Genomic DNA, 72,089 nt, shown 5'->3' with positions numbered 1-72,089 from the left:
AAAGGAAGTTTGGGGACTCGTCAACTGAGGTAGTATGGGCTGAAGTTAGAAACTGGAAAGGAGAGGTCACCCTGTTGGGAGTATTCTATAGGCCTCCTAATAGCTCCAGAGATGTAGAGGAAAGGATAGCAAAGATGATTCTCGAGAGGAGTGAGAGAGACAGGGTAGATGTCATGGGGGACTTCAAATTTCCAAATATTGACTGGGAACACTATAGTTCGAGTACTATAGATGGGTCAGTTTTTGTCCAGTGTGTGCAGGAGGGCTTCCTGATACAGTATGTAGATAGGCCAACAAGGGGCGAAGCCACATTAGATTTGGTACTGGGTAATGAGCCTGGCCAGGTGTTAGATTTGGAAGTAGGTGAGCACTTTGGTGATAGCGATCACAATTCTGTAATGTTTACTTTAGTGATGGAAAGGGATAGGTGTACACCACTGGGCAAGGGTCATAGCTGGGGGAAAGGCAATTATGATGAGATAAGGCAAGATTCAGGGAGCATAGGATGGGGAAGGAAACTGCAGGGGATGGGCACATTAGAAATGTGGAGCTTATTCAAGGAAAAGCTCCTGTGTGTCCTAGATAGGTATGTACCTATCAGGCAGGGACGAAGCTGTAGAGTGCGGGAGCCGTGGTTTATGAAGGAGGTGGAATCTCTGGTCAAGAGGAAGAAGCAGGGTTATGTTAGGATGAGATGTGAAGGCTCAGTTAGGGCACTTGAGGGCTACGAGGTAGCCAGGAAAGACCTAAAGAGACAGCTCAGAAGAGCCAGGAGGAGACATGACTGGTTGTTGGCGGATAGGATCAGGGTAAACCCTAAGGCTTTCTATAGGTATTTAAGGAATAAAAGCATGACGAAAGTAAGATTAGGCCCAATCAAGGATAGTAGTGGTAAGTTGTGTGTGGAGTCAGAGGAGATAGGGGAAGCGCTAAATGAATATTTTTCAACAGTATTCACTCTAGAAAACGACAATGTTGTTGAGGAGAATATTGAGATACAAGCTACTAGACTAGGTGGGATTGAGGTTCACAAGGAAGAGGTATTAGAAATCCTTCAGAGGGTGAAGATAGATAAGTCCCCTGGGCCGGATGGGATTTATCCTTGGATCCTCTGGGAAGCTAGGGAGGAGATTGCTGAGCCTTTGGCATTGATCTTTAACTCGTCATTGTCTACAGGAATAGTGCCAGATGACTGGAGGATAGCAAATGTGGTTCCCCTGTTCAAGAAGGGGAGTAGAGACAACCCTGGTAATTATAGACCAGTGGGCCTTACCCCAGGGCGAAGGATGCTGTAGGTTGCAGAGAGACATAGATACGCTGCAGAGCTGGGCTGAGAGGTGGGAAATGGAGTTTAATGCAGACAAGTGTGAGGTGATGCACTTTGTTAGGAGTAACCAGAAGGCAACGTACAGGGCTAATGGTAAGATTCTTAGTAGTGTAGATGAGCAGAGAGATCTCGGTGTCCATGTACACAGATCCTTGAAAGTTGCCACCCAGGTTGACAGTGCTGATAAGAAGGCATACAGTGTTTTAGCTTTTATTAATAGAGGGATTGAGTTCTGGAACCAAGAGGTTATGGTGAAGCTGTACAAAACTCTGGTGCGGCCGCACTTGGAGTATTGTGTACCGTTCTGGTCACCGCATCATAAGAAGGATGTGGAAGCTTTGGAAAGGGTGCAGAGGAGATTTACTAGGATGTTGCCTGGTATGGAGGGAAGGTCTTATGAGGAAAGGCTGAGGGACTTGAGGCTGTTTTCATTAGAGAGAAGAAGGTTGAGAGGTGACTTAATTGAAACATATAAAATAATCAGAGGGTTAGATAGGGTGGATAGGGAGAGCCTTTTTCCTATGATGGTGACGGCGAGCACGAGGGGGCATAGCTTTAAATTGAGGGGTGAAAGATATAGGACAGATGTCAGAGGTAGTTTCTTTACTCAGAGAGTAGTAAGGGAATGGAACGCTTTGCCTGCAATGGTTGTAGATTCGCCAACTTTAGGTACATTTAAGTCGTCATTGGACAAGCATATGGATGTACATGGAATAGTGTAGGTTAGATGGGCTTGAGATCGGTGTGACAGGTCGGCACAACATCGAGGCCCGAAGGCCCTGTACTGTGCTGTAATGTTCTATGTTCTTCAGCCAGTATGGGCCTTTTATAAGTACACTATTGCCAGCTTTAACATTACTATTACACCAAAGGCAAATTGCAAATTACTTTTGACCGGGGTCTGATGCCAAGCACTTTCATTCTGCATGTATAGCAACTGAGCGATGAAATGATAGCAAGTTAAATGTCTTTGCAAATGTCCGCTTCATGAATTTGTTGCTACACTGCCCTATCATCCTGCAAATATAGATCCTGTGCTTTTGCCCATTAAACACTGATTCTACATTCCCAAGGAGATAGTGAGGAAAGAAAGCAGTCTGAAACTGATACCATTGGGAAAAGAAGTAAGTCAAACAGTCAGGGCAGGTAGGAACAAAGCTGAGAATGAGGTAGCAAAGTGTGGAGCTGGATAAACACAGCAGGCCAAGCAGCATCTTAGGAGCACAAAGGCTGACGTTTCGGGCCTAGATACATTGTCAGAAAAGGAGGATGGGGAGGGGGTTCTGAAATAAATAGGGAGAGAGGGGGAGGCAGATCGAAGATGGATAGAGGAGGAGATAGGTGAAGAGGAGACAGACAAGTTAATGGGGTGGGGATAGGTCAGTCCAGGGAAGATGGACAGGTCAAGGGGCAGGGTGAAGTTAAGAGGTGGGAAATAGAGGTGTGGCGTGAGGTGGGAGGAGGGGATAGGTGAGACGAAGATCAGGTAAGGGAGGCGGGGACGAACTGGGCTGGTTTTGGGATGCAGTGGGGGGAGGGGAGATCCCCACCCTTGTCAGCCTTCCGGAAAGACCACTCTCTCCGGGACTACCTTGTCCACTCCACACTCCCCTCCAACCCCACCACACCCGGCACCTTCCCCTGTAACCGCAGGAAGTGCTACACTTGCCCCCACACCTCCTCCCTCACCCCCATCCCAGGCCCCAAGATGACTTTCCATATCAAGCAGATGTTCACCTGCACATCTGCTAATGTGGTATACTGCATCCGCTGTACACATTGTGCCTTCCTCTACATTGGGGAAACCATGCTGAGGCTTGGGGACCGCTTTGCAGAACACCTACGCTTCGTTCGCAACAAACAACTGCACCTCCCAGTCGCAAACCATTTCAACTCCCCCTCGCATTCCTCAGATGACATGTCCATCATGGGCCTCCTGCAGTGCCACAACGATGCCACTCGAAGGTTGCAGGAACAGCAACTCATATTCCGCTTGGGAACCATGCAGCCCAATGGTATCAATGTGGACTTCACAAGCTTCAAAATCTCCTCTTCCCCCATTGCATCCCAAAACCAGCCCAGCTCGTCCCCACCTCCCTAACCTGTTCTTCCTCTCACATATCCCCTCCTCCTACCTCAAGCTACACCTCCATTTCCTACCCCTTAACCTCATCCCGCCCCCTTGACCTGTCTGTCCTCCCCAGGCTGATCTATCCCCTCCCTACCTCCCCACCTATACTCACCTCTATAGGCTCCATCCCCACCCCTTTAACTTGTCTGACTCCTCACCACCTATCTTCTCCTCTATCCATCTTCGATCCACCTCCCCCTCTCTCCCTATTTATTTCAGAATCCTTTCCCCACCCCCCTTTCCTGATAAAGTATCTAGGCCCGAAACATCATCTTTTGTGGTCCTAAGATGCTGCTTGGCCTGCAGGGTTCATCCAGCTCCACACTTTGTTATCTCGGATTCTCCAGCATCTGCAGTTCCCATTATCTCTGAGAATGAGGTAGGACTGATAAATTAAACTGCTTTTATTCCAATGTAAGAGGCATAATCGGTCAGGCAGATGAACTTCAGGTCATGGTTGGGAACATGGGACTGGGAAATCATAGCTATTACAGAGACGTGGCTCAGGGATGGACAGGACTGGCAGCCTAATGTTCCAGGGTATTGATGTTATAAGAAAGATAGAAAGGGGAGCAAGAGAGGAGGGGGAGTGACATTTTTGATTTAGGATAACAGAACAGCTGTACTTACGGAGAATATTCCTTTGTTAAGCGTGTACAATAAAATTTTCTGATTCACTATGTAGATGTACCTATTAGAGAAGGTGCAAAACTTAACCTCCTCTCGGGCAGTACTGCAGGGCAGATGACTGAGGCGTGAGTGGGAGAGCACTTTGGGGCCAGTGACCACAATTCTACTAGATTTAATATAGTGATGGAAAGGGATAGACCAGATGTAATAGTTAAAATTCTAAATTGGTGGAAGGCCAATTTTGATGGTATTAGACAAGAGCTTTCAAAAGTTGATTGGGGATAGATATTCGCAGGTAAGAGGATGACTGGAAAATGGGAAGCCTTCAAAAGTGAGATATCGAGAGTCCAGAGACAGTATGTTCCTGTTAAGGTGAACGGCAAGGCTGGTAGGTGGAGGGATTGTTGGATGGCTAGAGAAGCTGAGATTTTGGTCAAGAAAAAGAAGGAAGCATATGTCAGGTATAGACAGAAGAAATCGAATGATTCCCTAGAAATGTATAAAAGCAGACAGGAGGGTAAAAAGGGGTCATGAAATAACTTTGGCAAATAAGGTTGAGGGCAATCCAAAGGGACTCTACAAATAGGCTAAGGGCAGAAAAGTAACCGGGAAGAGAATAGAACCCCTTAAATATTCGTAAGGCTGCCTATGTGTGGAAGCACAGGAGATGAAAGAGATACTAAATGAGTAATATGTATCAGTGTTTACTGTGGAGAAGGATATGGAAGGTATAGAACATGGGGAAATATATAGTGACATCTTGAAAAATGTCATATTACAGAGGAGGAGGTGCTGGATGTCTTAAAATGCATAAAGGTGGATAATTCCACTAGACCTGACCAGGTGTACCTTTGAACTCTGTGGGATATGAGGGAAGAGATTGTTGGGCCTGTTGCTGAGCTATTTGTATCATCGATAGCCATGTGTAAGATGCTGGAGGACTGGAGGTTGGCTAATGTGGTGCCACTAATTAAGAAAGGTGGTAAGGAAAAGCCAAGGAACTATAGACCAGTGAGCCCGACAGTAGTGGTGGGCAAGTTGTTGGAGGGAATCCTGACGGAGAGGATTTACAAGCATTTGTAAATGTAAAGTTGGATTAGGGATAGCAAACATGGCTTTGTGTGTGATAAACCATGCCTCACTAACTTGGTTAAGTTTTTTTGAAGAAGTAATCAAGAGGATTGATGAGGGCGGAGTAGTGGGTGCGATCTATCAGTAAAGCGTTTGACCATGTTCCTCATGGTAGATTGGTTAGCAAAGTTAGATCACATGGAATACAGGGAGAACTAGCTATTTGGATACAGAACTGGCTCGAAGAAAGAAGACGGAGGGTGGTGGTGGAGAGTTGCTTTTCAGACTAGAGGCCTGTGACCAGTGGTGTGCCACAAGAACCGGCGCTGGGTCCACTGCTGTTTATCATTTATATAAATGACTTGGATGCGAACAAGGGAGGTGTGGTTAGTAAGTTTGCAGATGGCACTAAAATTGGAAGTGTAGTGGACAGTGAAGAAGGCTACTTCTGTGTACAATGAGATTTTGATCAGAGGGGCCAATAGGTTTAGGAGTGGCAGATAGATTTTAATTTAGATAAATGTAAGATTCTGCATTTTGGAAAGGCAAATCATGGCAGGACTTATACACTTAATGGTAAGGTCTTGGACAGTGTTGCTGAACAAAGAGACCTTGGAGTATAGGTTTACAGTTCCTTGAAAGTGAAGTTGAAAGTAGACAAGATAGGGAAGAAGGTGTTTGGTATGCTTGCCTTTATTGGGCAGTACATTGAGTAGAGGAGCTGTGAGGTCATAATGCAGCTGCACAGGACATTGGTGAGGCCATATTTGGAGTATTGCATGCAATTCTGGTCTTCCTGCTCTAGGAAGGATGTTGTGAAACTAGAAAGGGTTCAGAAAGATTTACTAGGATGTTGCCAGGATTGGAGGATTTGAACTATAGGGAGAGGCTGAATGGACTGGGGCTATTTTTCCTGGGGCATCGGAGGCTGAGGGGTGACCTAATAGAGGTTTATAAAATCATGAGGGATATAGATAAGGTAAATATGCAAGGTCTATTCCCTGGGGTGGGAGGGTCCAAAACTAGAGGGCACAGGTTTAAGATGAGAGGGATAGATACAAAAGGGACCTACAGGGCAACTTTTTCACACAGAGTGTGCTGTGTATATGGTATGAGCTGCAGATGAACAGGTTGAGGCTGGTACAATTGCAATATTTTCAGGCATCTGGATATGGATGTGAATAGGAAGGGATTAGAGGGATATGGGCCAAATGCTGGCAAATAGATTTATATAGGATTTCTGGTCAGCATGGACAAGTGGGACCAAAGAGTCTGTTTCTATGCTGCACATCTCTATGACTCAAAGTAATCCAGGCTTCACAATTTCTTCTTGATCACAGAAATAAATGAATGTTCGAAGTTTCTGAGAATGAGTTAACAGTGGCTTATTCCTTGCTCCAGGTGGTTTCGGGCTTTGTTCTGGCTGAGATGAAGCTCAGTCCCTGTAGTGAGGGTCTGATACACTTGTGCAAATTGTGAGGGAAAAGGAAATCCTGACTTCTTTGCTTGTTGATGGGTTTCTGGGCAGGGAACTTTCTTTGTTGAGTGGAATCTTTTCCCTCGGTTGTCTCTTTTATTGTCAGACCGACTGACTTCTGGTGGGTGTTAACAAAGTATTTCTTATCACAAGCTGGTCCTTGTCGGCTGGCCATTGTTCTGGTGTTTTCGTTTCCCACCAATGATCCCTGCTACCATTAGCATTGAAACATTGTAGGGCTTGAATCTAATCCAATTGCTTCTCTGTGATAGAATGCTTCTTTTACACACATTTTGTGAGGGCTCATTCTGCAACCACGAAGTCTATATGGTCACTGTGCATCAGTCTCTGTGTGGCCTTCAGACAATTGCAGATTCTAACCCGATAGGAGAAATTTATTGCATTTTTAATGTCTTCTCGGGAGGGTTCCATTTATATTTTAATGTTCTCACTTGTGAAAGTGGTCACATCCAGCCTTGGCCAGTTACATGTATATTTGCAGGTGAGGAGAGTCATCTGACAGTCATTTTGATTTTACACAAATTCTCAAATCTCCATCTCATTTTCAGAATTTAGTGCTTTTTATGAGAATTTAGTGCAAATTATATTACGTTAATTTATGATATGGGCATAACAATGAAGCACGATAGAATTTTACGTTTTTATTGCAAGGGGGATAGAGAATAAAAGTAGTGAGGTTTTATCACAACTTTACTGAGCATTGGTGAGACCATAGCTAGAACAATGTGGATAGTTTTAGGTCTTGCCAATTGTATCTCTCTAGGCAATCTTTCTGTTGGTTGGAATGGTCTGTAGCTGCCATCCCTGAGCCACTGCACCCTAACCTCGAAGTGGCCATTGGGGGTGTGGTGTGAGACTGTCACACATCTGCTGCTGGTATGTGCCTTTGCCAAGGAATTCTGGAGAAAGATGCAATAATTTTTGTCAGGGGTTAGTCCTGAGCTGCTTCATGAGGCAGGACTCTGTACTCTATGGTCTGTTCCCTGGGACATTGACTGCACCTGGAGGACCATCAGTTCAGTGAAAGGCACTCTTTAATGTGCCAGAAACCTGTTGGTCTTCCAGAACAAGGAACTGATCTCAACCAAGTGTTGCAGACTGGTGCATTCCCAAGGTCCGGGGCTATGTGCTGATGGATGCACTAAAATTGGGGCAGCTGCCGTCAAGGTGTTATAGGGAAAGAACACTGTCCAAGGTCTTCCTGCTGAAGTTAATTGGAGGGCTGTTCAGTTATTAGACCCTCATAGTGCCTCAATGTATGAAAATATAGTCTTGTATATGTAAGGAAATGAGCTTGGTTTGTTGCGATAGAGTCAAATTCAAATGTTTGTTTGGTTACTTGATGTGCTACTCTACTGAACTGAACTGCATTTGTGATAACAAATAATAAAGAATTTGTATGAATAACGTATATTTTTGAAATAAACAGAAGGCTACCATCCCTCAGGAAAAGAGCTACCCTTCTCTCCTGGACAACTTTCGGGCAATCATTTTGGGAGATACCACTGAAGTGTAATGCTGCTTTTTTTTGCCTCCTGACACCTCCCATAGTGGGTGGGGTCATGAGCAGACGCTAAAATGGTGCTCCTAGGTAGCAGAGGATGACATGCTGTTTGGGAGCCTCTTCAATATGGCATGCTGATGTTGGTACCCAGAAGGAACTGACAATTTTCAGAGGTTCCTGCCCAAAAAAAGTGAACTTTACCCATGCATACATGAGCAATAAGCCAAGAAAGAGTGTAATCATACAAGAAAAGCCTGCAGAAATCCTTCACACTTTTCAGCCCATTTCCACTCTTAGTCTCAAAAAAACAGTCCCATCTCAAGTATCTGATGGACTTACCCAGCTGACATATGCGTCTTGAGTGGCTTCTCACCCTCGTCTGGTGCTTCTCTTCTGCCAGCTGATGTATTCAGTCTACTGTAACAAAATTCATCCACTGCAGTTCCCAAATGAAGGTTGCAAGCCTATAGTGAGTAATGTAATATATTATTGTTCCAAGTCATGATGGTGTGTGGCTTGGAGGAGAAAATTTAACAACATGTGTGCATTAAATGCAGCACACAGAATAATTTCTATCTTTGTACATCTGTGAATAAGCATACTTAAAACACAATATCAACTTTGAATAAGTCTTGTCCCTGCTAGAAAATATACTGGGAATTCAGCAATTTCTTACTCCCTCTTTCCCCATTTAATCTGGCAGCTTGAAAGGACTTTAATTTCGCTCCTTTATTGGTATTTCAAACAATGGGGTGTACATTTCTACAATGATCAATGCTGTATTTTCTTACCAGAAACTCTCACAATCAGCTGAATACAGGGAAACTCAATTCAATCGTTAGCTGTTGATTGCTACTTCACCTAAACAGAAGGGCATCATGCTCTGTTAAGAAGCAATCAAAAAGAAATAACTGCATTCACTCTATGTAATTACCATATATTGCAGATTGACCTGCTTTTTAAATTTTAATTCAGTACAAAAAAAACCTGTTTTCACAGTTATTCTCAGACAGACATTTCCTTCAAAGCACTAAAGGAGAGATCGAGGCCCCAAAATTCAGTCCCATACCATCATTGGCGCCATGTCACAGTGACTCTGAATCCAAACATATTGGCCAGCATGCTTTCAGCTACTTTTGTCTGCCCGTAGATCGGCAGGTTCTGACTGAGGGGCTACTAACATGAATGTGTTGTGCATTCATTGGAAACATGCAGAGAGTCTTTATTGTGACATTAAATAACCCATAATTTTACAGAGTTCCCTAGATGCAGGAGTCGTTCCTCTGGATTGGAAAAGTGCCATGTCATTCTGCTTTTTAAGGATGGAAAAAGAGGAAAACCGGGGAATTTTAGTCCAGTTAGCCTAACGTCTATGGTGGGGAAATTGTTGGAGTCTATAATTACAGATGGGGAAACAGGACACCTTGAAAATGTTCAGATAACCAGAGAGAACCAGCATGAATTCATGACAGATAGGCAACGCAGGGTAAGCATCACTGAATTTTTTAAAGAGGTGACTAAGATAGTGGACAGGAGAATGTCTATGGATGTTGTTTATATGGACTTCCAGAATGCATTTGATAAGTCCCACAGTAGAGGCTGTTAACTAATAGAGAAGCCAATGGAAAGGAGAGCAAATTACTGATATGGTTGGGAAATTAGTTGAATGGTTGGTGACAGAGAGTAGGCATCATGAGGGGGTACCCAAATTGGCAGAAAATGACCAGTGGTGTCCCGCTAGGATTTGTGTTGGGTCTTAGTTTTACACATTATTTATTAAAGACTTGGAAAATGGCATAGAAAGTCATATATCCAAATTTGTTGACAACACAATGCTAGGCAGCATTATAGACATTGTATATAATGGTATAAAATGGCAAAGAAATATTGATAGATTAAGTGAATGGGCAAAATTGTGGAAGATGAAATTCAATGTAATCTAATGTGAGATTATCCAATTTGGACCAAAAACGTATAGATCATAGTACTTTCTAGATGGGATGAAGTTAAATACAGTGCATATCCAAAAAGACTTTTGGGGTCAGGTACTTAGATCTTTAAAATGTCATAAACAGGTGGAGAAAATAATCGTGAAAGATAGTGGAATGCTGGCCTTTATAACTAGACGACTGGAGTATAAGGATGCAAAGTTATGCAACAGTTTTACAAAACCCTGGCTAGGCGCCACTCAGAATACTGTGAGCAGATCTGGACAGCACACTTAGGAAGGAGGGAGGCCAAGTGTATTTATTAGAATGATTCAGAGATAGTAGGAACTGCAGATGCAGGAGAATCTGAGATAACAAGGTGTAGAGCTGGATGAAGACAGCAGGCCAAGCAGCATCAGAGAAGCAGGAAAGCTGACGTTTCGGGCCTAGATCCTTCTTCAGAAATGGGAGAGGGTAAGTGTATCAATGTGGACTTCACAGGCTTCAAAATCTCCCCTCCCCTAACTGCATCCCAAAACCAGCCCAGCTTGTCCCGCCACCCTAATGTGTCCTTCCTCCCACCTCAAGCCCCACCCCCATCTCCTACCTACTAACCTCATCCCACCCCATTGACCTGCCCGTCCTCCCTGGACTGACCTATCTCCTCCATACCTCCCCACCTACACTCACCTTTACTGGCTCCATCCCCGCCACTTGTCTCCTCTCCACCTATCTTCCCCTCTATCCATCTTCTATTCGCCTCCCCCTCTCTCCCTATTTATTTCAGAACCCCCTTCCCCTCCACCATTTCTGAAGAAGGATCTAGGCCGGAAACATCAACGTTCCTGCTCTGTTGATGCTGCTTGGCCTGCTGTGTTCATCCAGCTGTACACTGTGTTATCTCTATTTATAAAAATGATACTTGGACTTCAGGGGTTAGGTTATGAGGAGAGATTATACAAATTAGATCTGTTTTCTGTACAATTTTGAAAGTTAAGGGGTGATTTGATCAATGTTTTCAAGATATTAACAGGAAAAGACGGGGTAGGTAAAGATAAACCTTTCCTACCAGTTGGGGATTCTATAACTAGAGGGTATAGTCTAAAAAATTGGAGCCATATTATTCAGCAAAGAATTTAGAAAACACTGCTCTACACAATGAGTGGAAAACGTTTGGAATTCTCTTGTACAAATGGCAGTGGATGTTAGATCAGTTGTTAATCTGAAATCTGAGAGAGATTTATTTTTAAGCAAAGGTATTTAGGGAAATCGACGAAAGACAGTTGTATGGAGTTAGGACACTGGTCAGTCATCGTGGTGAACAGGCTGAGGGGCTGAATGGTCTATTTCTGTTCCTATGTTTCCCATGGGGTTCCTATAATGCTGATTGGGTATAGAGTCAGCCATTTTGAAAAATAGATGTCTTGTGAAAGTGCTCCCTTAAACATCTCCAATTGAATGTATGCCTAGCTGCAGAATAACCTCTCACTAACAATATTTCAAGGGCCAGCGATCCAGCTGTCAAGTAAGGAGCTATTGAGTGGTCTTATTGTTGATTTGTGTGCATTCTGCTTTTGGAAATTTACAAGCACAGTTTGCTTTCAAGGGAATGATGCTGGGTCTTATCAAGTAGGTAGAGGGTTTAAAAACAAAAATAGGAATTGCTGGAACAACTCAGCAAGTCTGACAGTGTCTGTGGAGAGAATCAGAGTTAACATTTCAGGTCGAGTGATCCTTCTGCAGAACCCATTCTGAGGGAAGGTCACTCAACCTGAAACATTAACTCTGATTCTCTCCACAAATGTTGCCAGACTTGCTGAGCTTTTCCAGAAATGCCTACTTTTGTCCCTGATTTACAGCATCAGGTTTCAATTAGAAGAGTTAGGAACCTGTCAGGATAACAGTTGTCACAATAAAGGGGGTTGTTGTTACAGTTCCTGTTAAAACCCAACTTGCACCATCTCAACAGGATAAAGATGGTGTGAATGGCTCCTAAGATCATGGTGACCTTAAATTTCCATGCCAATGGATCATTGCAGCTGGAAGCTAGTGACTCTAGCGACATCTCATAGTTCGTTACCCGTGACTGCAGAGTAATCTGAGAAACCTTCTACTGAGGAGGTGATCACCATCTTCCACTTTTCAGAAAGATGTAAGGGAAACAGAATTGTGCATTTCCCAGCAGGTGGGATTTCCACCGTTGGAGGGTCAATTGACTATATGCACATAGTTCAGTGGGCGCCTATGTCAAAAACAAGTGGTGCCAATCTATCAACATCCAGTTGATGTATAATCACATCCAGAAATTACTCTCGGTGAACATATGCTATCTTGGCAACAATGCATCCATGTGTGCTAGTCAGTCATACCCACCATCTTTGACCCACATCAAATAACCAGAGGTTGGTACAAGGAGAGAAGGAATATCCATTCTATTTGAGGGTTGGTGGCTCAGTGGTTAGCACTGCTGCCTCACAGTGCCCGGGACCTGGGCTTGATTCCAGCATTGGGTCATTGTGTGGAGTTTGCATGTTCTCCCTGTGTTTGCATGAGTTTCAACTGGGTGATCCAGTTTCTTCCCACAGTCCAAAGATACGCAAGGTAGGTGGACTGGCTATGCTAAACTGCCTATAGTATTCAGAGAGGTGTAGGTTAGGTGCATAAGCCGCAGGAAATGCAAGGTTATAGGGATATGGTAGGGGAATGGGTCTGGATGGGATGCTCTTAGGAGGGGCAGTGTGGGCTTTTTGGGCCAAGTGGCCAGTTTCCACACTGCAGGAATTCTATGACACTATTAGAAGATTCATCAGAATATCTGGCTAATGGTGCCCCTTTATCTCCGAACCACATGAGGACAGTGCACCTATAATGTGCGTCATGCAGCTACAGGAAGATTCCTGGAGAATTCCATTTCCTGATGTGCTTAGGTATGATTGGGGAGGGCTGCATTACTTATAATGCAAGGCATTTTGATATTTTGTGTAATTCTGTCAGGGACTTTGATTAAAATACAACTAGCTATGATGTGGATCAAAGCCTGGAGTTTGACATGAGTTAGTAGAAACATGGAAGGAAGAGAGTGATACCTTGGCTTCAAGGAGGGATGTAAAATTCCAATGCATGTGGTTTGTATAATCTGATATTCAAGCATGACCCATAAACAGCAATCGTTTGGTATACAAATTGCGTAGATTTCATCGTTTCTGTCATTGTCGATGCAATTTTGGGCTGTAAAATCTGGTATGTAACATCAGCGGTGTTGGTTTCACTTCTGTAGGTGGATCTCTGCTGAAAGACAGCTACTGATTGAAATATTGACGAAAGGATTGTGAAAGTGAGGAGAATTTCAGTAGCAACCCTCTCCTGCTTGTTTGGATTGAAAAAACTCTAGATATGTGCAACATATTTTCTCATTTTAGACACAAAGTTCATCTCAACAGAGGTGTGGCAACTCTTTATATAACCAGGTGATGGTTTCCATCACAGGAGAGGGAGGGAGAGTTGCAGAGGCAGGTGAGGGTTAGGTGTGCTGGAGGTGAGCACACATGGACAGGTGCTGGTGCCGAGTGAATATTTTAGCTAGTGTTTGGTCTCATTTGAAACATATTGGATTATTGTGTATGGGAGACAAGGGGCTTCAAGAACGTCATGCAGAAAATGCAGAGAATGGGAATGTTGTCACAATTCAATAAATGTTGGACGAGATGCTATGTAAGCTCAAATTGCAGGAGGAATGGGGTGTCTGACAGTCACTATTAGGATTCTGCTCAGGTGAGCCTTTACCAATTCAGAGCTGCGTGTCAGGAGGGTGGGACAAACTTGTACAGTGTTCAAGTTTTACCTCAATTTTAGGGAAAGTGTACTGACTAATGTTCCAAGATCATGATTGTCCAAGTTTCTTTCAGTGAACCAAATGTTTACAATGCTTCTATTAATGTTTATACTGTTTAAGTGCAAAAAAGATGAAATATTTTCCAAGTCTCTTTGTTTTGCAGTTGTATGCTGAGCCTCATTGTTTAGCATATATACCTAATACTGAGATCTGAAACTAATGCTACATGTGACAGGTCTCCTTACATTGAAAGGCTATTGCAACACTACCTACAGAAATAACTGATGTGACAGTTTTCTTACAAATATTCTTGTTGACGAGATCAATGCAATTTAAGATACAATGTTTTAATGTGCAAGGCTGGATTTCACTTGGAGGTGGTGGCCTTGCCCACTGGAAAGTTAGGGATGAGCCAGCCCAAACTGGGAAGCCATAACCACATTTTATGGCATCAGGCAGTTGATGGCCTGGGATTGTATTTTCTGCCTCTAGGAGGGAAGATGCACTACCCCCAGGAGTGGTCATCTGTTGTCCAGACGCAGTAGGGGAGTGGTAGTCACTTCTAGGACTGCATTCAGTCCCTGATAAAAAGCAATGGACTGGCAGGAGGGATGGAAAACCTCATTAGGGGCAGTCAGAGAAACCCCGCTGAAGAGCAGGGGTTTGTAGCGACCAGAACGCAAGTGGAGTAAGGACAAGACTCTTTCTGCTGGGGTCAGCCTTGATTGTGTGCAGGGCACTGTCTAAACAGGAAGGTCCTCTCCTGTCTCCTGAGCCTGCTGTGAGGTTGCAGGGTATATTATTTTGGTTTTGGAGTGTATGCTTTGTGGAGGCCTTTATATTTACATTGTGGTCAAGTAACGGAGGGATGTAGGAATCGGTTCTGTTGGTGAAAGGAAAATCGGGATTGCAGCTATTGTTATCTCAATCAATGAATTCTTTGTGGCATCTCTGGCTGGAAAGGGTTCGTCCCAATAGCCTTCTCTCCTATTGCTTTCTCCTCGTCATTGCTCGCTTTAAATGGCACAAATGCAGCAGGCATGGACAGCTGCTGTTAACTGAAGGCGTCATGAGCAGACTACCCCCTAATATTATATTTATAGTATGCGGGTATGCTTTTTCTAAGTGTGTGGTCCTTCGAATTGTTTTGGGAGGCTGCATATGAACAGTAATTTAAAGGGGCTGGCCCAGTCTGTGTGGAAACTTTCAGACTGTCAGGTTTAAGGTGACCTTAATCATGATATTTGCCAGGAAAATGAGCAGTGATTCATGGCTTGTAGTTGCACATTAGCTGAATGTTGAGCAAGTTGCATCCCTTTTGCTTCCTGAATACAACAGAATTGACATGCATTGCCACGAAGTAAAGTGCATGCAGCGGATGGGATCCTGCACCATGTGACAGCCTACAATCTGAGTGAAGCCATGTGTTCACTTTTGTTCATGTCTCATGGTCAATATGTCAATGTACCTTGAAGAGACATGCTCATAATATCACCACTATCATGGTGTGTAACCCGAAGGTATAAATGCCTTATGCCCCATCTTACCCAGAGATCAATTAAAGCATTAAATACTACTGGAAGCATGCTGCTCAATTTTAATCTAATGATCATAGATAATAGTTAGCTGTCCTAAACATCTGTTGGATTCCTCAATATTACAATGTTCACACCCAATTTCTTATTTCTCCAGTAAATTCACATCATTTGAGATAATGGGAACTGCAGATGCTAGAGATTCCAAGATAATAAAATGTGAGGCTGGATGAACACAGCAGGCCAAGCAGCATCTCAGGAGCACAAAAGCTGACGTTTCGGGCCGAGACCCTTCATCAGAGAGGGGGATGGGGGGAGGGAACTGGAATAAATAGGGAGAGAGGGGGAGGCGGACCGAAGATGGAGAGTAAAGAAGATAGGTGGAGAGGGTGTAGGTGGGGAGGTAGGGAGGGGATAGGTCAGTCCAGGGAAGACGGACAGGTCAAGGAGGTGGGATGAGGTTAGTAGGTAGCTGGGGGTGCGGCTTGGGGTGGGAGGAAGGGATGGGTGAGAGGAAGAACCGGTTAGGGAGGCAGAGACAGGTTGGACTGGTTTTGGGATGCAGTGGGTGGGGGGGAAGAGCTGGGCTGGTTGTGTGGTGCAGTGGGGGGAGGGGATGAACTGGGCTGGTTTAGGGATGCAGTAGGGGAAGGGGAGATTTTGAAACTGGTGAAGTCCACATTGATACCATATGGCTGCAGGGTTCCCAGGCGGAATATGAGTTGCTGTTCCTGCAACCTTCGGGGGGCATCATTGTGGCAGTGCAGGAGGCCCATGATGGACATGTCATCAAGAGAATGGGAGGGGGAGTGGAAATGGTTTGCGACTGGGAGGTGCAGTTGTTTGTTGCGAACTGAGCGGAGGTGTTCTGCAAAGCGGTCCCCAAGCCTCCGCTTGGTTTCCCCAATGTAGAGGAAGCCGCACCGGGTACAGTGGATGCAGTATACCACATTGGTAGATGTGCAGGTGAACCTCTGCTTAATGTGGAATGTCATCTTGGGGCCTGGGATGGGGGTGAGGGAGGAGGTGTGGGGACAAGTGTAGCATTTCCTGCGGTTGCAGGGGGAGGTGCCGGGTGTGGTGGGGTTGGAGGGCAGTGTGGAGCGAACAAGGGAGTCACGGAGAGAGTGGTCTCTCCGGAAAGCAGACAGGGGAGGGGATGGAAAAATGTCTTGGGTGGTGGGGTCGGATTGTAAATGGCGGAAGTGTCGGAGGATAATGCGTTGTATCCGGAGGTTGGTAGGGTGGTGTGTGAGAACGAGGGGGATCCTCTTGGGGCGGTTGTGGCGGGGGCGGGGTGTGAGGGATGTGTCGCGGGAAATGCGGGAGACGCGGTCAAGGGCGTTCTCAATCACCGTGGGGGGAAAGTTGCGGTCCTTAAAGAACTTGGACATCTGGGATGTGCGGGAGTGGAATGTCTTATCGTGGGAGCAGATGCGGCGGAGGCGGAGGAATTGGGAATAGGGGATGGAATTTTTGCAGGAGGGTGGGTGGGAGGAGGTGTATTCTAGGTAGCTGTGGGAGTCGGTGGGCTTGAAATGGACATCAGTTACAAGCTGGTTGCCTGAGATGGAGACTGAGAGGTCCAGGAAGGTGAGGGATGTGCTGGAGATGGCCCAGGTGAACTGAAGGTTGGGGTGGAAGGTGTTGGTGAAGTGGAACACCTTCCACCCCAACCTTCAGTTCACCTGGGCCATCTCCAGCACATCCCTCACCTTCCTGGACCTCTCAGTCTCCATCTCAGGCAACCAGCTTGTAACTGATGTCCATTTCAAGCCCACCGACTCCCACAGCTACCTAGAATACACCTCCTCCCACCCACCCTCCTGCAAAAATTCCATCCCCTATTCCCAATTCCTCCGCCTCCGCCGCATCTGCTCCCACGATAAGACATTCCACTCCCGCACATCCCAGATGTCCAAGTTCTTTAAGGACCGCAACTTTCCCCCCACGGTGATTGAGAACGCCCTTGACCGCGTCTCCCGCATTTCCCGCGACACATCCCTCACACCCCGCCCCCGCCACAACCGCCCCAAGAGGATCCCCCTCGTTCTCACACACCACCCTACCAACCTCCGGATACAACGCATTATCCTCCGACACTTCCGCCATTTACAATCCGACCCCACCACCCAAGACATTTTTCCATCCCCTCCCCTGTCTGCTTTCCGGAGAGACCACTCTCTCCGTGACTCCCTTGTTCGCTCCACACTGCCCTCCAACCCCACCACACCCGGCACCTCCCCCTGCAACCGCAGGAAATGCTACACTTGTCCCCACACCTCCTCCCTCACCCCTATCCCAGGCCCCAAGATGACATTCCACATTAAGCAGAGGTTCACCTGCACATCTGCCAATGTGGTATACTGCATCCACTGTACCCGGTGCGGCTTCCTCTACATTGGGGAAACCAAGCGGAGGCTTGGGGACCGCTTTGCAGAACACCTCCGCTCAGTTCGCAACAAACAACTGCACCTCCCAGTCGCAAACCATTTCCACTCCCCCTCCCATTCTCTTGATGACATGTCCATCATGGGCCTCCTGCACTGCCACAATGATGCCACCCGAAGGTTGCAGGAACAGCAACTCATATTCCGCCTGGGAACCCTGCAGCCATATGGTATCAATGTGGACTTCACCAGTTTCAAAATCTCCCCTTCCCCTACTGCATCCCTAAACCATCCCAGTTCATCCCCTCCCCCCACTACACCACACAACCAGCCCAGCTCTTCCCCCCCACCCACTGCATCCCAAAACCAGTCCAACCTGTCTCTGCCTCCCTAACCGGTTCTTCCTCTCACCCATCCCTTCCTCCCACCCCAAGCCGCACCCCCAGCTACCTACTAACCTCATCCCACCGCCTTGACCTGTCCGTCTTCCCTGGACTGACCTATCCCCTCCCTACCTCCCCACCTACACCCTCTCCACCTATCTTCTTTACTCTCCATCTTCGGTCCGCCTCCCCCTCTCTCCCTATTTATTCCAGAACCCTCACCCCATCCCCCTCTCTGATGAAGGGTCTAGGCCCGAAACGTCAGCTTTTGTGCTCCTGAGATGCTGCTTGGCCTGTTGTGTTCATCCAGCCTCACATTTTATTAATTCACATCATTTGCTTCATTTGCTTATCATTGATAAGGGAAAAAGGAAATCACAGAATCATATAAGTGCACAAGGAAGCCATTCAGCCCATTATGCTAACAAAATGATGTTAGCTCACATTGAATCAAGAGGCTCAGTGACCTCAGTGGAAAGCAAACTACCAGATGTTGCAAGTATCTCCTTTTTAAACTTGGAAGGAGCCTTTTGTGTAAAACTTAACAGATGTAGTCATCTTCAAAGCTACTTTCAACGATATGTTTGCCCTGCAGTTAGACTGCTGATGCGAACACAGCACATGGCTGATGTTAATAAGAACATCCCCATTAAAGCACAGACATCTCACCCATTCCTCACCGAGGTGCATCTCAGTGAATTGCTTCCTTAATACACTGGGCATATACCACCTTCAGCCAGAACTGCTTCTCCCCCAGGCATCCTCATTTAGCAACTTGCTGTACAGTGTGACTTCTGTCCATTCTCTAAAACATTTAGTAGGGAATTACCTACGACTGCACACATGTCTGAGAACAACAGGTTAATGCAGGAGTCATTAAAAAATTTCTCAGCATCTGCATTGCCAATCCATGCAAACTTTGCAACGTGAAATCTGTTGCAGAAAGCACCAAACACATGGAGAATCAAAACAACAGCCTGAAGAAATCAGGAAGTAACTAATGTATAAGTGGGATATGACCCTTTGAAAGAGTACAGCTTGAAGAGAGGCAGTGGGGCTAGCCTTTGTGCTGCTGAGTGTGACCTCACTGAGCGGACTATATTGTTCCAAATTAGCTGACGAGCATCACAATCTGTCTGCTGCACATTGTTCCAGCAGACAACAATACGAGTGCCAATGCGGTTTGCCCTACAGAGAACAAAGAACATAGAACAGTACAGCACAGAACAGGCCCTTCAGCCCACAATGTTGTGCCGACCATTGATCCTCATGTATGCACCCACAAATTTCTGAGACCATATGCATGTCCAGCAGTCTCTTAAATGACCCCAATGACCTTGCTTCCACAACTGCTGCTGGCAACGCATTCCATGCTCTCACAACTCTCTGTGTAAAGAACCCGCCTCTGACATCCCCTCTATACTTTCCACCAACCAGCTTAAAACTATGACCCCTCGTGCTAGCCATTTCTGCCCTGGGAAATAGTCTCTGGCTATCAACTCTATCTATGCCTCTCATTATCTTGTATACCTCAATTAGGTCCCCTCTCCTCCTCCTTTACTCCAATGAAAAGAGACCGAGCTCAGTCAACCTCTCTTCATAAGATAAGCCCTCCAGTCCAGGCAGCATCCTGGTAAATCTCCTCTGAACCCTCTCCAAAGCATCCACATCTTTCCTATAATACGGCGACCAGAACTGGACGCAGTATTCCAAGTGCGGTCTAACCAAAGTTTTATAGAGCTGCAACAAGATCTCACGACTCTTAAACTCAGTCCCCCTGTTAATGAAAGCCAAAACACCATATGCTTTCTTAACAACCCTGTCCACTTGGGTGGCTATTTTAAGGGATCTATGTATCTGCACACCAAGATCCCTCTGTTCCTCCACACTGCCAAGAATCCTATCCTTAATCCTGTACTCAGCTTTCAAATTCGACCTTACAAAATGCATCACCTCGCATTTATCCAGGTTGAACTCCATCTGCCACCTCTCAGCCCATCTCTGCATCCTGTCAATGTTCCACTGCAGCCTACAACAGCCCTCTATACTGTCAATGACACCTCTGACCTTTGTGTCGTCTGCAAACTTGCTGACCCATCCTTCAATCCCCTCATCCAAGTCATTAATAAAAATAACAAACCGTAGAGGCCCAAGGGCAGAGCCCTGTGGAACCCCAATCACCACTTACTTCCAGGCAGAATATTTTGCTTCTACTACCACTCGCTGTCTTCTGTTGGCCATCCAATTCTGTATCCAGACAGCTAAGTTCCCCTGTATCCCATTCCTCCTGACCTTCTGAATGAGCCTACCATGGGGAACCTTATCAAATGCCTTACTGAAGTCCATATACACCACATCCACAGCTCGACCCTCATCAACTTTTCTAGTTCATATCCTCAAAAAACTCGATAAGGTTTGTGAGGCAGGACCTACCCCTCACAAAGCCGTGTTGACTGTATTTGATCAAGCCATGCTCTTCCAGATGGTCATAAATCCTATCCCTCAGAATCCTTTCTAACACCTTGCAGACGACAGACGTGAGACTTACCGGTCTGTAATTGCTGGGGATTTCCCTATTTCCTTTCTTGAAGAGAGGAATTACATTTGCCTCTCTCCAGTTCTCAGGTACGACTCCAGTGGAGAGCGAGGATGCAAAGATCTTCGCAAGTGGCGAAGCAATTGCATTTCTCGCTTCCCAAAGCAGCCGAGGACAAATCTGGTCCGGGCCTGGCGACTTGTCAATCTTAATGTTTGACAAAATTTTCAGCACATCAGCTTCCTCTATCTCTATCCATTCCAGCATGCACACCTGCTCTTCAAAGATTTCATTCACTACAAAGTTTGTTTCTTTCGTAAAGACAGAAGCAAAAAACTCATTTAGGGCTTCCCCTACCTCCTCAGACTCCACACACAAGTTCCCTATGCTATCCCTGATCGGCCCTACTCTTTCTTTGACCATTCTCTTATTCCTCACATAAGTGTAAAATGCCTTTGTGTTTTCCCTGATTCCTTCTGCCAAGCCTTTCTCGTGCCCCCTCCTGGCTCTCCTCAGACCATTTTTGAGCTCCTTCCTTGCCTGCGTGTAATCCTCTCTAGCTGACCTTGACCCTAGCTTCCTCCACCTTATGTAAGCTACCTTTTTCCTTTTCACAAGAAGCTCCACCGCTCTCGTCATCCAAGGTTCCTTTATCTTATCCCTTCTTGCCTGTCTCAGAGGGACATATTTACTCATTACTCACAACAACTGTTCCTTAAACAGTCTCCACATGTCTATAGTGCCTTTACCATGGAACAATTGCTCCCAGTCCATGCTTCCTAACTCATGTCTAATCGCGTCATAGTTTCTTCTTCCCCAATTAAATATCCTCCCATTTTGCCTAATCCTCTCCTTCTCCATAGCTATGTAGAATGTGAGGCAGTTATGGTCACTATCACCAAAATGCTCTCCCACCACAAGATCTGATACCTGCCCTGGCTCGTTTCCGAGCACCAAGTATAGAATGGCCTCTCCCCTCGTCGGCCTGTCAACGTACTGAGTTAGGAAACCCTCCTGAACACACCTTACAAAATCAGCTCCATTCAAATCTTCTGCTCGAAGGAGGTTCCAATCAATATTGGGAAAGTTAAAGTCACCCATTACAACAACCCTACTACGTCCACACTTTTCCAAAATCTGTCGACCTATGCTTTCTTCAAACTCCCTGCTGCTATTGGGGGGCCTGTAGTAAACCCCTAACGAAGTGACTACTCCCTTGCTGTTCCTAATTTCCACCCATACTGACTCAGTAGGCAGATCTTCCTCGACAATGGAAACTTCTGTAGCTGTGATACCCTCTCTGATTAGTAGTGCTACACCCCCTCCTCTTTTCCCCCCTCCCTATTCTTTTTAAATGTTCTAAACCCTGGAACACCCAGCAACCATTCCTGCCCATGAGAAACCCATGTCTCTGTTATGGCCACAACATCATAGCACCAGGTACTGATCCATGCTCTAAGTTCATCACTTTTATTCCTGATACTCCTTGCGTTAAAGCAAACACACTTTAACTGATCCCTTGGTTCCTTCCCACTAGCTGGTCTACCTCTTGCTACTGCCTCACCTGCATCAACGCTCACCTCTGGTATACAGCTCAGGTTCCCACCCCCCTGCCATACTAGTTTAAACCCTCTCGAACTACTCGAGCAAACCTTCCACCCAGGACATTGGTCCCCTTCCAGTTCAGATGCAACCCGTCCTTCTTGTACAGGTCCCACCTTCCCCAGAAGGCATCCCAATTATCTACATATCTGAAGCCCTCCCTCCTACACCAGCTGCGTAGCCACGTGTTCAGCTGCGCCCGCTCCCTGTTCCTCACCTCGCTGCCTCGTGGCACCGGTAGTAAACTAGAGAACACTACTCTGTTCGTCCTGCTTTGCAGCTTCCATCCTAACTCCCTGAAATCACTTTTTATATCCTCAATCCTATTTCTGGCTATATCATTTGTGCCATATTGAACATAGAACATAGAACAATACAGCTCAGAACAGGCCCTTCGGCCTTCACTGTTGCGCTGACCTGTGAACTAATCTAAGCCCCTCCCCCACACTATCCCATCATTATCCATATGCTTATCCAAGGACTGTTTAAATGCCCCTAATGTGGCTAAGTTAACTACATTGGCAGGCAGGGCGTTCCATGCCCTTACCACTCTCTGAGTAAAGAACCTGCCTCTGACATCTGTCTTAAATCTATCACCCCTCAATTTGTAGCTATGCCCCCTTGTACAAGCTGACGATATCATCCTCAGAAAAAGACTCTCACTGTCCACTCTATCTAATCCTCTGATCATCTTGTATGTCTCTATTAAATTCCCTCTTAGCTTCCTTCTCTCCAATGAGAACAGACCCAAGTCCCTCAGCCTTTCTTCATAGGGCCTGCGCTCCAGACCAGGCAACATCCTGGTAAAGCTCTTCTGTACCTTTTCCAATGCTTCCACATCCTTCCTGTAATGGGGCGACCAGAACTGCACGCAATATTCCAAATGAGGCAGCACCAGCGTTTTGTACAGTTGCAGCATGACATCATGGCTCCGGAACTCAATCCCTCTACCAATAAAACCTAACACATCGTAAGACTTCTTAACAGCACGATCAGCCTGGGTGACAACTTTCAGGGATCTATGTACATGGACACCAAGATCCCTCTGCACATCCACACAACCAAGAATCTTTCCATTGACCCGGTATTCTGCCTTTCTCTTATTCCTCCCAAAGTGAATCACCTCACATTTATCCGTATTAAACTCCATTTGCCACCATTTGGCCCAATTCTGCAGTTTATCCATGTCTCCCTGCAACCTGCAACATTCTTCCACACTGTCCACCACTCCACCGACTTTAGTGTCATCTGCAAACTTACTACCCCATTCACCTATGCCTGCGTCCAAGTCATTTATAAAAATGACAAACAGTAGTGGTCCCAAAACAGATCCTTGAGGCACACCACTAGTGACCTGACTCCAGGCTGAATATTTTCCATCAACCACCACTCGTTGCCTTCTTACAGAAAGCCATATGCATGTGTGTGTCTCTTGGATACCATTTAGGAGCCTTTGGGGCATTTATATTGGGCAGAAAACATATTAATCAGAATAATGCAGTTTCCACTATCGACGGTTTCCTTATCCTGTGATTCAAGTGAAGTTAAGCCTTATGATTAGATAATGGCCAAGATCTTCAACCTCAGATAGTCACCCTCAAAGATGTTCCAAAGTTCTGCTGAGCAGTAATTGTCTGTGAACAAGAAATTTCCAATAAGCAATTGTCTAGCATCTGGAACCCTCCACAAAAGTCCCCAACTCTGAATTAGATTCGCAGAGTATAGAGTCCATCTCTGGAATGGTTAGCCTGGAAAGGTCTGAGACAGATAAAAGCTCGCTCTAATTCCTGGCTAACTATAAAAATTGTTGACTCCCTGTTGTCCTATTCCCACAATCTGCCATCCTGACTGCACTAAACACTAGATCCCTCCAGGGGGCATCTTGTCCCATCTACCACAGACCTCTGAGTTCCCTGCTCCTAAAACCTTCACCATCAGATTCACCTTTAACATACCCATGCCTATTTAGACAGCCCATCCCCCTCTCTCTGGGCACACAAACTGAGTACACCCCCACACGCACCCCTAGCCCGACCAACCACACAACACCCACCCCTGACTGTGGACATGCTGCACACATTGACACCCCTCCCCACACATCCACTGATCCCCTGGCCCACCATATCCTCTTACCCACACACCTCCCAGTTCCCCTCAAATACCTATTGGCTTAACCTCTCAGGCACCCTTTCCCTCACCCACTTACCCAGTATCAAAGACTTTGGGACATTTAACTGAATTTTCTGAGCATACTGTGTCAGTAAGTGCAATATAAAAGGGAGCATGGTTTCTGCAATGGCATGCATCAATTCAAACTGAACGGTTTGCTAGCCTGTTTCTGTTCTGATGCATCCAGTATCAGAAATCTGGCTCCAAAACCCTGAGACAGTGACAAATCTCTGTCTGACCTGGGTCAGAAATACCGACTCCAAGATTGGAAAATACAGGCCATAACATGCCTATGTTTTCAACATTAATAAAAGAATCCTGTCTAAACTCGTTCCGTCTCGGTGAGGTGATCTGATCACAATGCAGTGCCACAACAGGAGAATCAGAAACTGTCGTTGGTCAATGTATTTATCCTGCTTGAAAACTGCAAGTTGTTCTTCCAACTCAACAGCAATATCACAAAACATGAGTTTTAAAAATGTCACGTCAATATAAGCCTAATGTACAATCAATAAAGTAGTTTGTTTACTCTGCTAGTTTTAAAATATACAGGTTAATTGCATTAGTAGAATAAAAGAGCTAAAGACAAGTGGTTTGTGGTCTATGATTTTCAGTTGGTGGTTCACTGCGCTGTTGAAAGCAGTTGAAGTCTCACAGCTCCACAACAGCAGTACTGACAATAAGACAAACATTAAGGTTGAACTGTCTTATTTATTGCCTTTTTTTACAAGACAGCCTCTGTTAGATGCAAATACTAGTTATTCCAGAGATAATAGGAACTGCAGATGCTGGGGAATCCGAGGTAACAAAGTGTAGATCTGGATGAACACAGCAGGCTAAGCAGCATCTTAGGAGCAGGAAAGCTGATGTTCCCGATGACGGGTCTAGGCTCAAAACGTCAGCTTTCCTGCTCCTAAGATGCTGCTTAGCCTGCTGTGTTCATCCAGCTCCACACCTTGTTTACTATTTGCTCCAGCTACTTCTGTTCCAGTGCTATTGTGTTAGTGATTGTCATTGGATATGCACTGCCTAAATTTGGTTATATTATTTTGAAAGAGACAAGGAATTAATTTTGTTGATAATGTGGTTTCTGTCTTTATTCCTTAGATAATATATGTTACTTCTGTAAAAATTGAATAGACCTAAGATTACCTGAACAGATTCTATAAAAATAAAGTGAGAACAATGCATGGAATGTTATGTGCAGCTGTTTTCATTTGTACATTACCTCATGTAATAAATGTAAAAAGTCTCTTTCAAAGAACGTTTTTGTGTCTAACAGTATTAAAGTTACTGTTAATGAATAGGACTTTTCATGGAGTTGGGAGATGTGAACATATCTCACAAGGATTGAGCAATTTCTAAAATCTACAGCTTTAGACTGATTAAGAAAGAGCGAATCTGGACTAATTATAACCATGTCCAACACTGTTCATTCTATGTTGGCTTGAGTTAATAAGAAAGAGTACAAGGTGTGTTATGTACTGAGTTCTGCAAAGACTTCCAAAGTCTGGAAAAAACATCAGCACATTCCTTAAATATCCTTCCTCAAACATAAGTCCACATAATAATCATAGAATTGCAAAGTCTCCAGCAACATTAAATTTCAGACCAAGTGGCAGCAGAATGAAGAATGACTTATAGTGCAGCAAGTTTGTGATTACAATTGATTTTGCTGGGGGAGAGCTATGATAATTGCCCACTGACTGTTTCAAGGAGTCAAAGGAGAACTGGTGAAAAGACCCAGAGAATTATATAGTCTAAGGTGTAGGATCACTCATATCATAAATCTCTGAAATTTCTGCACTTGCATAATGGGGCACAGACTTTTCAACAAGTTCTGGGTTCATATGTATATCCCATAAAATTAAATTGGTCTGAAAGAAGTCATATATGCATTCTTAAGTACATATGAATGAGCTTGCCATTCAAAACAAATCATGTCAAAATCCCTCAAATAAACACTGCATTTAAACAGCTCGATTAGAACAGCAGTAATAAATAGAACAATGGCATACTGTTTCTGATCATTTGTTTTAAAAAAAAACTGTGACAGCATTTCTTTCATAGTTATTGTTAAACACATTATTGTGATTAACATAAAAGATTGAAATTAACCCTCATTCTTTATTTCTCAAATAGAGTACAGGTATAAAAACATTGGTGGGTAAATGATTTGACGTGAACAAAATAAAGAACTGAAGTTACTGGGAATCTGGAAATTTCTGTAGAAACTTGGCCGATCTGGCAGTAGCTGTGGAGCAAAATCAGAGTTAATGCTGTGAGTCCAATGGTCACTGGACTTGAAATGTTAACTCTGCTTTCTCAGCACAGATGTGGCCAGACCTTTAGAGTTTCTCCAGCAATTTCTGCTTTTTTTTGTGATTTGACATTCCGACATTTTCCATATGCAAAGTTTTTTAAGTTCTCTAAATGTGCATATAAAACATCACAGGGACTGTGATAATGGGAACTGCAGATGCTGGAGAATCCAAGATAACAAATTGTGGAGCTGGATGAACACAGCAGGCCAAGCAGCATCTTAGGAGCACAAAAGCTGACATTTCAGGCCTAGACCCTGAAAGGTCAGCTTTTGAGCTCCTGAGGTGCTGCTTGGCCTGCTGTGTTCATCCAGCTCCACACTTTGTTATCACAGGGACTGTGTTGGTTTTTAAATGTGTAGAAATATCACAGATTGAGAAATCATCAGATAACACAAAGTTAGGAATATTTATTATCAAACTAAATTAAGGGTCTTTTACATTTTCACTAGTAGCGAGTGAAGTCATTTGTTTTTGAATAGATATTGAAATGGTAAGATAGAAAAATATCTGTAGATGAGGATAATGAAAATAGCTGTAAAGTCATAAACATATCATTTATATTGGAAAAAAACTGTTGAAGGACATTGAGAAATATTTTCTCACACATGTAGTGCAATAAGAGTAGTTTTAGCTACTCTTAATGAATAAGCATTCGCTTGGGAAATTGCTGGTACAAACTCTTGTTTCTCTCTCAGGTCTGTATACAACTTTAGTTCAGGCTGCAGGGATGAATGGCTCAACTTGAGATTACCATTTGAGATATTTCTTGCATCTTAATTTTGAGTAGAAAATAGCCAAAGCATAATATATACACTCACTATTACTTATATGAAAAAAGAATTTGGGGTCAATTATTGTGGCAAACAGTAAACTAAGCCCCTGCTATGGAGAATACATTTTTGTGCTAGGTCTACAGAATACTTCAGCCCTGTCAACTGCACTCTGTGTGCACAGATATGGGCATTATGAAAATACTTATCATTGTTACATCCTGCAAAGTGCCAATGCAAACTTGCTATACTGTTATGACAATGGGTCAGAACTCAGCAAAACAAATAGTTTTAGCCCTTCATTGAGAGACAACGCGATTGCAGGTGTAAATTCAGTTGTTGACTGGTAAATGTCTGATGGAATGTAGCACCCTAAGGTTTAAAAGAAAGTTCAAACAGAGAGGGGTGACTTGAGATCATGAAAGGAATGACATTACACCCACACACAGCAGACAGCCACCTCCTTCAGACAGTTTCTGGATTTTCCTGTTCCAGGAATATACAAAAAAAATTAAATTGACCTTCAAAACTAGGTTCTGCTGTGGGCTAGATTGCACTCACTTTGAAAATTAACTGCACAACGGCTGGCATCAACACTACTGGTGGAATCTAATACAGGTCACAACATTTTATCTTCTATTCTTCGTGAACAATTCAGAGACAGATACATGTAACTTCTGTAAAAAATAACTTTTATCTTCTTGGACTCATCTCTTATTTCTGATCTGTGGATATGTGCGTCTTGTTAGTATTTCTCCTCACATTTAGAAACTAATAAACTCACACTTTTCGTTAATTTAAGAAAGCCATCTTAAAGTAACTCCTTCTTAAATCATAATTTGGGTCTTGGAGAAAGGTGTCAACAAGGGAAAAGCTCAGTGAGCAGAGGTGAGTAAAGAAACCAGTTCATCCTTCCTCACTCAGAAGCTTAACAGCCTGGGGTATCCGGTCTGGAGCGTTAATAAATTGGGAGCAATGCCTGGAGTCTGGTGCTAACAGTACCATATTACACAATTCCCCCAGCAGTTCTGCAGTGATAGTACTGGAAAGAGACTGTAATTACCATGTGACATACTTAAATAATTTACTGCACCTATAGTCCTGTATCAAATCCTTTGCCCTTTGAAAATTATTCAAATATTTGGGATGATTTCCGAGTGCTAACTCCATGACCATCTGGTATCATAAGCTTGCAGAAGGTGACCAATTAAAGGGCTGTCTCCATGTTCACTGTCCAGTTAAGGATGGTGGATGGGTTCCTAAGGCAGAAAGCTCAATCAGAGGCAGCCACACAGTGAGGAACCACTGCACAGGGGCTTTCTCTGAAGCCTGATGGAAACATTTCTAAAAGGTGGCTACAGCTGCCAGGCCATCAGTGTGGAAGGGATCATCCTGCAAAGGATTGGTTGTAGTTGAAATTGGGCCTTTCCCAAATGAGTGGATCTGCAAATTTCTTGATTTTCTCCTGGACTAGTCCTCAAACTTACTTCGCCAGTGCTGGGAAGATTCTGCACCTTGTGTGAACAGCATGGTCTGGGGGGAGGGGATTGAATGCGGTGGTAGATGTCCTACTTAGAGGACTCCACCTCAATAAAGACAACTGGTTCTGTGCTCAGCAAGAGAGCCTGTGGGATGTCTTGAAAGTCCTGGTAGCATATGCAACATGTCCTCAATTGATCCCTCCATTGGCATAATTGTCAATGTGCTACATTAGCTTTGTGTTTGGCAAGATCACCTACAGGAGGGAACATGCCAGAGGTGAGATCCAACACACTTTGCCAGTTGCTCTGAGTGCTATTTCCAAACCCGCCTCTGCTTGACTGGAAGAGTCGATGCTGTGTGACTCTCACCTAATTACAATGCCACCCAGAGGGCTCATTGGAGTCCAATGGCTGACATCCTGCCTCAGGTTTGCATGTTGTACATTGGCTCCTTCCTGCCTCCAACATAATCGCAGAAGGGTAACCCACTGCCTGTAGGCTGACATGCAGTTTCCCATGCAAGTGAATCATGTTCCCTGTTTCCTCTGTCACGAACTGGAAGAAACTTGGCTCAGTGAATGAATGAGCGATGATTACGTTTGCAGGAAAGGGAAACAGCCAGAGCTTACCTGCAAAAATATTTTTCTGGTTACCTCAGATTGATTAGTTGATAATAAAACATAAGTGGAAACTACTCAAAGCACAAGACTCTGTGTAACCAGTGATCATATCTGAGCATGACAATGAGAGGTTTGCCTTAAAATTGTAGCCAGGTAAAATGTAACTTTTACATTAACTTGTGTACTTGCATCTATTCCATTCAGATGTTACCAGCAATAGGTGCCCACAAGTAGACGAGACAGCTTATTTCAACTTGGTATAGGATAATATAATTCCTTTCAGTCTGCCGAAAGTCCATTTGAGAGGATGTCTCCCTACCAGCTACGTGTGTCACTGACCATGCAGGGATTTTGCATGTTAGGATATTTGCACAAAGTGGGTGTAAATAAAGACCTTGTCCTTTCTGAGGGGCCTGGGGGGTGGTGGATGGTGGTGGTTTTCTGACAACATGCAATCCAGTACTGCAATGGGATACCTTCCCGAGTTTGCAAATGTGCTGAGTTCCATTTCCACTATCTGGCAGTTACTTAAAGCCCACTTCATGTAAATGACACGGCTTGATGAGGCTTCAGCAGCTGAATTAATGACAATTCTCCCATTTGCTATCATCCTGCTTTTCGGAGATATTTTTTGCATAAGCAGCAAAAGCAGTTGATGAAAGGAATGCCTTCTGAAATTAACCAGAAATTTCAAAGTCGGAAGGAGATGTCACGTAAAAGGATCACACCCTAAATTCCACAAAGATTCCGCCCGCCTCAGTACCACCACAGAGGCACCAAGGAAATTCAAGGTCAGCATGTTTGGCAAGTGACCCAGAGAGTTTGACTATAATCTTCCCAAGCGCATTTTTGTTCCTGGTTTCTTCAGATTGTGTTTTTTCTCAACTTCTCCGGTGATTCAAACAAGCTGTAGAAGTGTAATATTATGAGAAATACACTTTTTTTCCCTCCTTCCATATCACAAGGAAAGGAGAATCTCAGGTAGCTATGGTATCTCAACAGGAGCTGACCTTTAAACATTTTGAAAGATTAAGTGTCTTTGTTATTCACTTCAAGAACCATTATAGCTTTAGGATGGAAGGTTATTTGAGGTTAATTAAGAAACTGCTCAAAACAGGATAATAAAAAAAGTAAGATAATGTGGTTATTATTAAAAGACGAGAAATGCACAGTTGGGGAAAATGAAGAAAATATTCAGCATTAATTTTAATTATGTGCTTCAAATTTAGAACAGATAATGGTTGAATCTTTGACCATATGTGCTCAAACATATTAGGGTACAGTCTCCATTCAGTTTCACTTTATTTTAAGGCTGTGCCTGTGTTTTTGCAGAGAAAAACCCATTTGAAGATGCAGGGACTATTTCAAGCTGCAGATAGAAACAATCAGCTAGTGTTGAAAGACACACAAGCTGTACAGATTTAACCTGTGGAAATTTTAGACAGCAGTTTCGTCACAATTGCTGGTGGCAATGACATGGTCTGTCCCTAACTTAGACCCTTTTAAAACACAGCTGAAGCCATCTTCTTTTTGCACAATGGAAGTAAATGATTGAAGCAGTTAATGGCAACTGGCAGAGACGGGTGGGGGAGGGTCGCTTTTCAGATTGGAGGCCTGTCACCAGTGCTGTTCCATGGGGATCCGTTCTGGTCCTCTTTTGTTTGACATTTATACAAATGATTTGGGTGAAAATATGGAAGGCATGGTTAGTAAATTTGGGGGCACAATAGACAGTGAAGAAGGTTTTCTAAGATTACAGAGAGATTTTGATCTAATGGTTCAATGGGCTGTAAAATGGCAGATGGATTTTAACGTGGACAAATGCGAGGTATTATATTTTGTACAACAAACAAGGGAAGGGTTTACTCAATTAATGGTAGGGTCTTGGGTGGTTTTGTAGAAAAGAGGGGCCTAGGGGTTCAGGTACATAATTCTTTGAAGTTTGCATCATATGTAGACAGGGTGGTTAAAATTTTCAGAGATAGTAGGAAATGCAGATGCTGGAGAATCTGAGATAACAAGGTGTAGAGCTGGATGAACACAGCAGGCCAAGCAGCATCAGAGGAGCCAAACTCTTGGTGTAGGCCTGAAACGTCAGCCTTCCTGCTCCTCTAGTGCTGCTTGGCCTGCTGTGTTCATCCAGGTCCACGCTTGGTTAAAAAGGTGTTTGGCTTGCTTGTTTTCATGCTGAGTCCTTTGGGTAAAGGAGTTGGGACGTTATGTTGAAGTTGTACAGGACATTGGTGACGTCTCTTCTGGAAGACTTTGTCTAGTTCTGGTTGCCAGTTATAGGAAGGATATTATGAAACTGGAGAGGGTTCAGAAGAGATTTACAAATTGTTTGACTTATAAAGAATGGCTGGATAAGCTGGGACTCTTTTCACTGGGATATAGGAGGTTGAGAGGCGACCTTATAGAAGTTCATAACATCATGAAGGGTAGAGGTAGGGTTAATAGTAGTTGTCTGCTCCCTAGGATGAAGATTTCAAGACTAGGAGGCATATTTTTAAGTGAGAGGACAGAGATTTAAAGAAGATGTGAGGGGCATTTTTTTTACAAGGAGGGTGGTTCGCATGTGGAATAAACTTCATGAGGAAGTAGTGAATATGGGCACAATCACAATGTTTAAAAGACAATGGGTGAGTAGATGAATAGGAAAGGTTGGGAAGGATATAGGACTGGAGCAGACAGGTGGGACTACTTTAGTATTTTATTTCCACCACGCTGGTAAAAGAATAGGAAGACACTGTTTGAAAAGCTGACACCTGAGCAAAATTAGGCAGTCAAGATAGAATGGATCGGACATTGTATTTAAAACCAAAGAAAAGTACAGAAAGTACTTTTTGACATGAGGTTAAAAGCCAATGAGATGATCAACTAGCCCTGCACAAGTCTGAGGCTACTGGCAGCTATATTTAACTTTGGTGAAGGGAATTAAATACACAGATCATCAAAGGTGTCTCTCCAGGCAACTATGGCTGAAAGCATTAGAGGAACAGAGAAAAGCCATCAGAGCGATTAGACTTTACAAGGTTATTATCATTTACTAATTCCGGACGATTTAATTCAAGCTTACCAAGATCTGCAAGTTTAACTCCTGTAAACACTGTTCACAGCTCATATATGGGAAAGCAAAGCAACAGCTGCCACATAAACAGAGCCTGCGGTGTACAGACTATGCTTCAACTGTGGTTGCGCTACTGGTGTAAACCTGTGGAAGACCTAACCACTTTGTTCACATTCATCACTCTTGGCAACAACATGCCCTGGCTGCTATCATGCGTTGGGTGCAACCAACGCACACCACAACAAAAGGACCAGAAAATGCAGCCAATGGAGCAGTAGCTGACCTTGAATGACCTCAATTCTCTCCTCCAAACCCAACAAACAAACAAGTGCAGCGGTGACCATTGGCTGCTCAGATCTCAATACTCTTCAAGATACTGCATCTGGCAATATAATAGGAGATAAAATGTTCAACAAACTTCAGGATTCAACAAGACATCTTGATCCCATGCTAACATTTCTATCTTGGGCCTTCTTGCAGTGTTCTAAGGTCACGTCACAGGCCTGAAACAATCTGTTCCAGTCACTCCTCTTCCCCTCTGTCAACAGCATAAAAGCTACCATTTCCCAGGCCTTTTCACTTCTGAAGAAGTTAAACAAGACTCAAAGCATTGACTTTGTTTCTCTCTTCACAGATGTTGTTCAGCTTCTCCACCACTTTCTGTTTCTAATTCAGACTTCCAGCAAAAGCATTACTTTGCTTTTATCAGGGCTGTTCCATTCTCATAAAACCAGGGATCTTACAAATGATAAATTATAATTATAAAGACTCAATCAAAATTTGTGAGACATGTCCTTCTCACAATCAATGCAGGCAATCCCGATTAATCCTTGTCTCTCCAAATGGATATTAATTCTATCCCTCAGAATGTTTTCCATATGTTTCTCCACCACTGATATTAGACTCAAAGCTTAAAGTCTCTTGATTTATTGCTACCATTCTTCTTGAATGATGAAACCATATTAGCCATCCTTAAATCCACTGGCACATCCCTTGTAGCCAGAGAAGATTTGATCATTAATGTAAAGGCTCTGCATATTCCTTGCCTCCCACAATTGTCTAGGATACCTCTTGCCTGGGCCTAGGGACTTATCCAACTTGAAGCCTGCTAAAATTCCTAATAAGAACAATAGCTCCTGCCTCTCAATGCTAACTTATTCAAATTTATTGTAAGTGTCCTCCTTGATTCCTCTGTGAACATTGTTCTTTTCAATAGTGAATACAAATACACATAAATCATTTAAAGCCTCACTCAGCTCTTCAAGGTCCACATGTAGATTGTCACTTTGGCCTTGCTCCAATTCAGAATCTTTATTTTCATTCCAACATTGTTGTTTTCCATCACTATCTTAAATCTTACAGAACAATAGTTACTACCACTGAAATGCCTATCCACTAGCTCAGCATTAATCCGCAACCGCTTGCGCATTTTGTTAGCAATAGTACAATATTTGTACTATTCTATTACAGAGAATATTCCGCTATTCCTCTGTCTATTCCTCTGTCATCCACCTATATATTATGAAGACTGGGAAATGATGCTTAGAGATTCCTTCATTTCCTCCCCGGCTGACTGCAACAGCATAGGACACAATGCATCCAGACCTAGTGATTAGCTAGCTTCAAGTTCAGTTCCTCCTGTACCTACTTTCTTATTATTTTAGTGAATCTAATATTTCTCATCCTACTTCTTTAACTGGAATTCTAAACCTGCAGCACTGCTATTCCTTGTGGAGACAAGGTCCTCATTTAGAATCCTTCTCACATCTTCTGCATCCACATACAAGTTACCATGTACCTCACTAATAGGCCCAACAATTTTCTTGGTCTTTCTCCTCCTGCATGTAATGTACTGATCAAATACCTTTGGGATTTTCCTTCATTTCACTAGCCAGTACATTTTCATATCCTCTCTGCTTTCTCACTTTTTTCAATTCACCTCTGTACTTTCTTTGGTCTTCCAAGCCTCTTGAAGTATAACCTTTCACTGGGATTGGTATACATTCTATTTTTCTGCTTTATCATAGCCTGCATGCTTCTGCACAACCTAGGGTTCTACATTTTAATCTTTGTAGACACTGTTTCCATTGACTCTTGCTTTTGGATTGAAAACAGTAAATGCTGGAATTCACAGTGGGTCAGGCAGCTAGCTAATGTTTCAAATCTAGATAACTCTTCAGCGCTGACGTGAAGAGTCATATAGAGTCTGATAAAGAATCGTCTACACTTGAAACATTAGCTTGCTCTCTCTCCATGGATACTGCCTAATCCATTGTGAATTCTAGCATTTTTTTTCGTTTTCAGTACAGATTCTAGCATCTGCAGTAATTTGCTCCTCTTGCTTTTAAATGTCTCCCACTGAATTGGCACCAACTTTCTATCAAATTGTTGTAACTACTCCACTTTTGCCAGATCATCTTTCAGCTTTGGAAAGTTTGCCTTCCTCCAATTTTGAACTATATTATCTCTTTCTATAATGATGCCAGATCTAATTCTATAATGACCACTACCTGCAAAATGGTCATTCCCTACTGCTTCATCCACCTGCTTAACTTCATTTCTTAAGAATGAATCTCAGATTGCACCCTCTGACATTAGGCTTGTTATGTGCTGGCTAAGACTGTTTGCTCAAATGAAGTTTGGAACTGTTGTGTCTTCTGATCCTTTTAAATGGTTTGTATTACAGTCGATACTTAGGTAGTTAAATTTTTTATTAATTACCGCTCTGTTATCTCTGCACTCAGAAATGTACGTACATATTTGCTCCTCTAGCTCTATCCCACTTTCTAGCGACAGTACATACCTACAGTGTGTCTGTCTCCTTTTTGTTTCTGAGTTCAACCCATAAGGCCTCATTTGATGGTTTGTTTCGTACGTTATGCTTTTTCATTATAATGATTGATTCTTTGATCAATAATACATCTCTATTGGTTTTTTTCTATCTTTCTCTCACCTATATGAAAACTCTATATCCAGAGATGCTCATCTGCTATCCTTGCAGCCTCCCCAAAGCCAAGTGAACATTCTAGGAACAATATCATTACATAACATTGCATTGAGAGAGTAGGAAATAAAGAATTATTTTTCAATAACATTTTCAAATCTCTAAGGAACTCTGCAATTTGAAGAACTGGCATTCCACAGTACAAACTGCTAAACCTCTGGAAGGTTTCCAGGCATTGCATTAACTATTATTAAAGATACAGAGTGGTTCAATTATGAGGTTTAATTTTACGTGGTGGATTCAATGCAACAAATGTGAAAACCCAGCAACTTCTGAAAAAATAATGGGGATGCTTAGGGCAAGGAGTCATTTGACAGAAGTCATGGGGAAGCTGTGAAAACTGCCAAACAATTTCTGTAAACGTTTGCAGGTGGAAGCATATGTCTTAATCCCCTGAATTTGATGGTTCGTTTGCAGGAAAAGTGGAAAAGAAACTTTTTATTCAAATGGCAAGAGATTGCAGAGCTCTGCAATGCAACTGGATCTGGGTGAATCAGGTGCAAGAAATAAGGAATGTTCTTACAAAACATAGAATGTAAGAAAAAAAACAAGAAAAAAGTGGAACTTGAAATGTTCTTGCTTATTCTGAGAGGAATCAAGTACAAAAGTGGGGAATACAGACACCACAACTGAAAAACTGCATACAATATTCGTTTCTTTCTTTAAGGAAGTGAGTGCATTGGAACAATTCAGAGACAGTTTACCACACTAATACCGAAACAGATGGATTGGCTTATGAGGAAACCTTCAACATGCTAGGCTTGCATCTGTTGGAGTTTATAAGACCAAGTAGTTATTTGGTTTTAACATACCAGGCGACTTGTCAAGGTGGATATGGAAAGAATATTTCAACTTGAGGGAGAATCTAAAACCAGGTTATCACTGTGTCAAAACAAGGAGCTACCCATTTAAGAATGAGATAAAGTGAAGGTATTTCTCTCGGTGGGTCGTCAATCTTTGAAACTCGCCACAAAAGGTGTTGGAAGAAAAGTCTGTGATTAGTTTTAAGGCAGAGGTGGATAGCTTCTTGATAAGCAACAGGGTGAAAGCTTGTTGGGGATAGGCACAAAAGTGGATAATCCCAAATTATTGAATAATTTGCCAACTATTCACTTTCCATAATCTGGCAGCACTCAATCCCTTCAGGAGAAACTGAGAAAAACATTACGGGGCAAAAAAAGGCAGCATATAAAAACATTAATTACATAATCTAGATTTGAAAACAACAAGAGCCATGTGCAATTACGTTTCTCACATGCAAATATACTTATATATTTATTTATTTATAAACGAAGTGCTTTGGATGTTTTCGAGTGAAACGGGTTGAAGGGGGAGACTTTTGTCACCATCTTCGAAAAGGGCGACTGGTGCCGATATTTTAACGGCTTTTCAATGCCATGCGGAATTCTGCAAAATAAAAGGACAAGTTATAATCAACGACAAATCTTTTTACTGCATTTTAACAATTTCCCCTGAACTTTCGTTAGTATTTACTCGTACTTACTCTGTAACTACAAACTTGGGCAGGCCAAAGAAAAAGTATTCAAAAATGCAAAATTCCTCGAATGTATAATCATTAATCCTTTTTCTCAGAATGTTTGATTATTTGCATGTTGGTGATTCAGGTTTGTGTTTCAACTTTTTGCAACAAACTCTAATCATAGCACTCAAGAAGGGAAAACAGTCTTAAATGGATGTTTCTTTTTAAAAGCTGGTCAGGTTATTACATTGATTTTTGTTAAATCCGTGCTTTCAATGAGACTGAATTCTTAAAGTGGGTATGATTTAAATTAATTCAAGTTAAATAAACCTTTCAAAGTGAAATACTGACGATGGTACAGTGCCCATGATCTTTGAGATCTCCAGAAAACCTTGTGGAAATGGAGTTTAGCTGTTCCAGCAGCAGATGGCGGTGTTGATCTTTGAGAAATTAATTTGCAATGGAACACAGGTTTGACAGGTCCGTGAAATGTCCCAGAATTCCCACAATTGCATTATAAGGTTTGCTTTATTTGTGTTATATGTAACATTTACATGATAAGATGCTGGTACTGGTTTGGTTTAATTGCAAAAATATATTTTTTTCATATAAAAACTGAAACTTGACATTCCCTGCCATTGCAAAAACGAAAGGTATTTCATACTCATGCAGGACCCTATTTACATAAACTTGAAGTAACAAGAAGGTCCCATAACTGAGGCCCCCATGAAACTCTGCAGCAGAAAGGCCTTAGATGGTAGCTTTTCCCCAAGTGCACCTTGGCAGAAGATGCCCCAAGCTTTGGTGCGTCCCTCAGCACTTAGTCCTGAGCCTTGAAATGTACCAGTCTGCAACACTCGGCCGAGGTTAACCCTCTACACTGAGAGACCAACAAATTTCAGACAGACCAAACAGCATCTTTCACCAAACTGATGCTCCTCCAAGTGCAGAGTGCATCCCCAGGCTACAGACCGTACAGCACTGAGTCCTGTGTCCCGGGGCTACTCGGCGCAAACCTTGACAAAATCCACTGCATCTCTGTCCAGAGTTTCTTTGTAAAAGCACGTTCCAGAAGGAGATGTGTGACAGCCTCCCCACCAGTGCAGCCACTCTGTGGGCAGCATGCAGTGGAGTACAGAGACTGGGTGTACAAGGAGGATCTGATGGAGAGTGACTTCTCACCACCAGCCAAGCTACATCTTGGTGCCTGTTAGAAAGCGCTGGTGATGAGGCATTCTGCCAAATGGCTTTGACAGTCTGCTCAGGGAACAGCCTGAAGGGGATCCAGCCTCTCCTTTTCCTGCAGATCTCAAGCACATTATGTGCCGACCTCGACCTGATGGACTTGTGGTCAAAGGTGTCTTTTTAAAATTTTTCCATGAGAGACGTGTGATATTGAACAGCCGAATTGCTTGGAACATTCTGTGGCAGTGAGGCCAGACCCATCTTCCGTAACACCAGGGACAGGAAGAGCCTCAGTACATAGTATCACTTGGTGTTTGTGTACTGAGGGTCTGTGCACAGCTCAATGCAGCTGCACACAAAGGTGGCCATCGGGATGGAGGCAACGTTGGGTATATCCTTCCCCTCCTTTATCTGGGGCTTTGTACATGGTGTCCCTGCAGATACAGCTCATCTTTGACCTCCAGGTGAGGTGGAACATGGCTCTGGTGACTGCAATGGCACAGGTTCGGGGAATGGACCAGATCTGTGCCATGTATAACAACACTGAGTGTACCTCCCACCTGAGACCAGGGTTTTACCAGCAACTGAGAGAGGGCACAGTGCTGCCATCTGCCCAGTTTCTGCCTCACTTTGGCAAGATGCTCCTCACAAGTTTTAGGACATGCCCCAGCCCGTCTGAACAATATGTCCAGCAGCTTCAGGTAATCTGTCTTGAAGGCAAAGGAGATAAAGGATCGGACACCCCAGTTCCCAAAGAACATGGCCTCGCTTTTGCCTCGATTTAACTGATTGTTATTTCAATAGTAATGATTGTTTTCAAGTCAGTCAGAAGCTCTTCAACAGCAGTTCAGGCCCATGGCTATGGTCTCCAGCACTCAGTACTCCCAACTTATATGAAGCTTCCAAAAATTTTTAAAGTTAGTTGATCAATCATCACTGCATAAATTCAGCCAGTGCGACCACATGGTAATGTAAAGCCAGCTCATTTCATCAAGTTTGTTACTGTCCTGGCACCGTGTCCTTTGCTCCGAGCCAAGACATAAACTCTATCATTGCAGTCAGCTACTTACCCATTGCATTCTGGTGGATGGAACAATCTTGAAAAGTTGGATTTATCAGCTACTGTGACATTCCATTGTCTTTTACCTGTATAACCAGGTATATTTGGGCAACTGAGGAAAGGAAAATAACAAAGGCAAAAAATAGTACTGCTGCTGAAAGAACAGGTGGAAACAAAATTAAATTAAACTGATTACACTGTAACGTCTCTTGTTTGTAAATGAAATGCTTACAAACACTCTTTGTCAAGAAGCTTTTTGAGCAGACCCAAACATTCCTTCAATGCCACAGTGCCATTTTAATATAGTACTTTGGAACTGGGCACTTTATACATTAAACAATTTCTATCACTGCTTAATGATGTTTTATTTGTGTCATGTTTTGGGTAAATATATATTTCCATGGTAATTTTCTGTCCAATGCCTTGTGCTCAGACATTCTAACATTATCCTGTAATGCAGAAAATTCCAAAACCCAGAAATGATCTGACTCCCACTGGAGAAGTTGCACTGCAGTTCTTTAAATTGAATCATTTATCATTCATTAGATTTGTAAAAGGTTTAAGCATGATTAAAACCACACTCTTCAAGGAAAAAATGTCAATAATCATTAGAATCCTAGTTAATACTTCATTAAATGAAGTTATAACTTCTACATTCCACACTTAATTATTTTCTTATCCTTTCGCTGAATGTTTCAATCCCTAAAACTATAGCTATAAACTGTCCCAAGCAAACAGAATTACAATTTGAATTAACACTCAATCCTTTTGAAATTACAACTCTTTCATTGCTTAAAGATTTAATAGTAGAATGGTGTAACACAATAGAACTATAAAGTAAAGGCACCTTTCCTCGCCCTGAACCAGGGTATTTTTACATACGTACTAGGGTGCATCTGTCTGACGTGGCTTTTCAGTTCGAGGTACAGTGAAGGGGGTAAAGTCGGCGTAAGGGTTATCTCTATCCTCCAGATTATTACCACCCACAGAACCACTGTCAATAAAAAAAGTGAGAAGAAAGTTAGTTCCAGCACACCATCAGGAGAATATTCTGCAATTTTTATGTAATGAAGTTTCTCACCTGTACAGTGGAATTTGATGAATTTTGGGGAAAAGGCTTGTACTGTAAAACATTACATTAGAGTTATTTCTGCAGAATTGCATCTACGTCAGTCCTTTAAACAGCTTTATTTTTGTAACTAATCACAACATTAGGATTAAATGTTTTGACTTAACTGACTTATCTAACCAAGCTGTTCAGAGAAGCCATTACATACCACTGGGGCAGTTGGGGCTTGAACCCAGGCTGACCTAATCCAGGGTAGGGATACTATCACTGCACACGAGAGGGCCTACAAAGCTGTGTTTTTACATTTAACCATTTTTTCGAATTAACCAGCTCAGAGATTTTTATTACACTACCATGCACCACAAGAGGGCCTGTAACGCTAGGGTTCATTGATTATTTTAAATTTAAGTACACACATCCTATTTGTACAAATAAAAACCAATTCCCATATGTAAATGCCATTTTCTTGAAAATGCTTGCTGCTTCAGCCATGCGCAAGAGATTGGTTGAACAAAATTGAGGTAGAAAGGCTTATTTTAATAAGAGACCAAAAGTGAATTACTCACAAGTTGATTGGTTTAGCTGCAGCAGTGAAGGGTCGAGACTGACTTTTGTTCCAGTGTCCATGTCCACCCACAGCCTACAGAAGGGTAAATAACAGAATAAGCTATCTACACTTACAGATAGGCTTTTAGCTATGTGTATATATTACATAAAGGAAATACACAATGCATCTTCTTCAGCAGCAAACTTTATCATACTGATTGTAGAATCTGGAAGCACAGTGGCTCAGTGTTTAGCTCTGCTACGTCATGGTGCTGGGGACCTGGGTTCAAATCTGCCCTGAAGCAACTGGTGTGTGGAGGGTATATGTTCTCCCTGCACCTGTGTGGGCTTCCTCTGGGTGCTCTGGTTTCCTCCCACAGTCCAAAGAAGTGCAAAAGACCCTTCTTATTCATATAACTATCCAATACCTTTTAAATGTTGTTATTATACCAGCCTCCACCACTTCCTCCGGCAGCTCAATCCATACACACACCACCCTCTAAGTGAAAAAGTTGCTCCTTGGGACCCTTTCAAAACTCTCCCCTCTCACTTTTACCCTCTAGTTTTGGACTCCTCTACCTGGAAAAAAGACCTTAGCTGTACATCCTATCCACGCCCCTCATGATTTTATAAACCTCTGTAAAGTCACCCCTCAGCCTCTGACACTCCAGAGAAAATAACCCCAGCCTATTCTGCCTCTTACTGTAGCTAAAACTCTCCAAACCCAGCAAAATCCTTGTAAATCTTTTCTGAACACCTTCAAGTTTAACAAAGTATTTCTTTTAGCAGAGAGACCAGAAATGAGAGGAGTATTCCAAAAGTGACCTAACCAATGACTTCACAGTTACACCATGACATCCTAACTCCTGTATTCACTGCACTCATCAATAAAGGCAAACATACCAAATGCCTTCTTCACTAACCTGTCCAGCTAATTTCAAGGAACTATGAACCTGCACTCCAAGATCTTCTTGTTCAGCAACATTTGCCCAGGACCTCACCATTAATTGTATAAGTCCTGCCCCGAGTTGCCTTTCAAAATGCAGCACCTCACATTTATCTAAATCTGCCACTCCTCAGCCCATTAGCCCATCTGATCAAGGTCCCACTGTACTCTGAGATAACCTTCTTCATTGTCCACTACATCACTAATTTTGGTGTCATCTGCAAACTTAATAACCATTCCTCCCATGTTCACATCCAAATCATTTATAGAAATGACAAAAAGCAGTGGACCCAGCACCGAACCATGTGGCACACTTCTGGTCACAGGCCTCCAGTCTGAAAAGCATCCTTCCAACACCGCCCTCTCTCTCCTTCAAGACAAATTTCTATAAGTTGTAAGGACTTTGAATTTAGCAGCCCAAGTAAATTATTAAGCAGAAACAAAACAGATTTGAATTCAATCTGATGCTTGTACAATTGAATGACCATACAAATCCCAGACATATTGAGAAGTGGCAGATGTCTGTGGCTCCTACCATAATACTCCACCACTTGTTTATACATCTGGTTTAAAGGATGCTATATTTGTAGAATGAACAAAATCATCTACAAGGTGGGTAAACTGACTTCAACCTCATCCTAACATCCTTCACAACGTGTTTGACAATGCCAAATAAGCAGCACATCAGATGAAGGGAGGACCTAGCTAAAGAACTTCCACTCCAAAAGAAACCTTGCCTCCTGCAGTGGTTGAATTAAACAGAAATGTTTGATAAACACCATCAGCCAAACGTCATAGCGTTCTTACAAATTCCATTTAGCGAAGCAAGGTGGAGGAATCTGAATACTTTAAACTAACCTGAACTCCTGGGATTCTTATCCTTCAGACAGAAACAGAGAAGTGCACACTGCTATGAAATATTTTGCTGTTTTCTGCTCTGTGACATTTACCTCACTCAATCTACTTCACAAATAATTGCTATAATTTCTTGAATTCTTGAATTCTGTGACAAAAACTCCGAGCCTACATTGCTTAATGATTTATGCATTTTCAAAGAATATCTCCAACTCAATCTTCCACCGAACTCTCATGCTGCTCAGTGCACCACACCAACATCCTGCTTGATACCCTACCACCATCCTGCCCAGCCCTGACCTATCACCATCCCTTTCAATTGTCCCTAGTTAAGGACTCATTTGGGTTTATGTCGATGACTCAGAAAGCCTGCTCTCACACCATCCATTGAAGATAACCTCAAACCCATCTCTGTCACTGTCCCCATATGCCCATAGCTAGTCAGGTCTAATAGAAGCATCAATCAAATGCAGTTTAACACAATCACTGGCATGTTTCCCATACACAAGGTTGTTCACAAAAAGAGAGGTGTAGGACAGAGTGGCATGTACAGGTGTGCATTCAACGCCTTTATCTGACACAGAAGGCTGTGCTACCTGTGGTGAGGATCTGCAATTGTTGAGAACGTTCAGAATGATGGCATGTTAGTGCTTTAGGTCCTTCTCAATTCCAACTGCGCCACCACGGTCACATATTCTAGTTACAAGTGCATGGGTTCCACACCAGCTCCTCTCCTTCACCCTTGCTGTTTCCATCAGTTTCCCCAGCAACATGTGGGACCAGTGGAGTCATATGTGAGCTGTCAACAGCACCGTGCATCAGGAATGTCACTGGCAAAGCCTCATACCCTCTCATTGGGAATATGACACCATTGCCTTACTTGAAGAGATAGCCTCCTGTATGTATTGGTGGATGGTGTACTAGAAGATGATAGATAATTAATGCTTGAAATTAGAGAAATCCAGCTATGCAGATGTTTAGTGGCACTGACTTTGCTGGCCATTGGAATTACATCCCTGTTTTCTGAGACGCCAAGTGATGTTGAACAAAGTTGTTGAACTCTATGACCACCTGCTTGGTGAATGTGAATCGCCTGAGGCATTGTTCCCAGCTCAGAGAGAATGATGGTAAGTTGTCTCGGAAAACACATGATAATTGAAGAGCCTCACTACACCATTGTTAGTGATGTTGTAGCTTTCGACACAGCGCAACCACAATTTCCACCTCTCTTGCACTCTGAAGTGATGAAATCTTCTGACCGACCTGGATGCTACAGCTCAGGAGTGTAATTTCATTTGGTGAAATGGGTATGGCTTCAATGACATTCAAGGAAATCAACACCATTCAGGACAGGCAGCTCGCCTGATTGGCATCCCATCCAGCACTGTAAACATTGCCCCCTCTCAGAGAGGAGGTGATGGCCTAGTAGTGTTATCATTGGACTGTTAACCCAAAGACCCAGGAGTGCTCTAGTGACCTGGGGTCAAATCCCGCCAATAATGCAGATGATAGGATTTGAATCCAACAGAAAAAAACAGCAATAACAATCTGATGATGACCATGAATCCATTGCTGATCATCAGGCTATCTATCTGGTTTACTGATGTCCTTTAGGGAAGGAAACTGCTGTCCTCACCTGGTCTGGCCTACATGTGACTCCAGACTCACAGCAATGTGGTTGACTCTTACCTGCCCTCTGGGCAATAAATGCTGGCCTAGCTAGCGATGCCTTCGTCTCTTGAATGAATTAAACACCGGTGGGCAGTGGTAATAGTGTACATCATATCGAAGCTGCACTGTGTCAGTTTGCTGAAGATACTTTGATACTGTCTTCAACCTTTGACATCTACAAGAACAAGAGCAGCCATGCATGGGTTTATTACTACCTACAAATTCCCCTAAAGACACTCACTATTCTGATTGGAAATATATCATTATTCCTTCACAGTTATTGAGCCAAAACTGTGGAACTTCCTGAAGTTGTTGACTTGCTCGCTGGGCTGGCTTGTTTTCGTTCAGGCATTTCGTCACCGTGCTAGGTAACATCATCAGTGGAGCCTCCGAAGAAGCGATGTTATTCTACTCCACTTGGAATTTATACTGTCCGGTCCGTTATGGTGAGTGTGGTCATTTCCGGTTTTGATCTGTATGGGTTTGTATATGGGGTCCAATTGTATATGTTTGTTGATTGAAATATGGGTGGGGAGCCATGCCTCTAGAAATTCCTGTGCGTGTCTATGTTTGGCTTGGACTACTACGGTTACTTTGTCCCAGTTAAATTGATGGCCTTCATTGTCTGCATGTATAGATATTAAGGAGATTTCATCATGCTGTTTTGCTTCTGGCTTATGTTCACTAACATCTCCTTATTTTGTAATACTCATTAATATCTGTACAAACAGACCGTCAATGTTATGTGCCTTCATGTCACACCTGCACAACCTCAGTGGTCATTTCACTCTGGTTATCTCACCGTACAGGTATCGATGAGTATGTGACTGTCTTCCATTCTGCAGACATGCATGAACCACTGAAAGCTGTTTCCACTTGATAAGCACCGGCACGTTTGGGAGCTCTGCTTTTGAACGCAGTGACAGGTCTCCAAAAACATGTGACAATACAACAACAACATTTGCAATTGCAGAAATAACTCAAAAGCATGGCACATGCGAGTTGAATGCTTGGTCCTTTAAATAACTCTCTTGGTTGTGGGTCCCCCATGCAACTGGCAGCTGCTTTGTGGATCCACACAGTCAATGTTTCAGAGATGTGTATTGCATCAGCAACAACAGCTGATTTCTGTCATGATCTAACCTCGTTCTTGAAATAGCTTACAATCTTTTTGTACAGCATCCCATCCAGATAAGATAAGGAATCCATTATAATCTGAAATCACATTGTATACCAATCCTACTAATAGTTTGACAGCAGACTGGTGAATTTTTGTTTGATCTTTTGGAATGAGACTATTTTATGTAGGAACAAACTTTCTGTCCCAGGGTTAGCACTTGGACAAGTAACCTAATGACAAGCTTTTCAAAGGCCACTACGTTTGTTGTTAGTTTAAATTCAGTTAGTTAATTAATCTTTGAATCACAAGTTAGTATCAGTAATGGTGACCGAAACTGCCATGCTGCCAATAAAAACACCTGTGCTTCATTCATGTCCTTCAGGAAAGGAACTGCAATGTTGTCTTTCCCTGGTCTGCCTATTGGATAGAACTATCGCTTTGTTACATGGGATAGATTCAGATCAGAGCGCGCAGCGACAAACTCGGCTTCCATGAAACACTGTTGGTTATCAGCAATAGCAGAATTGTAACCCATCGAGATCTATAACCTCATGACCTAGTTTACCTCACTTTACTGATACCACCAAGTTAGGGTGATCGTTTCTGATTCAGTGATGAGTGTGAGTGAGTGATGGAGGGTCAGTATGAATGATGGGAGGGTCAGTGTGAGGTGTGAGTGACGGTGAGTCAGTCTGAGTGTTGGGATGGTCAGTCTGAGGGATGGGAGGGTCAGTGTCAGTAATAAGAGGGTCAGTGTGAGTGATGGGGGGTCAGTTTCAGTAGTAGGGAGGGTGCTATGAGTGATGGGGGTGCTTAGTGTGTGTGAGGGTGAGTCAGTGTGAGTGATGGGGGGTGCCGGGTGAGTGAAGGGACGGTCAGTCTGAGTGATGGGTGGGTCAGTGTGAGTAATGGGAGGGTCAGTGTGAGTGATGGGGGGGTTGGTCTGAGTGATGGGAGGGTCAGTGTGAGCGAGGATGGGTCAGTCTGAGTGAGGAGTGGGGTGTCAGTGAGAGTGAGGGGTCAGTGTGATTGTCAGGGGGGCAGTGTGAGTGAAGGGGATGCATCAGTATAAGCGAGTGTGAGTAAAGGGGTGTCAGTGTAAGTGGCCAATCGGGAGAAATGGACGGGAGGATAAATCCAGAGGGGCATCAATGTCTGTAATGTTTCGGAGCATGCGTTCCTTAACACATCAAAAGACGAGAAAATGTTATTACTTACCTGCCACATATGAGGGCTTGGATCATATCGTTTCAATGTAGCATGTCGTGATATGGGGTCACCTATTTTTTCCTGTGTTGCATCTTCTGGTTTGATTTTGGTCCCCAACTTACAGTCCCAATTGACATCCTCATAACTCCTGTGCATTAAGGAGAAATACAAATTACAGTCTGCATTAAAGTCTGATAGAAATGAACAGATATAAGCCATCAGTGAGAAACCAATAACTGTTAACAAATGTCAGAAATCACACGACAACAGGTAATAGTCCAACAGACTTATTTGAAAACATAAGCTTTCGAAGCTTCGCTCCTCCTTCAGGTATTAGTGAGAGAAGTGGTATCAGACACAGAATTTATAAGTAAAAGTTCAAAGGGTCACACCACTGATGAGGATGTACTAAACAAACCTAAGACGCTGTTAAACCTTTAATCAGTTAGAAGGCTTTAACTGATTAATATGTATATGTAAATCCCTGAACTCCTTCAAGTCACTGCCCTGAGAGAACTAAAGGCTTTATCAGTGTAAGGATGAGGTGACATTTTAGGTCAGACAATGTATGTTAGGTGTGACACCTTGTTTAGAATCTGTTTGTGTTTTGGTTTGGAGTCAGATTGATTTTATTTCTAAAGTAGGAATTTATAAAACACCACATTGACTGACTGTCCACAAATTGTGTGCTTTTGAAACAAAATAGAATGTATCTATAAATGCAAATTCACTACACAGATTCACGTTTGTGTGTGTGTGCGTGGGCACGCGTGTGTTAGGGAGAAAGAGAGTGTGTGCGTGCGTGTTGAATAAGGTGGGGATACAGAAAGAGTGAGTGAGTACATGTGTACGCGTTTGTATGTGTGTGTGAGAGAGAGTGAGGTGGGAGACAGAGTGAATGTGTGTGAGGTGGGAGACAGAGTGAGTGTGTGTGTGCGTGTGTGTGCATGCGCATGTGTGAGTGCACACGTGTGCACGTGCATGCTTAAAAGAGTATGAGGGAGAATCTACGTGAGAGTGTGTGTATGTGAATGTGTGTGTGAGTGAGTGAGTGAGTGAGCGCTTGAAAGACTGTGTATGAGGGAGGATCTATGTGAGAGTGTGTGTGCATGTGAGTGAGTGAGTGCTTGAAAGACAGTGCGTGTATGAGGGGGGGTCTATGTGAGAGTGTGTGTGTACGTGAGCGAGTGAGCACTTGAAAGACAATGCGTGTATGAGGGAGGATCTATGTGAGAGTGTGTGTGCATGTGACTGAGTGAATGCTTGAAAGACAGTGTGTGTATGAGGGAGGATCTATGTGACAGTGTGTGTATGTGAGTGAGTGAGTGAGTGTGTGTGCGTTTGCGCGTGAGAGAGAGAGACAGAGAGGGTGTGTGTATAATGGGTAGGGTCACCTGTAGTGCGGCATGAACCGAAGATCCCGTTTGAGGCCATCCTCATGGGTACTACTAGAAACTTGATCATCAACTTATCTGACCGCATGCTTCAAATGGACGCGACATTGTCATAAATCCAGCAGACAAAGGAGGCACCACTGTCATACAGAATAGAATGGACTACTGCAAGAAAGCATAACGACAAATGAACAACCAGGAACACTACAGACAGTTATCTGCTGATCCGACCAAAGAACACACTCGTCAACTCAACAGACTGATCAAGACTTTTGATCCAGTCCTTCAGAGTATTTTACGCACTCTCATCCCATGTACTTCTCGTATAAGGGACTTCTACTACCTTCCAAAGATATACAAAGCCAACACACTTGGATGTCCCATCACATCAGACAATGGGACCCCATGTGAGAATCTCTCTGGCTATGTCGAGGCCATCTTGAAACCCAACGTACAGGAAACCCCCAGCTTCTGTCACAGCACTACAGATTTCTTACAGAAACTCAGCACCCACGGACCAGTCTAACCAGGAATGTTCCTCGTCACAATGGATGTTTTGGCACTCTGCACCAGCATCACCCACGTTGAAGGCATCGCTACAAGAGTCTCAGTACTGAATAAGCACCAACTGCCAACTTCCAGATGCCATCCTACAACTCTTCCACTTCATCCTTGGCCACAACGTCTTCACCGTCAACAACCGGTTTTTCAATCAGAACAGCCATGGGGATGAGATTTGTTGCTCAATATGGCAACAGTTTCATGCACAGGTTTGAACACCACTGCTTTGCTTCACAGAATCTCCGACCAATGCTATACAGCGAAATTCATTGATGACATTTTCTTCCTTTGGACTCATGACAAGGAATCAATGAAACAACCACATAGTTATATCAACAAGTTTCATCCCACCATCAGACTTACCATGGACTACTCTTTAGAATCAGTCTCATTCTCAAAAACACGGATCTCCATCAGGGACTGACACCTCAGTAACTCACTTGACCGCAAGCCTACCATAACCTCACGATGCTGCACTCCTCTGGCTTCCACCCTAAACATATTGAAACAGCCATCCCTTATGGTCAAGCCCTATGCACACACAGGATCTGAGCGAGATGGACACCTGAAGGTTTTGAAGGATGCCCTCATAGGAACAGGATACGATGTTCAACTCATCAATCGCCAGTTCCAACATACCACAGCGAAAAGCCATAATGATGTCCTTCAAAGACTGACATGGGGTACGTCTGATCGAGTACCCTCAGTGCCCAGCACTTCCCAGGAGTGGAGAAACTACACCGTGTTCTTCGCAACCTATCGATGAAGTGAAGCATCTTGCCAAGATCTTCCCCACACCTTCACTTCTTGCCTTCAAACAACCGCCAAACCTTAAACAGACCATTACTTGCAGCAAACTACCCAGACTTCAGGATAACATCAACCACAACACCACACAACCCTGTCATAGCAACGTCTGCAAGACATGTCAGATCTTCAAAATGGTCACTACCATCACACGTGGGAACACCATCCACCACGTGCGCGGCAGATACTCATGTGACTCGGCGAATGCTGTCCATCTCATACACTGCAGGCAAGTATGCCCTGGGGCATGGAAAATTGGCGAAACCATGCAGATGCTATGACAATGAATGGAAAGACACAGAACAACAATCGTCAGACAGGGATGTTCCCTCCCAGTGGGAGATCACTTCAGCCTCGGATCTTTGGATAAACATCCTCTAAAGCAGACTTTGGGATACACAACAATGCAGAGTTGCCGAGCAGAGGCTGATAGCCAAGTACCCGTGAGGATGGCTTCAACTGGAGCCTTGGGTTTGTGTCGCACTACATGTGACCCCACCACACTATACACTCTCTCACACACACACACACGCACACACACACACACACGCACGCGCGCACACTCACTCTCTCTCCCTCAAACACACAGACACACTCACACTTTCTCTCTACCCCCTCACTCCCACACACACATTCACCTACTCTCTATTGTCCCCTCACTCACACACTCACATTCTCACTTTCCTACACACGTACACAGATACATGTCTCTATCCCACACACATACCCAAACACACACTCACACCCACCCACACACAAATCCATACGGTGAATTTGTATTTGCAGATACATTCTGTTTTGTTCAAAAAGCACGAACTTATAGACAATCAGTCAGTGTGGCGTTTTGTAAATTCCAACTTTAGAAATAGAACCAGTTTGACTCCAAACCAAAACACAAACAGATTCTAAACACGGCCTCACATCTAACATGCATTGTCTGACCTAAAATGTCACTCTTCTTTACACTGATAAAGCCTTGAAACCTTTAGTTCTCTCAGGGCAGTGACAAGGAATTAAGTGATTTACATATACATATTAATCAATTAAAACCTTCCAACCGATTAAAGATTTAACAGCATTTTGCGTTTGTTTAGTACATCATCAGTGGTGTGACCGTTTGATCTTTTACTTATAAATTCAGTGTCTGATATTACCTCTCTCACTAACACCTGAAGAAGGAGTGAGGCTCCGAAAGCTTGTGTTTTAAATTAACCCGGTGGGCTACAACTTGCTGTTGTGCAATTTCTGACCGTGTCCACTCCAGTCCAACACCGACACCTCCACATCATGTTAATAAATGCTTCACTGAGCTCAAAATAGAAGGTGATTCAGAACTAGTTAGGTGTTTGGAAACAGAAAGTGCATTTTTTTTATGCTTTACATCTTTCTAAAATGGGATACGGGCATTGCCGGCAAGGCTAATATTTGTTCTGCATGCCTAATTACTGTTGAAATTGAATAATTCATTTGGTAGCCAGATTTGGTATTGACAGCTGACTTCCATCCTTTAATGGCATTCAAAGGTTTTTTCACAAAAATTGTTGATAGTTTAACAGTCGCCACTGCTGAGTCTCATTCTCTATTCCAGATTTAATAACTGAATTTAAATTCCCACCATCTACCAAAGTGTGAACTGACCCCATGTCCAATGGCAGTGGCCTGGGCCTATGGTTTATGATCACTGCCATATGAAAAAATACATTTAGCTTCAGAACTTTTTAATTGGTTGAAATGACTGAAAATGTTATATGCACAATCTGAATAAACAAAACGAGTTGCTTGGATACAAAGCAAGTGAAACTGAGAAAACTCACAAAGTAAAACGAGCACAGAGTAAATGAGTATGGATTATCTAACCAGTTTAAAGTTTACTTTTACAACTATCATCGTTTTTTATTTACACCACACATTCCATTCATCAAGTAAAGAACTAATGAATTTTTAATATTTTCAGCTTTCTCGGGAATTCTCATAAATCATAGGTTGGTTACAGTACACAAGGAGACCTTTCAGATCAATCAGCACAGCATGCCTGTACTGGTTCTCTGTCAGAGCAATTTACTTCAAGTCAATGATTCTTCAGATAATTATCCAATTCTCTTTAGAAACTCGCAATTAAATTAGTGCCACTGCATTCTCAAGCAATACATTCCAAATTCCAAACAATTTCATTGTTTAAGGAAGTTTTGTTCTCATATCGCTGTTGCTCATTTTGTCAGTCGCCTTTAATCATTTTCAAATCTTCGATTAATATGAACAGTGACTTAGAGGCATGGATACAGGTTTAACATAAATTTTCTGTTTTCTTCAGCTGTGAAAATAAAATGGGGTTTACCCAACTCTGTGCTCTACAGTTTGACATTGAATACTGGGGAAAGCAGTTGAGATGTAAAGGTTTGGTGAAGCCTGCAATGTTATGAAAAAGGAGAAGTGCAGACAACAAATGTCCTGATAGTGACAGAGAGAGGCTGTATACAAGGACAAATAGGTTTATTGGCAGCAAGAAGAGCGATAAACTGCAGCCATATATAATGGCCCTTTGGCACTGTCCAACAACATTTGGGGGTATGTTTTATGGCAATGAGAAACTTGGATAGGTGTCCTCTCCCACAGTGTGCATTGGCTGTCTATTAACAAATGACTTGGTCTTAAAACTTTTACCCTTGTTTCCAAATCCCACGATGGCCTTGCCTCTCCTTATATCTTCCAACCTAACAACCCTCTAAGACGTTTGTGCTGCTGTACTTCTGTCCACTTATATATTCCCAGTACTAATCGTTCCAAAATTGGTGGCCATGCTTTCAGTTCTCTCGGTTCCTGCACTGGAACTGTCTCACTGTGCCTCCTCTACTCTATTTCACTTTCCTCCTTTAAGTTACTTTTTATAACTAACCTTTTTGACCAGCTTTTGGTCCCCCAGATCCCAAACCACCTTTGTCACTCAGTTCCTGTTTTGTTTTTCAATCTTCCTGTGAAGCATTGTGGGATATTTTTTACTTTAAAAGTGTCATAGAAATATAAATTGTTGTTGAAGAGAAAAGCAGAAAGTGGGGAGAAAATATTGTAACCTGTTACACTACAACATTACTTTGTTTTTACTGCCCTGATTCAAGCTTCTCACCCATCCCAACACGCCTACCCACATCCTGCATGTTCTCTGCACTGTCTACACACTCGCTCAGGACATCTCACCTCCTTGCCCCACTAGCCCCAGCATTAACAGCTGTACTAACCATTATCTTCTCTCTCAATTCCTCTCTTTCTCTCATTCCAGGAGAAAACAGTTTCCATAGGGCAGAAAAATCTAAAACAGGTGGTAAACTGTCCAACATTCAGATCCTCACTCCCTCTCTGAAGAGGGTTTTGACCATGACAAGCTGACTGTGCCCATGTCTCAGGACTGATATTGCAGGCTTAACTAACTGTACAAAAACAATATAAAGGACAACCCTGAAGGCTCTGCATCTGAAAGCGCACAGCATTCAAAATAGTGCAGATGAACTGATTGTGCAAATCTGATTGGATAGCCATCACTGTGACATGGCTGCAGGAACATTGAGGAGTATAGGACATTCAGGAAGTTAGGAAAGAGGTGGAGGGATGATATGTTAATTAGAGAATAGAGAGGATGGCCGAAGTTTAAGCAACCAGGAAAAATGGAAGCAGTTAGGATAAAGATGAGAAATTATAAAGGCAAGTTATTTATGGGAGTGGTCTACAAGCCTCCTTGCAGCTGCCATGAGGTCAAATGGAGTATCAAAGAATAAACTGGGTGCTTGTCCCAAAGATACAGCAAAAGTCATGAGATCTTTTAATCCACATTTAGACTGTCAATAACTGGTGAACAAAGGTAGCCTAGATGAGGAATTAGTAGAATGATTTCAGGAGAGTTGCTTCAAATAACACATTCTGGAGGCAATCAGAGAGTAGTCTACGCAAGACCTGGTATTGTGCAATGTGATAAGATTAATTAAAGACGTTATTGTGAAGATGCCCCTAAGTAGCAGCAATCAGTATATATCTGCATTATACATTCAGCCTGTGTCAGTCTTAGGTTAGAATTTTAAACGGCTATATGGGAAATCATGAGGGCATGAAATCAGAGCTAGCTAAAGTGAACTGGCAAATTAGATTAAAGGAGAGGTCATAGAGATACATTGACAGACGATATATCTCAGAATATACCGAATAAATAGATTTAACCAGGAAAGAGCAAATCCATGGGGAAGACCCATGACCCATAGCTAACTAAAACAGTAAAAGATATTGCTAAACTTAAAGAAAAAGCACGTCAATGGGCAAAGATGGACAGCATGTCATAGACGGAGTAAAAAAAAGGACAGAAAGACTGAATGATCAATATGAAGAAAAAAATTAGAGGATAAGTGAAAGTGAGCTAGAAAAATTAAACCAGATAGTAAGAGATTTTATGAAATACTTCTAAAAAGACAAGAATTTACTAAGTGAACAAGTGAACAAGTACTATATCAAGTGCGTTTGGTTGAGTAACGAGGGAAAATAAAGAGATAGCAAATGAACTAAACAAATATTTTGTATCTATCTTCATTTCAGTGATGTAAACAACATTTTTAAAATATTTGTATATGGAGAAATGGAAAGAAGAGAAGAACACTGGAAAATTACTACCATCAGGGAAATGGTGCTGCACAAATGGTTGGAGTAATAAGTTGACAAGTCCCAGGGTCTTGCTGGACTTTATTCTAGGGTTTCAAAAGGAGTGTCCAATGAAATATTTGGTCCAATAATTTTACTTTTACAAACTTCCCTAGACTCAAGAAAGACTCCATTAGATTATAAAATAGTGAATTTAACTTCTTTATTTCAAAAGCAGGAAATTACAGGCTAGCTGGCTTGGCATTTGTTGTACGGAAGTGTCGGAAGTTATTATTAAGATATTATAGGAGGGCACTTGGAAAAATAAATCAAGGTAATCAGGGAGAATCAACAATACTTTGAGAAAGGGAAATACATTTGCCCAATTTATTGGAGTTCTTTGAAGAAAAAGCCTGTCAACTGAATAAAGCGGGCTACTAGATGCATGGTACTTAAATTTCCAGAAGTCATTTGATCAAAAGCATCATCAAAATTATCATAGAAAATAAAAGTTTATGCCATGAGGTAATATACTGACATAGAACATAGAACATAGAACAGTACAGCACAGAACAGGCCCTTCAGCCCACAATGTTGTGCCGACCATTGATCCTCATGTATGCACCCTCAAATTTCTGAGACCATATACATGTCCAGCAGTCTCTTAAATGACCCCAATGACCTTGCTTCCACAACTGCTGCTGGCAATGCATTCCATGCTCTCACAACTCTCTGTGTAAAGAACCCGCCTCTGACATCCCCTCTATACTTTCCTCCAACCAGCTTAAAACTATGACCCCTCGTGTTAGCCATTTCTGCCCTGGGAAATAGTCTCTGGCTATCAACGCTATAAATGGATGGATGTCTGGCCAGCTAACAGGAAGGAGTTGACCTAAATGGGTCACTTTCTCTTTGGCAAGGTACAAAAAGTAATGTGGTGCAGGGATCTGTGCCAGACCCTTCCAAACCCCGAATCACTTCCAGCTCGAAGGACAACGGCAACAGATACATGAAAATACCACCACCTGCAAGTTTCCCTCCAAGCCACTCGCCATTCCGATAGAAATATACTGCCGTTCCTTCAGTGTCACTGGGTCTAAATCCTGGCATTCTCTCCCTAATGGATTGTGAGTGTACCGACAGCATGTGAACTGCAGTGTTCAAGCAGTCATTCTCAAGGGCAACCAGAGACAGGCAGCAAATGCTGTGTCAGGATGTGTTTGATGACGATATAAAGGTACCTGGGGAAGCCTTATTATGTTAAAGGTACGATTATCGTTGTCGTGTCTTATCCAAAACAACTGCCTTTCCAGCAATGCAACACTTGTTTCAATAGTATTTTGAAGTGGCAGCCCAGACCGGGAATTCATGGATAGTTTTCAACGAGTGTACCAGAGCTTCAAATCGTAAAATGATTTTGCTCTGGCAGTATTGATAGAAGAACAGAAGAAATTCAGTTGACCTATAATATCATGTATCTCTCTGTACTTGTATATTGTATCTTTATACTGAAAAAATACATGTTTTATCTGAACTAATGGCTGACATGTATCCAGGACCTGGTAGCCTGCATCTAAAAAGAAGTCTTGTTATAAAGGAAGTAGCTGGAGATGTAGAGGTAGTGGATGCATTGGTTATTATGATCCAGAATTCCCTAGATTCTGAAAAGGTTCCAATGGATTGAAAATTCACAAATATTCCATGTCCATTCAAGAAAGGAGAATGAACAAAAGCAAGGAACCATAAGCCAATTAGCCTAACACACGTCGTTGGGAAAAATATTAGAACTATTATTGATGAAGGGATAGCAAGACATTTAGAAAATCTTAATACAGTCAGGCAGAGTCAACATGGTTCTGTGAAATGGTAATCATGTTTGACAAGTTTTGGAGTTACTTAAGGAAGTAAGAAGAAGGTTGATTAAAAGGAAACCTATATGTGTAGGGTACTTGGATTTCCAATTTATTTGACATCTCATCAACTTACCAACATGCAAATTAGGTGCAGGAATGGGAACAGACCATTTAGCCTCTCAAGCATACTCAGTCATTCTGATCTGATTGCTCCTTACTCTCACCTATCCATTTTCATATTAAAAATCTATTTGCCGCTGCCTTAAAAACATTCAAGGACTATGCTTTCACCACCTTTTGGTGAAGGCAGTTCCCATAGCTCACAACCCTCTGTGAGAAAAAAAACTCCTTATTTCTGACTTATTTTTAAACAGTGACTTCTATGGGGATGGGCATATTAGAAATGTGGAGCTTATTCAAGGAAAAGCTCCTGTGTGTCCTAGATAAGGATGTACCTGTCAGGCAGGGAGGAAGCTGTAGAGCGCGGGAGCCATGGTTTACGAAGGAGGTGGAATCTCTGGTCAAGAGGAAGAAGGCGGCTTATGTTAGGATGAGATGTGAAGGCTCATTTAGGGCGCTTGAGGGCTACGAGGTAGCCAGGAAAGACCTAAAGAGAGAGCTCAGAAGAGCCAGGAGGAGACATGAGAAGTTGTGGGCGGATAGGATCAGGGTAAACCCTAAGGCTTTCTATAAGTATTTAAGGAATAAAAGAATGATGAAAGTAAGATTAGGGCCAATCAAGGATAGTAGTGGTAAGTTGTGTGTGGAGTCAGAAGAGATAGGGGAAGCACTAAATGAATATTTTTCAACAGTATTCACTCTAGAAAACGACAATGTTGTCGAGGAGAATACTGAGATACAGGCTACTGGACTAGGTGGGATTGAGGTTCACAAGGAAGAGGTATTAGAAATCCTATCGAGGGTGAAGATAGATAAGTCCCCTGGGCCGGATGGGATTTATCCTCGAATCCTCTGGGAAGCCAGGGAGGAGATTGCTGAGGCTTTGGCATTGATCTTTAACTCGTCATTATCTACAGGAATAGTGCCAGACGACTGGAGGACAGCAAATGTGTTTCCCCTGTTCAAGAAGGGGAGTAGAGACAACCCTGGTAATTATAGACCAGTGAACCTTACCTCAGTTGTTGGTAAAGTGTTGGAAAAGGTTATCAGGGATAGGATTTATAATCATCTAGAAAAGAATAAATTGATTAGGGATAGTCAGCACGGTTTTGTGAAGGGAAGGTCGTGCCTCACAAACCTTATTGAGTTCTTTGAGAAGGTGACCAAACAGGTAGATGAGAGTAAACCAGTTGATGTGGTGTATATGGATTTCAGCAAGGTGTTCGATAAGGTTTCCCACAACAGGTTATTGTACAAAATGCGGAGGAATGGAATTGTGGGAGATATAGCAGTTTGGATCAGAAATTGGCTTGCTGAAAGAAGACAGAGGGTGGTCGTTGATGGGAAATGTTCATCCTGGAGACCAATTACTAGTAGTGTACCGCAAGGGTCGGTGTTGGGTCCACTGCTGTTTGTCATTTTTATAAATGACCTGGGTGAGGGCGTAGAAGGACGGGTTAGTAAATTTGCAGACGACACTAAGGTTGGTGGAGTTGTGGATAGTGACAAAGGATGCTGTAGGTTGCAGAGAGACATAGGTAAGCTGCAGAGCTGGGCTGAGAGGTGGCAAATGGAGTTTAATGCAGACAAGTGTGAGGTGATGTACTTTGGTTGGAGTAACCGGAAGGCAAAGTACTGGGCTAATGGTAAGATTCTTGGCAGAGAGATCTCGGTGTCCATGTACACAGATCCTTGAAAGTTGCACCTAGGTTGACAGGGCTGTTAAGAAGGCATACAGTGTTTTAGTTTTTATTAATAGAGGGATCGAGTTCCGGAACCAAGAGGTTATGCTGCAGCTGTACAAAACCCTGGAGCGGCCGCACTTGGAGTATTGTGTACAGTTCTGGTCACCGCATTATAAGAAGGATGTGGAAGCTCTGGAAAGGGTGCAGAGGAGATTTACTAGGATGTTGCCTGGTATGAGGGAAGGTCTTTCGAGGAAAGGCTGAGGGACTTGAGGCTGTTGTCGTTAGAGAGGAAAAGGTTGAGGTGACTTAATTGAAACATATAAAATAATCGAGGCTTAGATAGGGTGGATAGAGAGAGCCTTTTTCCTAGGATGGTGATGGCGAGCACGAGGGGGCATAGCTTTAAATTGAGGGGTGAAAGATATCGGACAGATGTCAGAGGTGGTTTCTTTACTCAGAGAGTAGTAAGGAAATGGAACGCTTTGCCTGTAATGGCAGTAGATTCGCCAACTTTAGGTACATTTAAGTCGTCATTGGATAAGCATATGGATGTACATGGAATAGTGTAGGTTAGATGGGCTTCAGATCGGTATGACAGGTCGGCACAACATCGAGGGCCGAAGGGCCTGTACTGTGCTGTAATGTTCTATGTTCTATGTTCTAGTTCTAGAAACAACCTTTTTACATGAACCCTGTCAAAGCATCCAGCCTCTTATTTGAATCAATCAAGACATTACCCACGCTTCAAACTTCAGTGCATACAAAACTAGCCTGTCCAAACTTTACTTGCAAAACAACCCATTCATTCCAGGCACTGGTCTGGTAAACTTTCCCTGAGTTGCCTCCAAAGCATTTACATGCTTCATTTAGTTGGGAGACCATACCGATATAGTTTCACCGATCCCCTGTAGAACTGAAAGGTAGCATCTCTAATTTTGCATTCTCTTCCCCTCACACTCAATGATTACATTCTATTAGCTTTCATAATTACTTGCTATACATGCATACCAATCTTCTGCTGTAGAACACTGAACTCCCTATGCATCTCAGAACCCTGCAATGTCTCACCTTTTAGATAATATACTCTTTTCAAGTTGTTTTGCCCGAATGAGCAACTTCACATTTTTCAATACTTGATTTGTCCAGACCTGAAACATCAGCTTTTCTGCTTCTCTGCTGCAACCTGGCCTGCTGTGTTCCTTCAGCTCCACACCTTGTTATCTCCTTGATTTGTCAGATCTTTGCCCATTCAGTTAACCTTTCAATATCCCTTTGAGGCCTCCTTATTTCTTACGTTTCCACCCACCTTTGTGTTATCAACAAATTCAGGTAATAATCGTGGCCCCTTCATCAAAGGCATTTATATAAATTATAAATCATTGAGGGTTTTTAATTTCATTTATGGGATGTGCGCATCAGTGGCTAGCCCAGCATTTTGTTTCCTCCTTAGATGTTCTTGAGAAAGTGAAGATGATCTGCCTTCTTGAACTGCTGCAGCTTATGTGCTGTACGTACATCTCACAATGCTTTTTTTTAGATTAGATTAGAATAGATTTCCTACAGTGTGGAAACAGGCCCTACAGCCCAACAAGTCTGCACTGCCCCTTTTAAGTAGGGAATTCTAGAATTTTGGTTTAGCAACACTGAAGGCACAGTATCATGAACAATTTACCTTCAATTACATATGCAATATGTAGAACAGTCATACTGGACTGAAATATTTACCTGTTTCTCCACAGATGCTGACAGACCTGCTGAGTCTTTCTGGCATTCTCAGTTTTGGAATTATTTACCACTTTCATTGGTGTACAAAGTGGGCAAATTAGAACATTTTTAAAATTAAAAACTTGACAACAAAACTGCCTAGCAGTGTTTATAAACTTAAGGAAATCAACACAAATTGAACAGCCTTCCTTCAATAGTACAATCAGCAGAAACTCACAGTGGTAACCAGAGATTTTGTCAACTTTGTACTTTAATCTTAATCCAACATACAGACTTGTGGAAAATATAAAGCTTAAGTGTTTTTGGGCTGCATTATAATATTAAAACACTCCCATCATTTACACTGATTTGAATACATATCTATTACATTGGTATTATTTATGTAAAGGTACAGAAACTCAAGCACTGTCTTTTTATGTTAGTTAGCCTATGAAGATTGTAAAGATTAGTGTAAAAAAACAACAGATATACTGTGAAATGATCATATCAGTAATCTGAATTAATACAATTAGTGCTGAAAAACTGCTAAGGAACTAAAAGTAGTTTTTTTTAACTATGTTCTTAAAACTAAATCTGGCGTAATACTGCATTATGTTCCAGGATAAAAGCCTAAATGTAAATTAAACAGTCAGGCAATCTTATAAAATGAATAGTCAAATTTGGCAGAGACATTAGGCAGCATTAATTGTCATAGATTATCAGTTCCTCACCTCTGGGTGCTAGTTGAGTACATATATTTTCTTGCTTTTGCATCTCTTGCACTTTCAGATGCTGCATCATTTGAAGTCTGTGATATAATACAGATACCACACATTTTACAATACAAAAGACAGGGATTAAAAACTCTATAATTAATCATAGATTGATGTTCAAACGAAAAGGTTAAACTTTGCATGGAAGTATCTGTCATTGTATTTACTGGTCATACCTGACCCGCAGGATCCACATTGAAGTTAAAATTATGAGTTTTGAGAGAACCGGGAACTGCATGTGGTGCTGGTGTCACTCGAACTGGACTTGTCCAACCTTAAAAAAATATATTTTGCTTTAATCAGTAATTTTCCACTTAATGTGTCACAATGGCATTCAGTTCAGTTCACTGATAATGAAAGCTACTGAAAGCATTTCGCTGATTAAATTTGTAAAAATGGTGATTCACAACCATTAATCAGTATATTAACGTTCCTGTTAAGGAAGCATGGAATTAAAAAGGATCATCAAGCCATTAACTAAACTCTCTGTCAGGTCAAATGCAATTCACTATGTTCTGTAATCTCACTGATCAACTGAACAACTTGATTAGACGTTTGTTATATCCTATTTCAGATCCTGAAACTAAATTCCACAACATTCACAAATCCACTACTTACTGCTATTGCAAGCAACAATATTCTCTTCCTATTTTCTCACCTCATCCCCTCCCGGCCCTTAGCAAAATTCTTACTAAAGTCTTTTCAACAGAATCATTATTGGTTAAGGAAAATAGAAACAAAAACTCCTGGAAACACTTAGCAGTTCAACAACATTTGCAGTGGCAGAATTAACATTACATGCCAAGGATTTTTCAACAGAACCTCAACAGAAAGAAATAAACAACTTTTAAGTCAATACAAAGGTAAAGAAAAGGAGTCAAGAAACTAAAAATAAAACGTGATTGTGTAAAGGGCAGGACTGATTAATTGACAAAAGTGAAATCCTTTCATTCATTGATAGTAGGAACTGCAGATGCTGGAGAATCTGAGATAACAAGGTGTAGAGCTGGATGAACAGAGCAGGCCAAGCAGCATCAGAGGAGCAGGAAGGCTGATGTTTCGGGCCAAGACCCTGGAAGGGTACCCAGCAAAATAGAAAGTGCTAAATATGATCTGTCAACAAAAATCAGGACAAATTCAACCTTATCAACTGGATCCCTTCAATTTACTCTCAATCCTCAGAAAAGTAATGCACGGGATCTTCGACAGTGCTATCAAACAACACTTACTCAACAAAGCACTCTCACTGATACTTAAATTGGTTTCAGCCTGACCCACTTGGCTCTTGATCTCATTATAGCCTTGAAACAAATATAGACAAAAGAGTTGATCTTCAGAGGGAGATGACTGACCTTGACATTAAGGCTGTATCTGACTGAATATGGCATCAAGAAACTCTAAAAAAAACTGGACACAATGAGAGTTGGGAGCAAAACTCTCCACTCATTGAAGTCAACCTGGGCTCACAGGAATGTTGTTGTGTTTGTTGGAGATTACTCATCTCAGCCACAGTAATCCCTGCAGGAGTTCCTCAGGTTAGTGTCCCAGGTTCAAACATCTCCTACTGCTTCATGGCCTTCCCTCCATCATGCAGTCAGTGGTGAGGTTGTTCGCTAATGATTGCTTGATGTTCAGCACCAATCGTAACACCTCAGATATTGAAACAATCCACGTGCACATGCAGCAAGACCTGGACAACATCCACACTTGGTTTGATAAGTGGTCAGTAACATACGTGCCACACAAGTGCTGGGCAATGGCTATCTCCAACAAGAAAGAATCCTGTACTATCAAGATTCTGTCAGTTACCATTGACCAAAGGCTGAATTGGACCAGCCATATAAGTTCTGTGTTGACAAAGTTAGGTCAGAGGACAAGAGTTCTGTGACAAGTAAATCACCTCCTGTCTCGCCAATACCTGTTCACAGGTCAGGAATGTAATGGAATACTCCCCACTTGCCTGGATGAATGTGGCTCCAACAACACTCAAGAAGCTTGATACGATACAGGAAATTGCAGCTGCTTGATTCCCAGATCATCTAGCACATTCAACTTTCGCTCTCTCCACCACAAATGCACAGTGACGGCAGTGTGCACCACCTACAAGATGCACTGCAATGTCTCACTTAGGCTCCTTAGATAGCAGATTCTGAAATTGCAACCACTACCACTTAGATGGACAAGGACAATAGATACATGGGAACACTATCACCTACCAGCTCCCTCCAAGATGCACACTACCCTGACTTGGAAACATATTGATACTCCACTGTGTGTCAAAATCCTGGGGCTTCTCTTCTATAATGACACTGTGAACATACCTATACCGAGATAACAAACTGTGGAGCTGGATGAACACAGCAGGCCAAGCAGCATCTCAGGAGCACAAAAGCTGACATTTTGGGCATAGACCCTTCATCAGAGGAATCAGAGCATCAGAACATACCTATACCATATGGACTGCGGCAGTTCAAGGATGTAGATAATTGCCACTTTTCCAAGGGCAATTAGGGATTAGCAATAAATCCTGGCCTAGATAGCAAAGCCCAAATTCTTTGAATGAATATAAAGAACATAACTGTGGATTATACGGCATGTTGACATCCAAATTGTAATTCTGCCATCAGGTAGCTTGGAGGGTCTCAGCTCTCCATTTCCACCTGTAAGACTTGTAAGATTCCACCATTTCTTGCACCTCCACCTCTGCATTTTTTAGTTGTGAGATATAGAGAGGACCATTTCACCCTTGCCCTCGTTCATGACTGCTATGTCCAGACACCGGACAAGGTTCCCAACTAGTTACAGTTCAAGAACAAGCTAGACCAAACTGTCAAATTCCCTGGTTAGGTGGGATGAAATGGCCCCTGCCTTTATTCACCTTCCCCCTCTGCTACTCACAACACGGTTATTTTAAAAACAGATCCCTTCTCTTGTGGATACCTTTCTCGCACACATTTGAATGAATTTATGTTTTAACAGAGCCAATTTATCCCAGCTTTGTGTTACAGTTGGGTTTATTAATTACGTTATTGTGAATTTACTATCGGCCCTCAAATAGTCAACGGGAATTAGAGGAACAAATATGCAGGGAGATTGCAGACTTGCAGGAGAAATAGAGTTGCCAAAGTGGGAAGTTTTAGTTTTCCTAGCATAGACTTGGGACTGCCAGAGTGTTAAGGGCTGAGATGGGGTGGAATTGGTTAAATGTGTTCAGGAAAGTTTCCTCAAGCAGTAAACAATGGGATGGGGCAAAACTCAACCTATTCTTGAGAAATAGGGCAGGACAGGTGACTGAGGTGACAGTCGGGAGCACTTTGGGACCAGTGATCATAGTTCCATTAATTTTAACATAGCTATGGAGAAGGACAAAACTGGTCCACAGATTCAAGTTCTGAACTGGGGCAAGGAAAATTTTGATGGAATTAGACAGGAGCTTGCAGGGGTTGATCGGAGTAGGTTTTTTTTGCAGGCAAAGGGACCTCTGGCAAGTGGAAGGTCTTTAAAAGTGTGATAGCTAGAGTTCAAGGTCTGTATGTTTCTTTGAGGGTGAATGGCAGGAGTAGGGAATCCTAGATGACAAAAGATATTGAAGCTCTGACCAGTAAAAAGGAGTCATGGCTCAGGAACAGGCAGCTGGGATCAAGGGAGTCCCTGGAGGTATACTGGGGATACAGTAGTTTATTGAAGAAAGAAATCAGGTGGGCGAAAAAGGGCATGAGGTAGTTTTGGCTGAGACGATTAGGGTGAATCCAAATAGATTTTTTTAAGTATAATAAAGGAAAAGGAATAAATAGAGAGGGAATAGTACCCCTCAAGGATGAAAGTTGATATGTATATGTGGAACTTAGGCAAGGTCCTCTATGAATATTTCTCTTCTGTGTTTACTGTGTAGAAAGACTTGGCAACTTGGGGAAGTTAGTGGTGATAGCTTGGGGACAGTCCACATCACAATGGTGGAGGTGTTGGAAGTATTAAAATGTCTGAAGGTGGGTAAATCTCCTGACCCTGATCAGATATATCCAAGAACCCTGCAAGAGGCTAGAGAAGAAATCGTGGGGGCCCTGGCTGATACAGTTTCATCATCGTTAGCCACAGATGAAGTCCCAGAAGACTGGAGGGTAGAGAATGTTGTGCCCTCATTCAAGAAGGACTGCAAAGAAAAACGTGGGAATTATAGACCAGCAAGCCTAACATCTGCAGTAGGTAAGTTACTTGAGGAGATTCTGAGATAAGATATATTTATATATATATATATATATATTTAGAAAGACAGAGTTTGATTAGAAGTAGTCAGCACAGCTTTGTGCATGGGAGATCATGTCTCACAAATTTGTTAGAGTTCTTTGATGAAGTGACCAGGAAGGTTGATGAGGGCAGGGCAGTAGATGTAGTCTGTATGGATTTCAGGTAGGCCTTTTATAAGGTTCCATATGGTAGGCTGCTCTGGAAGGCTAGATCACATGGAATCCAGGGAGAAATGGCACATTGGATACACAATTGGCTTGATGGTAGAAAGTGGAGAGTAGTAATGGGAAGGATGCTTGTTGGACTGGAGACCTGTGACTAGTGGTGTGCCTCAGGGTTCGGTGCTAGGCCCATTACTGTTATCTACATCAGTGATTTGGATCAGAATGTACAAGGCATGATTAGTAAGTTCACAGCTGACACTAAAATAGGTGGTATCGTGGACAGTGACGAAGATTATCAAAAATTGCAGCAGGATCTTGATCAGCTGGGGAAGTGGGCTGAGAAAAGGCAAATGGAGTTTAATAAAGATAACTGTGAGGTGTCGCATTTTGGAAAGTCAAATCGATGTAGGAGTCTTATGGTGAATGGTAGGGCCTTAAGGAAAGTGGTGGAATGGACAGAGCTTGGAGTTCAGGTGCACTGTTCTCTGAAAGTTGAGTCATAGGTAGACAGGGTAGTGAAGAAGGCTTTTGGCACACTGGCCTTCATCAGTCAGGGCTCTGAGTACAGCAGTTGGGAAGTTATATTGCAGTTGTACAGGATGTTAGTGAGGTCGCACTTGGATTATTGTGTGTAGTTTTGGTCACCTTGGTATTGGAAGAATGTTATTAAACTGGAAAGAATGCAGAAGAAATTTACAAGAATGTTGTGAGGACTTAAGGGACTGAGTTATACAGAGAGGTTGGACAAGCTAGGACTTTTTTCTTTACAGGCAAGTGCGCAGGGGGATCTCATAGAAGTGTATAAACTTATGAAAGGCATGGATAAGGTGAATGCACTCAGTCTTTTTCCCAGGGTTGGGGAATCGAGGACTACAGGGCATCAAATTGAGATAAGGGGGAAAGAATACATGGGAATCTGAGAGGCAACTTTTTTACGCAGAAGGTTGTACGCATATGGAATGAGCTACCAATGGAAGTAGCTGAGGTGGGTACATTAACAACATTTAATAGGTGCTTGACGGATACATGGTGAGGAAAGGCTTAGCAGGATATGGGCTAAGTGCAGGGAAATGAAGTTAGTGTGGATGGGCATTTTGGTTGTCATGAACAAGTTAGGGCCGAAGGGTTTGTTTCCGTAGTGTGGGACTCTATGATCCTAAATATGAGAACAATTAGTAATGTTTCATATATACAGACTTGCACACGGACACGCAGATTAGTGACAGGACGTGAATACAAAAAAAAAATTTTAAAATTTGGAATAGTCACTGATTTGTTCATGATCTGTGGATAGTGTAATTTTGCAGATGTTGCACTGGATATTACCAGTAACTAAGGCTTAATAGTTGAACAGTCAGTTTCATGATCTTTAGTTTTATAGATTGTTTGAAACTCTTTTTTTAACTGTGCATTGAATTGCAACATTCAGGGTTAGAGAGAAAGAAACCTTTTGTGGTTCAATTTCACTTTTGGCTGGCTGCTAGCTCTGATTTCTAGAGCTTGGAGTGAGACAGTTTTTTTTACATGCAACACAGGGGTATCTAGTGTCTGGTTCTTTGACTGTGATGCACACAGCACACTCACACTTGAATCCAGACTGGTGCACAAAACAATATTTAGTTCCATTAACACAATCCAGGAGAATGAAACTGACTGTTAACTTTTGTCCTTCTGTACAAAGCACAAAATGCGCCTGGAATTTCCAGACATAATCCGCAGGAAGATAGCTTGCTGTTGAGTAGAGGGTTGTCTGCCCTTCATAGTGCAGAGTGTTTGAAGTTTCTTTTGCACCTGGATGTGCAATAACCCAGTGGTCCCACTATTTTTTTTGCCAGGCTGCCATGAATTGACCCCTTCAGCCGTTTAGTTTTAATAGCAGCCCTCTTTAAAAAAACACACACATGCTGTATTTAAGGACAAAAAGCACCCGTAGTATTTCAGGGTTATGAACTGTTGCCGTAAGTGACCTATGAGTGTGAGTGATAGGAGTGATTAATTGGATGCATGGAAAACATTTATTAAGGGTGATGATGAGAGAGAGGCATCTTATTGTGCAAGGAGATGGGTGAACGCCAGCTATGGACAGACCAGGGAATGTGAAAAAAGGGCACAGACTGAGAAGGAAGAGTGTAATTGCAAGATAAACAAGTTTAAGGAATCTGTGAGCAGTGTCAAGTTGTCTGGAAATTTGTTTACTTGCATTCAAATTTGCATATTTTAAGAAAAAACAAGACGGATAGTTCAGTGCTTTATAAAATAAGTGTAGAAGAGGAAAAAAAATAGGTAGTTGCCCTTATGACACTGGAAAAATGTGTAGAAAGAAAGTTAATTTAACAAGAGAAACAGAACTTTTCTGGAAGTCAGTGAATGTGGATTTTTTTTCAAAGGAAGAAGCAGATTATTGAGTGACAAAAAGTTGGTATGTGAGTGGCAATGCAATTTAGACATTTCTAAAACAGTCACATAAGTAGAAGAAACAAGGTCCTGAGTGACTTAGAGGTTAGTCAGAGAAAAACTCCAGGAACAGAAGTTTTTACGATGTCAAACAGGAAAGCATCTTCACAGCTGTTCAATCTATGAGTTTAAGGAACACATACGGAACAAGCAAGTGAGCTGTGTTAACCGCTTGTTTAAGGATCTCATGAAAATACAAGAGTTGCAGAATTAAATGAAGTACAGTTGAGCCAACCAAACAGTGGAAACAGAGTGACCAAGGTTTGAGAACCTGTAAGTTTATTGCTACAGGTAAAACAATTGAATCTTTATTTCTGGTATTTGTACGAAGACCATTTCAAATAGTTCTTATACAGTGTGAAATAGTTCATTATTTTTCATTTTGTATGTAATAAACTCTGATGTTACTTTGTTAAAAGTACAATGGCAGCCTCTTATAAGTATCTTCATTAAGTAACCACCATGGTAAACAAGTTGTTAAAATAAAACCTCAAGATCTATCAAGCCATAATACACTTTCTGATCTGACTTATCCTGTATTACGATCAGCTAAGGTGATAGCAACATACTATTGACCTTACATTGCCTGCCCTGTTTGAATCACCGAATTTCTTCTGAGATTGTATCCGGGAATACGGCACTGCATGTCTGGCTGCCGTTCATCTCCCTTCCCGCCAAAGACGCCACCTTGCTCCCTGTAGCTTCATGTGCTTTGCAGTGTTCACATCACATCCTGGTGGCATCACAGAATCAAGGTGCTGCCTTTTCAATCTTGACACCATTTCCTACTTTAGATAACAAAGTGTGGAGCTGGAAGAACACAGCAGGCCAAACAGCATCTTAGGAGCACGCGAGCTGATGTTTCAGGCCTAGACTCTTCATCAGAAAAGGGTCTAGCCCCACACTTTGTTATCTCGGATTCTCCAGCATCTGCAGTTCCCATTATCTCTGATCACCACTTCCTACTTTCTTCTGTTGAGCTCCTAAATCCAAACTTAAGACTTAAATACGGGAGTTGTGGTTGTGCCATACAAGTTGTCACCACAGTCCCCGTCAATAATTGGTCAGAAAACCTAGAAATTACATCATAACACAGTGGCTGACCTAACAAAAGCCACTGGCAAATGTGCTGAACCGAGTAGCTCTGTGCAAACTACTGACATAGTATAGTACTCTGCAGAGCAGTAGAATAGCTCTCTGCAAACTACTGGAGCATACTGTTCTCAACAGGTTGTAATTAAAAATCCAGCCAAATGTCTGCCACAGGCAACTTTGATTCCTATTCATGCAATACCAGCCTGTTTTTGTTGCAATTAGAGTGAGAATGTCTTTTTGCATATCAGCACCAGCTGTTCTACTGTTTTGCTTTTTCTAATTCGTGCAAATTTTGAGTAAATGAGTAAAATTTTTGTAAAGTAATAGCCAACAATTCCAAATACTTCATGGCTGTGGTTTCTGTTTTTACAATGATAAAAACAGTTCACTTTAAGGCCTCTGCTTGACAAAGCAAATGTATTTCTGTTGATTTTACAGATGCACAGACTAGCGCTAATAACTAAAGCAGTAAATGTGATATCCCTGTTGAGCACTGTACATGATCTCATCCTGAAGTGTCTGTTCCCTATGATCTAACTCTGTGGACCTGACTTGTGCTGAACATCTTGGTCCTCCAGAATTCAATGTAGATTCAATCTTTGATCATCCCCCTACTCCACAACCCTCCATCTTGGGCTGACCATGCACAAGGAACTTTCACCCAAGTTAGGATGGTGTACAGTTTGGGAGAGGGAAGTTGAGGTAATCCATCCAGGTAATGCTGACCATGATTTCAGAGGTGCTGCTGAAGAAACCTTGCTGACTTCCTTGAGATAGTGCACACTGCCAGCAGAGGGTGCCCGTACTGCAGACAGTGAATGTTTAAGTTGGTGAATAGAATGCCAATTAGGAGCTGGGAAAATCTCTAGTTTCTTGAGTTTTGTTACATTAAACCATTTAAGCAAGTAGAAGGTATCCCATCATACATGACATTTGTGTCTCGTTGGTGGTGAGAGAATTTGGGGAGTCAGAAAGTGAATCACCCACCACAGAATATTTGTCCCCATAACCACAATAATCATGATTTACCTGGTTCATCGAGTTGGGTTTTTGCTCAATGGTGACTCCAGAATGTTGGTAGTAAATGTCAATCAATGTCAGTGGTGAGAATATGAGATGCTTAGTGTCTTAAAGTGTGATACACAGAGAGGACTTGCAAAGCAAAACAGACTTATTTCTGTTGACCTGGTGGTACCAGCATCCTACTTTTATCCATGTTTTCCAGAGATGGAACTGTAACACTAAAGGGCCCAAACAGAGTTGGTACAACGCCCAAAGCACTCCCACACTGCACCCCTACTGGGTCCAGCAACATTCACCTTACTTGTCCTAAGTTAAAAGCTCTGAAGTTAGGACTCTAGGTGATAATAAATTTGTGTGACACTATATTCATTTTCTTCAGCAAAACTTCAGTTGATGGACCAGAACTCAACATCCAGTTCCAGCTTACTTTTATCACTCAGCTGCTTTCCCTCTGAAATATGCAGTATTTCCTCCTTATTAATACCCATCCCCTACCCTTTCTTAGTACCCAGCCCCTCTAAAATCCTCAATGCCCACTGCCCCTCAACCACAATGCCCAATCCCTCATCATCCTCAATGCCCATTCCCTCCTCATCCTCAATGCCCATTCCTCCTCATCCACAATGCCCAAGCTCCCCTCATCCTCAATGCCAAAGCCCTCTTCATCTCTAATGCCCAATCCCTCCTCATCTCCATTGCCTAGTTTCTCCTCATCCCCACTGTCAAATCACTCCTAATCCCCAATGCCCAATATCTCCTCATCCTCAATCCCTCTTCACCCCCTATACCCAAACCCTCATCTTTCCCAAAGCTCAATCCATCCTCATCCCCGGTTCCAATCTCTCTTCATTCCCAATCCCTCGTCATTCCCAATGCACAATCCCTCCTCATCTCCATTGCCTAATCTCTCCTCATCCCTATTGCCCGATCCCTCCTCATCCACAATGCAGAATCCCTCTTCACCCCAAAAACCCAATCCCTCCTCATCCCCAATTCTAATCCTTCTTCATTCCCAATCCCTCTTCATCCCCATGGCCCAATCCCTCTTCATTGCCAATGCCCAATCTCTGCTCATCCTCAATCCCTCTTCGCTCCAAATACCCAATCCCTCCTCATCCCCAAAACCCAATCCCTCCTCATACCCAATGCCCAATCCCTCTTCATCCTTAGTGCCCAATCCCTCATCCCTAATGCCTAATCTCTCCTCATTCTCAATCCTATTTCATCCTCAATGCCCAATCCGTCTTCATTCCCAGTGCCCAATTCCCCCTTATCGTTAATGCCCACAACCTCTGCATTCTCAATGCCCAATCCCCCCTCATTTCCAAAGCTCAAACCCTCTTCATTCCCAATGCTCAACGTCTCCTCATCCCTAATGTCCAAACCCCTTTCACCCCAAATGCCCAATCCAAGCCGATGCCCAATGCCCAGCCCTTCTCCCATCCCCACGATTCACTCCGAGTTTGTACCTCCCACTCTGGCTCGGATGGCAGCCGACGAGACGGATTTGGAGTTCCAGAGGCGGCTCTCGCCTGTTTCCTGCACGGCGACCGGGATGGCGGTGTGAGCTCGGCATTCCCCGGCCGGCTGCCTGTAAAGTGCCAGGTTGGGGATCCTCCTGGTGCCGCTGTCGGCGCTGGCCCCGGGGCTCTTGTAGCCCGAGCTGGAATCCAGCAGCTGCACCTCGTGCCGGTGCGGGGCGAGCGGGTAGAGGTCATCGGGAGCCGCCGCGTCCGGGTTCCAGCGGGCGAACGCCGCGTTATCCTGCTCCTGGAAACTGGTGAAGAAATGCCGGTCCTCGGGGCCCCTCACGAACGGAATCACTGCCTGAGCCATCGATACCCCGGGCCGGGCCAGGCTAACCAAGGGGGCCATGACTGTGGTTCCGAGACCCAGAGTGGGTGGAGAAGACCCAAACCCCCGGGAGCCGCGTCCTGTCGCTGCTCGGCAACCGAGATCACAGAGGGCCGGAGCCGAGATCACAAAGGTGCGGGGATCACACAGAAAGCAGCCTCTGGCGCCGGCAAAGTAAACCTAGGAGAGACCTCACAGGCCAGCGTCTCCAGGGAAACCCTGTCGACAGCACCAGAGGAACTTGAACCTGAACCATCTGAGTCAGTACTTCCACCGTGAGGATCTTCTCCACAGCCCTCCATCCACAGGCACCAAGTTAGCCCGGGGTCAGCAGTGGATCTGGCTATTTGTCTTCACTGGAGTACACCAGAATAAGGATCCACAGAACTGACCGCCACAAAATACTGGGAAACACTCCTCTGTTTGTTCGGTGCGATAATGGAAACTGCAGATGCCGGAGAATCCGAGATAACAAAGTGTGGAGCTGGATGAACACAGCAGGCCAAGCAGCATCTTAGGTGCACAAAAGCTGACTTTTCAGGCCTAGTCCCTTCCTTCAGGAAAGGAAATCTGTTACCCTTACCTTATCTGGTCTACATGTGAATCCAGAGCTGCAGCATACTATCATAGGTCTAGGCCCTGAAACGTCAGCTTTTGTGCTCCTAAGATGCTGCTTGGCCTGCTGTGTTCATACAGCTCCACACCTTGTTATCTCTGTTTGTTCGGTTGTGGCCACATTGGCAGTTTCTCTGCCTCCCAGCCTAACCAGATGCTGACTAGGCTGCTTAATCTTTCCT

At 42.9% G+C, this 72,089-nt stretch overlaps 1 protein-coding gene across 1 annotated transcript; it reads right to left on the bottom strand.

Annotated features, from left to right (window-relative positions):
• Positions 1–31,882: 31,882 nt before the first annotated feature.
• On the bottom strand, positions 31,883–71,715 carry LOC125460377 (spermatogenesis-associated protein 48). Its single transcript, XM_048547814.2, has 9 exons — positions 70,908–71,715; positions 60,634–60,731; positions 60,416–60,492; positions 46,953–47,091; positions 41,163–41,236; positions 40,609–40,650; positions 40,414–40,521; positions 39,538–39,639; positions 31,883–37,209 (listed from the first exon to the last, which is right to left on the bottom strand). Exons 1-9 carry the CDS (start codon positions 71,311–71,313, stop codon positions 37,086–37,088), a joined length of 1,170 nt encoding a protein of 389 aa, XP_048403771.1. The 5' UTR covers positions 71,314–71,715; the 3' UTR covers positions 31,883–37,085.
• Between the last annotated feature and the right edge of the window lie 374 nt (positions 71,716–72,089).

Source organism: Stegostoma tigrinum, chromosome 2, assembly GCF_030684315.1.
Source record: "Stegostoma tigrinum isolate sSteTig4 chromosome 2, sSteTig4.hap1, whole genome shotgun sequence".
NCBI lineage: Eukaryota > Metazoa > Chordata > Chondrichthyes > Orectolobiformes > Stegostomatidae > Stegostoma > Stegostoma tigrinum.
This window is presented reverse-complemented; position numbering and strand designations above follow the sequence as displayed.

Bases quoted from the DNA above. Each gene is read 5' to 3' on its own strand.
- LOC125460377 (XM_048547814.2), bottom strand. From the start codon at position 71,313: ATGGCCCCCTTGGTTAGCCTGGCCCGGCCCGGGGTATCGATGGCTCAG. The intron at 40,651-41,162 runs GTGAGTAATTCA...AATGTTTTACAG, and splicing joins GCAGCTAAACCAATCAACTT to TACAAGCCTTTTCCCCAAAA. The intron at 39,640-40,413 runs GTACGTATGTAA...TCCTTTCCTCAG, and splicing joins CGTCAGACAGATGCACCCTA to TTGCCCAAATATACCTGGTT.